Source organism: Chiloscyllium punctatum, chromosome 18 (genome assembly GCF_047496795.1).
Source record: "Chiloscyllium punctatum isolate Juve2018m chromosome 18, sChiPun1.3, whole genome shotgun sequence".
Classification (NCBI taxonomy): Eukaryota; Metazoa; Chordata; class Chondrichthyes; order Orectolobiformes; family Hemiscylliidae; genus Chiloscyllium; species Chiloscyllium punctatum.
The window spans coordinates 12,759,895-12,831,983 of record NC_092756.1 but is presented as its reverse complement, the minus strand read 5'-3'; positions in this window follow the sequence as shown (position 1 = coordinate 12,831,983).

Here is a 72,089-nt window from a genome sequence, read left to right as displayed (position 1 = left end):
TTCTTCTGCCTGTATCCCATACTCCTGCAGCTGATTTCCATTCAGGTCGGTAGCCATTCACTGTTTTAGTCGTATTCTTCGTGATTGAGTCTCTCTCTGAGAGTGATGTTCACCTTGATAGGCACCTCTGGTGCTGGCTTTATTGATGTTGACCTACAGATGTAAGGATGGTTTAAATTCCAAATCAGTGACAGTGCATCGTAAACGAATGGTTTCCTGTGTCACATGAAGAAAATGGAGCCAGCAAAGTGAGGGAAAGGAATTATTGTGATCAACTCTGAGACCATTGTTGAGGCAGTGTTTGGGGTATTGTGGACAGATTTTATCTCCTTTATAAGGAGCGATCTCCTTATCACAGAAAGAATAAACAGGAGTTCCACCGGATTAATCCCTGGGATGACGGCACCATGAGGAGTGAGTGAAGGTTGATCTGTCGCGCTGTGAGATAATAAGAGGTGATTGCATTGAAACTTGAGAGGAATGGACAATCACTCCTTATATTCTAAACAGACAATGGGAAGGTAATAAATTCCGTCACTTTTATTTCACTCAGGATGCATGAATCTGGATAGTTTAAGTGCCCCTGAGGACGTTACGCCTACCCACCCCAAACCCCACTCCCCACAGTGATTGAGAGAGACAGAGAGGTCCAGGTTCTGAATATTAATACTGCCCACATTAATACTGTGCATTTGGTGTGTGATCCTGCACTGAATGTCATATTATCCGGCCATAGCATCCACAATACCTTCATTCTAAAACAGTTAACTATTCCCACCAGCTCCTGACATTCATGAAGAACATGAATCCATATTCTCAGAGATGCAAGGTGCCTCCTTAAGGTTTAGACCAGAAGACTATAAGATACAGGAGCAGAAATTAGGCCAGTTTGCCGATGTAGTCTACGCCGCCATTCAATCATCACTGATAAGTTTCACAAGCCCATTCTCCGACGTTCTCCCCTTAACCCTTGATCCCCTGGATAATCAAAAAAAATCATCGTCTCAAATATACTCAATGACCTGGCCGCACAGCCTTCTCTGGCAATAAATTGCAAAGATTCACCATTCCCTGCTTAAAGAAGTTCCTTATCATCGTTCCAAAAGGTGTTCGCTTTAAGCTAAGGCTGTGTCCTTGGTTCCTTGTCTCTCCTACCAATGGAAACATCTTATGAAAATCCACTCTGTTCAGGTCATTCAGTATTCTGTATGTTTCAATTACCTTTCCCCTCTTCCTTCTAAACTTTATCAAGTATAGACCCAAAGACTCAAACATTCCTCACACAATAAACTTTTCACTCCTATGACTATTCCTGTGAAAATCTTCTGAACAAGCTCCAGGGACAGTACATCCTTCCTGAGATATGGCGCTCAACAGTGCACGCAATACTCCAAATGTAGTCTCACCAAAGCTGTATACAGCCTGTTCTTATATTCAATTTCTCTCGTAATAAATGCCATCAATAATAACTGCAACTGCACTCGTAACTACTACCTCAACCTGCAAGCTTTCCTTACGAGAACCCTGCACTAGAACTCCCAAGTCCCTTTGCACTTCAGATTTCTGAATTTTCTACCCATTAAGGAAATAGACCATGCCTCTATTCTTCGTGCTAAAGTGCATGAACTCACACTTTCCGATGTTAGAATGCATCTGCCAACCCCTTTACCTGGCCAATTCCTTCTTCAGCCCCTCCGCCTTCTCTCTCCGACCTGACTCTCTAAGTAACTTTGTTTCGTCTGCAAACTTAGCCAGAGTGCCCCCAGTTCCATCATCGAGATTGTTAACGAATAAGTAAAAAGTCATGGTCCCAACACTGTGCCTTGCTGACCACCACTTGTCACCTGCTGCCATCCTGAGAAGGACCATTTTATCCTCACTCTCTGCTTTCTGCCGGACAGAAAAGCTTCTATTCATGCCTCTACCTTGCCTCTACCACGGACCCTTATCATACATTCTTGAAGAAGGGCTTATGCCCGAAACGTCGATTCTCCTGTTCCTTGGATGCTGCCTGACCTGCTGCGCTTTTCCAGCAACACATTTTCAGCTTTGATCTCCAGCATCTGCAGTCCTCACTTTCTCCTCCTTTATTCAGCTTTAATACCGTTACCTCTGATTCTAAATTCTCCACCTGAAATTGCAGAGTAAATTCAATCATATTATGATCACTGCCTCCGATTATTTCCTTCACCTTAAGCTCCCTCATCTAGTCTGCCTGCACAAGCTGCTCCAAAAAGCCATCTTATAGACATTCTACAAATTCCTTTTCTTGTAAACCACCATCAAGCTGAATTCCCAGCCACCTCCATAATGAAATCCCACATGATTACAGTAACTTTGTATTTCTTACACTTCTTTCTAGCTCCTGGTGTATCTTGCAACCCAGTCCTGACTACTGTTTGGAGGCCTGAACAGAAATCTAACTACTTTTTTTAAACCTTTGTGATTTCTCAATTCTACCGACACAAATTCTATACCATTTGACCTTACTTCATTTCATATTATTGATTTAATTTCATTTCTTACTGATAAGACAAACCCACTGTTTTGATAGGATGCATATCCTTGAATATTCAGCTCCCAATCCTGATCCTCTTGCAGCGATGTCTTCGTGATGGCGACCTGCCAATTTGTGCATGAGTCACAAGCTTATTTACCTTATTCGTTATACTGCATGCATTCCGATATAACAGTTCAGCCCTGTATTAGCCTTTCCTCTTATTGTTATTTGTTTGTCCTGTGTAACGCTTTACATGCTCTCTGCGACTGTGTTGGAGATTTGAATAACTTAGAGTCATAGAGATTTACAGCATGGAAACAGACTCTTCGGTCCAACCCATCCATGCCAACCAGATATCCCAACCCAATCTAGTCCCACCTGCCAGCACCCGGCCCATATCCCTCCAAACCCTTCCTATTCATATACCCATCCATATGTCTCTTAAATGTTGCAATTTTACCAGCCTCCACCACCTCCTCTGGCAGCTCATTCCATACACGAACCACACTCTGCGTGAAAATGTTGCCCCTTAGGTCTCTTTTATTTCTTTCCCTCTCTCACCCTAAAACTATGTCCTCTAGTTCTGGACTCCCCGACCCCAGGGAAAAGACGTTGTCAATTTACATAGAACATAGAACATAGAACAATACAGCGCAGTACAGGCCCTTCGGCCCTCGATGTTGCGCCGATCAAAGCCCACCTAACCTACACTAACCCACTATCCTCCATATACCTATCCAATGCCCGCTTAAATACCCATAAAGAGGGAGAGTCCACTACTGCTACTGGCAGGGCATTCCATGATCTTACGACTCGCTGAGTGAAGAACCTACCCCTAACATCAGTCCTATATCTACCCCCCCTTAATTTAAAGCTATGCCCCCTTGTAATAGCTGACTCCATACGCGGAAAAAGGTTCTCACTGTCAACCCTATCTAACCCCCTAATCATCTTGTACACCTCTATCAAATCACCCCTAAACCTTCTTTTCTCCAAAGAAAACAACCCCAAGTGCCTCAGCCTTTCCTCATAGGATCTTCCTACCATACCAGGCAACATCCTGGTAAACTTCCTCTGCACCCGTTCCAGTGCCTCCACATCCTTCCTATAGTATGGCGACCAAAACTGCACACAATATTCCAGAAGCGGCCGCACCAGAGTCTTATACAACTGCAGCATGACCTCAGGACTCCGGAACTCAATTCCTCTACCAATAAAAGCCAGTACGCCATATGCCTTCTTCACTGCACTATTTACCTGGGTGGCAACTTTCAGAGATCTGTGTACATGGACACCAAGATCCCTCTGCTCTTCCACACTACCAAGTAGTCTACCATTAGCCCAGTAATCCATCTTTTTATTACTCTTACCAAAGTGAATCACTTCACACTTAGCTACATTGAACTCCATTTGCCACCTTTCTGCCCAGCTCTGCAGCTTCTCTATATCCCGCTGTAACCTGCCATATCCTTCCTCACTGTCTACAACTCCTCCGACTTTCGTATCATCCGCAAACTTGCTCACCCAACCTTCTAACCCTTCCTCCAGGTCATTTATAAAAATGACAAACAGCAGTGGTCCCAAAACAGATCCTTGCGGAACACCACTAGTGACGGCACTCCAAGATGAATCTTTGCCATCAACTACTACCCTCTGTCTTCTTCCAGAGAGCCAATTCCTAATCCAAACCTCCAACTCACCCTCAATGCCATATCTCTGTATTTTCTGCAGTAGCCTACCATGGGGGACCTTATCAAACGCCTTACTAAAATCCATATATACTACATCTACCGCTTTCCCCTCATCTACCTCCTTCGTCACCTTCTCAAAGAATTCAATAAGGTTTGTGAGGCACGACCTGCCCTTCACAAAACCATGCTGACTATCCTTGATCACATCATTCTTATCCAGATGTGCATAAATCCTATCCCTTATAATTCTCTCTAAGACTTTGCCCACAACAGAAGTGAGACTCACTGGCCTATAGTTACTAGGATTATCCCTACTCCCCTTCTTGAACAAGGGAACCACGTTTGCTAGCCTCCAGTCCTCTGGCACTACTCCTGTAGACAAAGAGGACACAAAAATCAAGGCCAATGGCTCTGCAATCTCCTCCCTTGCTTCCCAGAGAATCCTAGGATAAATGCAATCAGGCCCAGGGGACTTATCTATTTTCACCCTTGCCAGAATTTCCAACACCTCTTCTCTACATATCTCAAAGCCATCCATTCTACTTATTCGTGCCTCAGTATTCATATCGACAACAATGTCCTGTTCCTGAGTGAATACTGACGAAAAGTATTCATTCAGCGCCTCCCCAATCTCTTCAGCCTCCACACGCAACTTCCCATTACTATCCTTGATTGGACCTATTCCTTCCCTAGTCATTCTTTTATTCCTAACATACCTATAGAAAGCCTTAGGGTTTTCCCTAATCCTACCAACTAAGGACCTTTCATGTCCCCTCCTTGCTGCTCTTAGCTCTCTCTTCAGGTCCTTCCGGGCTACCTTATAACTCTCAATCGCCCCTATTGAACCTTCACGCCTCATCTTTACAAAGGCCGCCCTCTTCCATTTAACAAGGGATTCCAACTCCTTATTAAACCACGGCTCCTTCACACGACCCTTTCCTCCCTGCCTGATAGGTACGTACTTATCAAGGACACTCAATAGTTGCTCCTTGAACAAGTTCCACATATCAATTACGCTCTTGCCTTGGAATCTACTTTTCCAATCCACACATCCTAAGTCATGCCTCAACGCATCATAATTTCCCTGCCCCCAGCTATAACTCTTGCCCTGTAGTACACACTTATCCCTCTCCATCACTAGAGTAAAAATCACCGAATTGTGGTCACTGTCCCCAAAGTGCTCACCTACCTCTAGTTCTAATACCTGGCCTGGTTCGTTACCCAGAACCAAATCCAGTATGGCCTCACGTCTTGTTGGCTTATCTACATATTGTGTCAGGAAACTCTCCTGCACACATTGCACAAACACTGACCCATCTAACGAACTTGAGCTATAGCTTTCCCAATCAATATCAGGAAAGTTAAAGTCTCCCATAACAATCACCCTATTACTGTCACTCTTCTCCTGAATCATCTTCGCAATCCTTTCTTCAACGATTCTAGGACTATTAGGAGGCCTGTAAAAGACTCCTAACAGGGTGACCTCACCTCTCCTATTCCTAACCTCAACCCAAACTACCTCAGATGGCAAATCTTCATCCATCTTCCTTTCCACCGCTGTAATACTATCTTTGACAAGCAAAGCCACACCCCCCCCTCTTTTACCCCCACCTCTGACCCTACTAAAACATTTAAACCCTGGAACCTGCAACAGCCAATCCTGTCCCTGATCTAGCCATGTCTCCGTAATAGCCACAACATCGAAGTCCCAGGTACCAACCCACGCTGCGAGTTCACCTACCTTATTTCGTATACTTCTGGCATTAAAGTATACACACTTCAAGCCACCCTTCTGTTTACAGGCACGATCCTTTAAGATTGATACCATATTCCTACCCTCCCTACACTCCAGGTCCTGCACCCTAAATTTGTACTATACAGGCCCCTCATAATTTTGTAAACTTCTATAAGATTACCCCTCAGCCTCCGACGCTCCAGGGAAAACAGTCCCAGCCTGTTCGGCCTCTCCTTGTAGCTCAAATCCTCCAACCCTGGCAACATCCTTGTAAATTTTTTCTGAACCCTTTCAAGTTTCACAACATCTTTCCGATAGGAAGGAGACCAGAATTGCATGCAATATTCCAAAAGTGGCCTAACCAATGTCCTGTACAGCCGCAGCATGACCTCCCAACTTCTGTACTCAATGCTCTGACCAATAAAGGAAAACATACCAAACGCCTTCTTCTTGAGTTCTGCAGTCTTACCCCTCCTTTAATTCGGGTTTTCTAATTTCGCAACAAACTGATACCACCCCACCCCATTTAGTTTAAAGTCCAGCCTACAGCCCTAGTTATGCGATTTGCTCGGACTCTCGTCCCAACATGGTTCAAATGAAGACCGTCGGATCGGAACAGTGCCCTCCTTCCCCAGTACTGGTGTCAATGTCCCATGATACAAACCCATTTCTCTCACATCAAACTTTGAGCCACGCATTTTGCTGCTGACCCTGTGCTAATTAGCTCATGGCTCAGGCCGTAATCCAGAGATTATTTCCTTTTTGGTTCTGTTTTCTAATTTAGCTCTGAGTTCTTCGTATCCCTAAGCAGAACCGCTGCCCTAGTTTTATCTCTGTCGTTGGTACCTACACTGACCACGATCAATGGATCTTTACCCTCTCACTCCACGTTCCTCTGCAGCCAAGATGAGATATCCCTTATCCAAACACTAGTACGTAATGCAACTTTCAGGACTCTCAATCCCGATCACAGAGAGCAGTGTCTATGCCGCTAACTATACTATCCCCAATTACCGTAACATTTCTCTTTTCTTGCCTCACTTGAAAGCTTCCCTCAATTCGATGCTGTGGCCATTATGCTCATCCTCCCTGCAGTCCCCATTTCCACCCACACAGGGAAGAAAACTCTTGAACACGTTAGACACCGACATGGGCTGAGGCTCCTGCAATTCTACCTCCTGGACCCCTCTACCTGCCTCACTCATAGCCAAACCCTCCGTTTTCTAACCACTGGCTGAATTTGAGTCAGTTGATCTAAGGAGTGTAACTGTCTCCTGAATCACAGCATGCAGGGAACTCCTCCCCTCCTTGATGCCTCACATTGTTTGAAGCTCAAACTCCAGTTCATCGACTCAGAGCCAGAGTTCTTCTAGCTTGCAACGTTTACTCCAGACATGGTCACTGGGATCCACAGTGGGATCCACCACTCCGACATCATAGAGAAACAACACATCACCCGACCCTGCATCCTTATCTTAATTAACTACTATTGAATTGTTCCTTTACAATTTTTAGTTGTTTTTGTACATCTGGTTTTGCAAGATGTAACCAATAAATTAACATGTTTCAATTTAACACAGATTCAAATGTAACCCACTCGCTATTAGCAAATCAGATCACATTCTGCCTTTGTCAAACCTGCTCATTATCTTCTAATAGAATTCTGACAGACTTGTCAGCGGGACCACTCCTTGATAAAGCCATGCTGACTCAGCCCTATTTTACCATGTACCTCCAAGTACTCTGCAATGTCATTGCTAGCAATGCACTCTAAATCCGATTAACGACCGATGCCAGGCTAAACTGCCCTATGATTTCCTGTATGTTGCCTTTCTTCCTTCTTACACAGAGATTTTAAATTGTCCATTTTCCAGTTCTCTCGGACTCTGTCTGATGATAGTTATTCCTGAACAGTCACGACCAATGGTTTCACAATCTCCTCCACTAATTCCTTCATAACATTGGTTGTTATCCTTCCAGTCTGTGTGATTTGTCCATTTTCAAACGTTGCAGCTTCTCCAGTGCCTTCTACTCAGCGCCAATCATTACATCCATCCCTCACCCTTGACTCGCTTGAAGTTCTGGAATGTTCCTAGTGTCTACCATTGTGAGGATTGATGGAAAGTACCTATTCAGGTCATTCTCCAATTCTTTGTTCTCCATTTCTCTGCAGTCAGCATCAATTTCTGGTTGTCCAATGTTCACTCTCCCCTTTTATATATCTTAACAAAACTCCTGCAATCTCCTTTACTAAAGCGAGCTAGCTTACATGTTTCGTGTTCACCACTTTATTGCTTCTAAAATTGTACTCTGCTGCTGTATAAAGGCTTCCCAGTCTTAGACAGGCTGAATGAGAGCATTCCTGTTAACTGACTGTCGAAAATATATTAATGTAACTATACTAATCCATTTGCCCATCATTGTGTAGCGTGGTGGCACAACACTGCTGCCTCACAGGGTCAGGGACTCGGGTTCAATTCCAATCTCTGGACCCTTTCTTTGTGGAGTTTTTACAATCTCCCCGTGTCTGCATTGGGAAGATTAATTACTTTCTCTCTTCACAATATGTTCCTGTGTTTGTTTCAGGTTTATGCTATCTACAGTATATTTGCTTGTGTTTGATGGAGGATTGCTGCAAATATGACGGCTTTATTGTAAAAGTGGCACGGGTGCTCGGGCTCCCCGAGAGCTTGGGAATCTTGCCCAGCTACGTATGTGAGTGCATGTCCCTGATTACCTACTCCGTCTCTCTCAATCCCTGAGTCCATCCGACACTGCATGCAGCCTTCCATCGAGCCACCCCGGGATTCCCCACACCCCACCGCCTGGTACTGGATGCTCCCTACGCAGGGAGCGCTCAAAGACACTGGGCACGTTCTGAACTGCTAGGGATGCGGGGCAAAGACCCTACCATTTAAAAGAACAGAATAGCTATAATCCAATTGAACATCAAAGCAGAGTAAACAGGCAGAATGGCAGCCAGCTGTTCTGACATTTTCTGGTCTTTTGGGCTAATTCTGTTTATCCTCATCCATCTACAAATAGATGCTCCATATGTATACCTTGTCACACAGGTTTGGTGAAGGTGATAGATATCAGATCCTATGGTCATTGCGACTGATTCTTTGGGCTCCACCTTTCTGGTAAATGAGATCAAATTTAAGTTTTTATTGCCAAGTCCATCCATTTTAAAGTAAAGGTTCTTGCCAGAGTTGTGCTGAATGGATATTTGAATATTGAAGAGACTAGATTATGCCACGTGCCAGTGAGGTTAGGAATAGGAAGGCAGTATAGTTAAAAACATGTCCAAAGAGCTGGTAGGGTAGGCACCACTTGCAATATGCGGATCATTGGGATTCCAGGGTCGGTAGGATATACACAACAAGGATGGGATGCATCGGAACCGGCAGCAATCTCCAATATGAGGATCATTGGAATTCCCGACAGGATACACACAAGAAGGACGGGATGCATCTGAACTGGCAGAAATCTCCGTTATGTGGCTAATTGAGATTCCTGGGTCAGTATGAAATACACAAGAAGGACGGGATGGACGTGAACTGTCATCAATCTCCTGGCAGGCAGGTTTGCTATTGTCACTCAGGAGGGTTTAAACTAGTATGGCAGTGGGGGGAAGTTGGGGGAACTAGAGCAGTACGTCCACAAGCACAGTGACTGAAGAGGAGTTATAGACTAATCCCAGTACAGCTAAAGCCAACAACAACTTAGCAGATGGGAGTGAACACAATAGGGCTGGCAGTCTGAAGTATGCTGATTTTAATGTGAGCAGTATGACAGGCAAGACAGATGAGCTTGGAGCTTGGAGTTTGAATGAGTATATATAACAATGATATAAATATTACAGAGATTTGTTTGAGAGAGGGATCAGAAAACAGTCAATCCAATGGGTCCAGAGAGAGTTGAATAATGTGCAGTGAGAGGCTGGAGACTGTTGTTTGAAGCAAAATAATCATCCAGCAGTTTATTGGAATTGGACAGTGTGTGATGCAATGTACAGATTGAAGGGACAAGGGAGGAACCTGAAATTGTCTGTTTACAATATTTTCTGCTTTACTGACAGTCTTTTGTAATCTCCTGTTACCAAAGAATAGTCGAGGAGAATTTACGTCAGGGAAACTCAAACCAAATATCTGGTCAGGATCTGATGGAGTTGGGCTGAAGGATATTTATTTCAATGCAAGAATTATTATGGGTAAGACTCATGAACTGACAGCCTGAAACCGTACATGGGACTATGATGTTGTGGGTTTACAGAGATTTGGTTGAGCGGGGGAAAGGACTGGCCATTCAACATTCCAGGATTCCGTTGTTTCATGCGAGATGGAGAGGAAGGTAAAAGAGGTAGACGAGTTGTTTTACACGTGCACTTGAAGAGGACTTACAGGAGGGATCATCCACTGCAGCAATATGGGTAAAGCTCAATTATAAGATGGCTTCAAGCACTGCGTTATTATAATCCCTCCAACAGCCACGGAGCGATGGAGGAACGAATATGTACGTCAATTAAGGAAAGGTGTATTAAAAAGAGAGTGATCATAGTGAGTGACTTTAGCATCCCCAATAATGACTGGGGGTCCCATGGAGCAAGAGCCTTAGACGGGGCAGAATTTGTTACCTGCAATAGTATGTGGATAGACCAATGAGAGGAAGAGCCATACTGGACCTTGGCTAATGATCCTGGTCAGGTCACTGACGTCTCAGTGGGATATAATATTAGAAAGAGTGATCACAGCTCTTTCAGATTTAAGATAGTTACGAACATGGATAATTCAGGACCTTGGGTGAAGCTACTGAATTGGCGGAAGGCAAATTACGTAAGTATCAGGCAGAGCTAGTACGTGTCAATTGAGACGAGCTGCTATCAGGGAAATCCACATTGTATATGTGGGAACTGCTTGTTAAATCCTGACAGCAAAATCATCTGGTGAACGTCCTCCCGCCTGCACGAATTTCAATCTATTTTGTTTGAACAGATATTTCACGGCCGCTGCATATCAGACAACAGGAAGAGGTAAAGGGTGATTCTGCACTGTGTCCTTCTCAGGATCAGCTTGTCTCTCCAGGCACCTAAAGTCTTTATTGTGGGTCAGAGAGCTTCAGAATTAATAAGAGCACAGAAGGAGGCCATTTAACACATTGTACACCGACGAGCTCTCCAATATCATAATTTGAAAACAGAGAGAGTGTGTGTGTATGAAAGAGAGAGAGAAATTAACAGAGAAAAAGGAAGTCAAGAGAGATAAAAGGAATGGATAGAAAACGGAGTGACAGAGTGAGTGAGAGCAAGGGGTGTCAGGTGAGTGTGAAGTTAGATCAGAAAACAGCATGAGGACAAATACACAGAAATATTATGTAGAACTACCACAGATTGCAAGCCCTTTGTCTGGTCCGTACCCTGTGAGCACTATGCTGTCATCCCAGATCATTTATCGCCAATAATTTCTCTGAGCCGGGTTGCTGACGGCTGAACAAGGTCCAAAATAACAATAGATTGGTTCCAGGGAGAAGGTGAATTAATTTAAATATTCTGGGCTAACAGGAACTTGTAGTCCCTCTCGACACTGTGATAGAGACAGGGCGAGAGAATCTCAGTGAGGGGATCACTGACTGAGGGGAAATCAGCATTTCAGCTGTGGGTCAAATAATGACTGATAAAGCTTGAACACCTCGTCCGTGGTTTTGTAATTCACCTTTCAATTCATATAGCTCCACATTGTAAGTGTATTTTAACAGACTTGTCTCTTTGTAGTTTTCATGTTTTGGTATGTGCAGAAATGTTTTTTTTTCTTGTCCCTGTATTTTGTGTTAAATAAACACATTTTATTACTGAGGAAGAAAGGACCTGTTCCGATAGGACAGTCTTCGTCTGAACCGTGCTGGGACCAGAGTCCAAGTGAATCTTAACTAAGGCTGTAGACAGAGCTCTAAACTGATCATAGTGTGTGTGCGTTGGCAGGGTTGTGGGTTCTGTTATAGGGTTTAATTAGAAAAGAGGAGGTAAGAGTACAGAGCTCAGGAGAGGTTATTACAATCTCCAGCACAGATGCAAATAGGACAGTTGTGTATGGAAAATGTAAGCAATTAAACTTCAAGCACACTGGACAAACAAATGACAATGAGAGGAGAGACCTTTAATACAAGATTGAAGGGTTAGATCGGAATGCGAGCAGTTTAAAGAATAGAGTAAATGAGCTTGTGGCACAGATTGAAATTGGTAGGTATGACGTGATGGGCATCACAGAGAGGTGGTTGCAAGGGGATCAGGACATTCAAGGACATATATACTATCGAAAAGTTAGGTGGCAGAGGGAGTGGGTTTACTTTATTATTAAGAAATGAAATTAAATCAATAGTAAGAAAGAAAGTAAAGTCAGATGGTGTAGAATCTGCGTGGTTAGAATTGAGGAACCACAAAGGTAAGACAACCACAGTTGGAGACTTTCACAGGCCTCCAAAGAGTAGTCAGAAGCTGGGGCACAAGATACACCAGGAGATAGAAAAGATCTGTAGGAAAGGCAACGTTACAGTGATCATGGGGTATTTCAAAATACAAGTGGAATGGGAAACCAAGTTGGTAGTGGATCGCAAGAAAAGTAATTTGAGGAATGTCTACACGATGGCTTTTTGGAGCATCATGTGGTGGAGCCCACTCGGGAACAGATGACACTGGATTTAATGATGAAGACTAGATAAGGCAGCTTAAGGTGAAGGAAAACTTCAGAAGCAGTTATCAGAACATTGTTGAATTTATTTTGCATTTTGAGAGAGAAGGTAGAATCAGAGTTAACAATATTTCAGCTGAATAAAGGCAACTGGAGAGGCATAAGGGAGAAGCTGGGTAGAATTGACCAGGACAGGGGTCTAGCAGGAAAGACAGGGGAGCAACAATGGCTGGTGATTCCAAGATTAATCCAGGAGTCACTGCATAGATTCATGCTGAGTAATAGAGGTATGGTACAGGGAGGATGAGGCAACGAAGGCTGACAAGGGAAGTCAGGGATTGCATAATGGCAAAAGAGCAAGCATATAATGCGGTGAAGGGCAGAGGGAAACTGGAGAATTGGGACCAACAGAAAGCAAGAAAAAATAAATAAGGTGGGCGAAGATTAAATATGGGGGTAAACTAACCAGTAATATAAAGGAAATTGTAAGAGATTCTTTAGATATATAAAATGCAAAAGAGAGGCAAAAGTGAATATGGACCACTGGAAAATAATGCTGGAAAGACAGTAGTGGGAAACAAAGAAATGGCTGAGAAATTTTGCATCTGCCTTCATGGTGGGATACAGGAGTAATTTCCTAAGTATTCAAGATAGTGAGAGGATAGTCCTGAATATGGTGGCCATCACCAAGAAGAACATGCTAGAATACGGAATGGCCTGAATGTGGATAACTCACCTGGACTAGATGGGCTACACCCCAGATTTGAACGGGAGATACCTGAAGAGTTAGTGCAAGTGTAAGTTGTAATCTTTCAGCAATGACTAAACTCAGGAAAGGGCCAAAGTGGCTGTATAATTGCGAGCATGACACCCCGTTTATTAAGGGAGTTAGGCACAAGATGGAAAACTGCAGACTGATTAGCAGACTGGTTGGTTGTGGGAAACATCATGGATTCCATCGTGAAGGATGGGATTTCTGGATATTTGGAGGTCTTTGGTAAAATAGAACAGATTCAGCATGGTTTCATCAAAGGGAGGACATGCCAGACAAACCGGCTGGAATACTTTGAGCGAGTAATGAGCAGATTAGATCAAGGAGTACCAATAGATGTTATCCATCTGCACCTCAAGAATCCTTTGAAAAGGTGCTATGCATGATGCTATTGAGAAAGGTATGGGCCCATTGTGTTAGAGGCAAGGAGCTTGCATGGATAGCAGTTTGGCTGTCTGACAGAAAGAGAATGTGGATTAAAGTGTCCTTCTCAGGATGGCAGCCAGTGACAAGTGGTGTTCCACAAGACTCAGGGTTGGGACCACAACTTTTCACTTTGTGCAATCATTATCAAAATGATGGAACTGAGGGCATTCTGGCTAAGCTTTCAAACAGTGCAAGGATAGATAGAGGGACAGGGAGCATTGAAGAGGTGGTTGGGCTGCAGGAGGGTGCTCGAGCACATCTCCTTAACTTCCCACATTCCGCCCTTGTACTCCACCCTTCCAACTACAACAAGTTAGAACCTCTCTGATGCTTGCCTTCCATCCCACCAACTTCAGGCTACAACGCATCATGCAGCGCCTTTTCTGCCACCAACAGTCAGACCTCACCAACAGAGATATACTTCCCTCCCCACCCCTATCATCATACTTCTAAGACCATTCCCTCACAAACTCCATTAGGTCCACTCAACCCCACCAAGCCACCTTCCCCCCCCCGCCACCCCGACACCTTCCCTTGCCACTACAGCAGGTATGAAACCTGTACCAACACCTCCCTTCTTACCTCCACCCAAGGCCCCAAAGCATCCTTCCACATCAGGCAGAGAAAATCCTGTGCATCCAAATATCTCATCTCGTCTGTCCATTGCTCCTTGTCTCCTCTACATTGGAGAGACAGGACATCAACTTGCAAAACGGTTCAGGGAACACTCTCGGACACACAAACCCAACAACCCCACTGCCCTGTAGCTGAATACTTCAACATCCCCTCCCACTCCTCCAAGGTCTTGCAGGTTTTTGGCCTCCTCTACTGCCAAATTCTAGCCACTTGACGTCTGAAGGGAGAACGCATCATCTTCTGCCTTGGGAACTGTTCTACCTGTCCATCTTCCTTCCCATCTATCCAGTCCACCTTCCACTCTGACCTATCACTATCACCACCAAAATTCATCTAGCAATCGCCTTCCAAGCTAACTTCCTCCCAGCCCCAGCCCCTCCCATTTATCTCTCTGGCCCGTTCCGCCCACCCCACATTCCTGATGAAGGCTTTATGCCTGAAACGTCGAATCTCCTGCTCCTCGGATGCTGCCTGACAGGCTGTACTTTTCTATGCCCACACTGTTTGACTCTGATCTCCAGCATCTGCGGTCCTCACTTTCACCTGCTGAAGGATTTTCACAGGTTTGGAGAGTGAGCAAAGAAGTGGCAGATGGAGTACAATGTGGAAAAGTGTGGGAAAGCATTTTGCCAGGATGAATAAAGGCATGGACTTTTTTCTGAAAGCGAGCAATTTCAGAAATCTGAAGTGCAAAAAGACTGTGGAGTTCTCGTCCAGGACTCTTGAAAGGTAAACTTGCAGGTTGTCAGTAGTTAGGAAGGCAAAGACAATGATGGCATTTATTTCAAAAGCGCTGAAATATAAAAGCAGGAATGTACTTCTAAGACTCTACAAGGCTTTAGTCATGTCACATTTGGATTATTGTGCGCAGTTTTGGGTCCCATATTTCAGGAAAGATGTACAGGTCCTGGAGCGTTTTCAGACGAGATCCACGAGAATGGTGCAAACATGCAAAGCTGGCATACATATAAAGAATAGTTGAGGGCTTTGGGTCTCTATTTGACAGAGTTCAGAAGAATGTTTGGAGGCCTAATTGAAACTTATAGAATACTAAATGACCTGGGACAGAGTGGATGTTGGGAAGATATATGCAATGGTAGGAGAGACTAGTACCCGAGGGGACAGAGTAAAGTGAAGACCTTTTCGAACAGAGATAAGGAGAAACCTCTTCTGCCAGAGAGCGGTGAATCCATGGAATTCACTGCCACAGAAGTCAGTCGAGTCCAGATCATTGAGTATATGTAAGACTGAGACAGTTAGATTGTTGACTGTAAAGGGGATCAAGGGTTACAGATACAAAGCGGGAGAATGGTGGAGCAGACTCAATGGGCCTCATAGCCAAATTTCTGCTCTAATGTCTTCTGGTTGTATGGTTAATATTGGCTCTCCTCATTACTCATTGGAGTTGTATCCTGGAATTTGATCTTCAAATGATTTATAAAGAGTAACATTTCAGTACTGATGATTGGGAATTATCATGTTCCCTCCCTCCAGTCTCAGCAGCCATCCCTCCAATATCATAATCACACTGCAATTGAAATCCAGTGAATAGCACGTAATCACAGTTGATTGACATCGATAACATTAACAGCAAGACCCTCACCTGCCCTCATATTTTCTGTTAACATATCCATGCCATGTGTGTGTTATCACTCATGCTGTCGTAGGTACATTTTCCTGTCAGATTATGTATAAGAAAAATTCTCTCCATATTTTACTGACACTATAATCACTGATCAGTAGTTACAGACTGTATGTTTCCATTTATAAATGGAGAAACTTGTTTATGTTCTGACAATCCTTTGTCATTACTCCCATATACAAGGCAGATTGAATGATTACATGCCTTCAATCTACCATCTCCAATATTCCTTCCCTCAGTCACCCCCACATATTCCATGCCAAATATGTAAATTTTAAACATTCTTTTTAATTTTAATAAAACCAATATTGAATTGAAAGGGGTTAACTGGAGATTTTTGTTCATTGACTGTGATTAATGTCAATCTCCGTGGATCCTAATTATCCCAGTGGAGAGTTTCCATCATTGAATGATAAATGGGCTCTGTCAATGTGTTATCCCATAGTATGAGTAGGAGCATCGCTGACAGCACTAACAGGGATCAACTGTTCGAGAGAGGGGGGGGGGGGAAGTGATCAGAATCTGAGAACATTACATTGGAACGTTACAATAATGTTTCAGAATGTGAGGACCTTGGATTAGAATGTTCCAACAATGGATCAGAATCTCAGGTCAGTAAACTGGAATGGTACAACAGTGTATCAGAATCTGAGAACTTTAGACTGGAATGTTACAAGAATGCATCACAATCTGAGATCATTAGACTGGAATGGTTCAACAATGTATCAGAATCTGAGATCATTAGACTGGAACATTGCAATAACAGACAGGAGTTTATCCTCGGGTCTTTACTATCTTTCGCTGCCTTGGATATCATGAGCATCACGGATCCAGGATATCCTTTGGATTATTCAAGGTGGTTACTATCCCATCCTATCTATAGTTGGTGTTCCTGGTAAGCCATTATATTTGTCTACTAAACCGGGTTGGACTGAATTTCTGCTCATGATATATAAATTTTGGAAAGTACAAGACAACGTCTTCAGTTCTAAACAAAAACTCCTTTCCTTCTAAATTATAAGTATCAAACTACTATTTATAAATTACTCACTGATATGCGAGAAGGAACCAGAATGTTCTCAAACTCCATAATCCATTTTGTCCTTCACAGATTTACATCTCCAGCTCCTCCCCACTCACCAACCCTCTCCAATACCACCGTCATGATATCCCAGTCTTGTTCTCAGTTTCAGTGCAACTTCTGAATAAACCATGATTTGTGCCTTTGTTTAATCCGGATGCAACAGTTTCAAGTTCCTTCTAACCACATGTTCGTTTCTAAATAATTGCTCTTCAGGATGTTTAACTTGTTCTCTGCACAAACGGGACAACAGTTTATGGTGTTCAAGCCATTGACTAATATTCTAGAGCCACAGAATAATACTCTGTTGATATCCCATGAGGGAGATTGGTGGAATTTAAAAGTAACTATTTTCATTTGCTCTAAAAGCCCATCTGCTTGCCCCAAGTCCTTTAGGGAAGTCAATGTGTCATTCTTCCCTAGTCAGGTTTCAGTGTGACTTCTGTGACGAACATGTGGTGTACTGCACCTTTAAAAGAATTAAAAGCCAACAATAACTACCTGACAGCACCAAGTGTTTTGAAAAATAGATTTAGTGTAACATTTGGTTGAACAACTTGATTAGCTCATTGTCTCAAGACAAAAATAAATTCAGCCAAACAGTTTGAATTACACATCAAAATACCCACCTTCCAATCAAGTTTGAATTTAGTATATTGAGAATCTTAAAAGCCAATGACACGATCCAATGGTTGAGAAGATTTTGGAAGACTTTCCAAGACTTTTGGAAATTGAACAGTTGAGAGGAGAGCTGCCAAGTTACCAGCATGCAACGATTGGCTGAAAAATAGCTCTCCTCTCGGTACCTTTATTGAGTAGTAACTGGTAAAGCTGAATCCCAAAGAAGAAAAGGAGACAGGAATATAGAGAAGTTTCTTGGTTTTGAGATTGGAAGTTTTGTTTTGTAGGTCTTAATTAGAAGTAGAACTGGACAAGTATCGTGAGGGTGGGGGAGGTAAAAGATAGGTTAGAGGAAGAAGTTGTAAACAGACGTTCGTCTATTATTCCCTGTTATACTTTAAGAAATAAAGTTGATAATTTTTAATATAATATTTTTGGAGTCTAGAATTGTCACAGAATATGCAGTGGATAAAACTTTTGCATGTAGCTGGTTTTAAATTAAGCAGGATAATTTATCCTATGTTGTAATGCTACAACCCTACAGGAATGTGTTTTACTCTTTGCTGTCCTGTGGAACAGCTGAACCAAACACTCAATTCAAGGTCAGCATAACATGCTGCCCTGACTAGGTCGGCATACATCCTGTGAGAGAAGAACAGAAGTAAAGATAGCTCCCTTCCTATATCTGTTTCCCGTATTCCTACAGTTCAGTTCTATTCAAGTCAGCGATCATTCCCTATTTTAGGTGAATTCAATCTCATTGAAATTCTCCCCGAAACTGCGATGTCTAAGTGAGAGAAAAGGTTTATTGCGATCATCCCTGAGAGTGTTGTTGAGGCAGTATTTGGGGTACAGTGGATAGACTTCCTCTCAAGTTTCAACAGACTAATCCTTGGGATGATGGCACCATGAGCAGAGAGTGAAGCTCAGTGAGAGAATAAGAAGTGATTGCCTTCAACCTTAAGGGAGATGGACATTCACTCATGATGTTCTAACGAGGCACTGATATGGTGATAACTTCTATGGCTTTGTTTCTTTGGTTCTCAATAGGTAAAGAGCCTCTGAGGACGTCCCCCTCATCCCACCCCCATTCCACATATTGATTGAGAGAGACAGGGGGTTAGTCATTGAATAAACTCTCCCCACATTAATACAGTGCATTTAGTGTGTGATCCTGCGCTGAACGTCATGTTATCCACAATCCCGACAATAGCCACAATACCGTCATTCTAAAACAGATAACTATTCCCACCAGCTTCTGACATCTATGGAGAACATGGGTCTGCCTTCTCAGAGATGGAAGATGCCTCTCTGAGACTTGACACAAAATATCTGGCTTCCTTCCTCACTGCCAGCTTGAAACCACGTTAAAGTGTCATGTGTCCCACTTGTAATGGAGCCACGAGGAACATCATGGAGCCGTCTCTGAGTGCATTCTCTGTTTTATTGATTTGTCAGGTTGGAGCATCAATGACACCCTCCTGTGTCTCGAGGTGCTGAATGGCCTCCTCCAGGTCCCACGGAACAGGTTCATGGGTCTGACTTGACCCTGCCTGTTCCTGTTTAACAGATTGATGTGGTAACCAGACTCCCCTTCTTCCTGTGGAATAGGCAGGAGGATTGAATGGGCTATCCCTCTCTTTGTTCAGTAGCTTATATGGGCTGAATGGCTTCCACATATCCGTTTCTAACGTGCTTGAGATGCTGAATGAGCTTTTCATTTAACTGTGGAAATTAGAGTGTCTGGCCTTGCTGTTACATGAATGTTACCGCCTGAATGCTGTTCTGGACTTACTGTACATAGGCACTGACTGCTTCAGGAGTTGAGGTGTGAGACATTGTTCTGAACATTGGGTGATCTTCAGCGACCATCCCCATTTCAGATCTTATGATAAGGAAAGACAGTGATGAAGCAGCTGAAGATGTTTGTTTTAAGGTAGCTTCCCTGAGGATCTCCTGCCGAGACGTCCCCGGACTGAGAGGATTGTCAGTCACCGACCACAGACATCTTCTTTGTGCTCTGAAAGACCCCAAACCAGTGGGGTGGGTACACCTGATTCCCATTAAGCTCAAATAAGTAGGTGGTCCTGATGCCATCCTCATTCAAATACTGCCTTGTTATCAAGGCCATTCACTCTTTCCTGAGCCCCTGTGTTCACCTCTTGTTCATATCAATAGACAATAGAGTATGTGTAGGGAGTATTTTCCTCTCATAGAGGGTAATCAATGCTAGGAATTATCTGGGCTATATAGTGAGGTGAGTTACATCACGGAAAGTATTCAAAGAGGTGGTACATGAATTCTTTGACCTGTCAGAGAGCTAAGGTGTGTGAAGAATTGGATATTAAAGATGAGTTAATGCCAACAGTAGATCAGCCATGATGGTCTACAATGGCTTGATCGTCCGAGTTACCTAATCTTGCGCTTTATGTTCGCATGTTCTCTAATTACAAAGTTAATGATTGTAATTTTCCTGAACGTTCTGTTATTGAATGTTGCAGTCAGAGACAGTAAAGTATTTTGTGAATCATCTCTGGGTGAGGTATGGGGGCTGTATTCACAGTGAATCTGGGTCTCCATCATGACCAACAAATGAAGCACAAGTTGCAGAGAGGAGACACTCTGTAAAGAGACCAGAGGTGTCTTTCGAAACCAACATGGTTTTCCAAATAAGATTTTCCAACCCACAAAAAACCGTGTGTGACAGTCTTGAGTGATTGAATGATATCCTGTGTTACTGTGGAACCGGCATTTGGAGCATGTGGCCTCCATCTGGTAATTTAAGGAGCTGTGAGGAGTTGAATGGAACATAGGAACATAGGAATGAGCAGCAGGAGTGGGCTATTAGACACTTTGTCACCGCTCCACCACTCAAAAAGTGATGTGATTGTGGTCTCAGCACCACTTTTCTGCCTGTACACCATTTTCCTACATTCACGTGTTTGTCAAATGTTTGAATACAACACAACTTTGAATAAATGTAATCATCCAGGCACCACAAAGTTCTGGGGAAGGGAATTTCCATTTGAACAATCCTTTGAGAATTTCTCATTTGTGCTCCAATCAATGTTGGAGGCTCATTGTTTCCTTATCCAGAGCCACTACCCCACTGGTTACAACAAATTTTAAATGCAACCAGTTTAGTTAGGTGGCCAATGACATAGACATCAGAGTAGCTCATTTTCTAGATAAAAAGGTGACACACAGTACTTTGAACTCATAGCAAATGTTAAATTGGCAGCGTGTCCCAAACCTTATTCTGCCTTTGAAGTTATTTTGCTCACACAAGATGCTGGTAATGGGAGTTCTTTCTGCAATAGTTGGATTTAGCTGAATTCCGTTTGTTTCAGGCAGTGGAGAGATTCTCATGAATCCTCACCAGGAATCCTTCACAACTGGCAAAGATAACTCAGGGATTTTATGGTCTCACGCTTTGCTATTGGGCGGAACAAAGTAAGAGAGAGGGATCAATCGGCTGCTGCTTCTCAGGCAGGGAACATTTTTCTCCATCTCTGTGTTGGCACATACAATAACATCAACTGATCACCAAACTGGACCATGTGCGATCTCGTCGAACATTCTCTTGAAAACCTGATTATGGACCATATGCAGGTGAATCATTGATTTTGTTGTACACAGCGTCTTCCGATCGCAAACAAATGTTCCCACTTTATGAATTATTGACATGCTTTCATGTATCTGTGTAATTTGTAAATATTGGTAGGTGTCTTCATAGCACATATGTCCATATCAATACACCTTTTTCTTAAAATGTATTCCCTAGCTTTAGTCTCCCTGACAAGAGAAAATATGCGTCAAGCTGATGCACTTTTCAGAAAGTCATGGATGGTTCAATAATATTTCCCAGGGAAGTTCGAAACTGATAACTCCCCCATAATAAAAGGCCCTCATTTCAGGAATGAGTAAAGGGAAACCTCTGTGAAAATCTTCGAAAAGAAATATATCCTGTTTTTAGTTTCTGGGATCAAAAACGCATGCAGTGTATCAGATGTGGTCTCAGCAATGCCCTGTACAGATGCAGTAAAGCATTCCTGATATTAAACCTGATACCCTTTGTTGATAACTGTATCATTGCACTTACTTCCAAATCACTTGCAGCATCTGCAGACTGACTTCATGTGATTCATGTCCCAGGAACATGGAAACCTCCCGAATCAGAGTTCTGCAATCGCTCTCCATTTAAATTGTTTACCATTGTTTTATCCTTCATGTCAAAATAGACAATTCACCCAATGCTCTTGGCGCTGCAGGTTAGCTCACTAACAAGTTACAGCTTTGCAACCTGAAAATAAACATTTATTTCTATTCTCTATTTCCTGTTAACAACAGCTTCCCTGTTCCTGTGTAGCAGTTCGGGCAGGTTGATTGGCCTCCTCCTGGGCTGTGTAATGTACTGAATGAGCTGAATTACTTCATTCTATGTTCCTGTGTAGATCCTTCTAATGGCAGAATGGTCTCCTTCTGTTTCACTGTAACGATTCTGTTTGACAGAATGGGGTGGTCCCCTACCCTGTAACGGCATCAAGGGTTGGATTGAGAGAATAGCACATGGAATAGGGGCAGCAGTATATCACTGTAACAACCTCGAAGGGTGGATTGAGAGAGCAAAACATGGGGTGGGGGAGTAGTGTATCTCTGTATACCTCTGTATCAGCCTCGAGAGGTGGATTGAGGGAGCAACAAATGGGCTAGGGGCAGCAGTATGTCACTGTAATAGCTTTGCTGTCCTATTCCAGGCTGCTTCTCCTGCATTGGGAGAAAGGGAGGGAGGGGGGAGGGTGAGTGGCAGAGGGTGACCCTGCTCTCTGTGCCCGTGTAGGTGGGGGGAATTGTGAGGTATCTGGGAGGAGTCAGTCGCCAGTTTGAACCAATATAGTATTATTAGTGTGGAGCTACTGAGTAGGCGACAGACAAAGAGAGGAAGAAAGTTGCTGAATTCAATAGTGAGGGTGGTCGTGCCTGAGCCTTACTTGGAGATAGGGTGTGAACCTTGTTCGGGGGGAGGTTCTATAACAGATGGACAGTGAGTGTGAGGGAGCAAATCGATGCGGTTGCATTTATCCAGAAAGAGCGGGGAGCATATTGTTGCTTGTCTTGAATTGATAGACATTTTTTCAGATCATCTCAGAGTCGAGGTGAGCCTCCCCGAATATCTTGTTAAAGTCTATCGCTAATAAGGCACAGACCCTGTTCCTCAGATTCCACAGAATCAGTTCAAGTGGAGCTTACAAATAGCAAGGAGAAGCAAATATTGTTGTGTCATATATCTAAACCAAAACAGTTGTGAAAAATCTGAGTATCATATGCTCTGGAAATTAGATATGCAATTATTGTGGATAGTGCAGTCTTATTGGATGGTTTCAAGTTGCATCTAAACTGCATTAACTAAGTGACTGCTCATGTTGAAAAATAATTGTATATGAGGTGGGTTGAGGAGTATGTTGTGAAGCAAACTGGAGAGCAGGTTATTTGGGATTTGGTGTCATGTGGTCAGGCGAGCTAATTTATAACCTTGCTCTGAAGCAGCATTTAAGGAATAGTGGCATTAATGAGGTGCACTTTACACGGTGCCTGTATACAACATACATTCTGGTTAAACATCATGGAAGACTGGAGGCTCGAGGGTCAAGTCAGCTTCAGTGAATTGGAAAAATACAACATAACATTCAGTGGGAGACAAGCAATGATTGTTAGAGTCATAGAGTACTAGGGCACGGAGACAGGCTCTTCGGCTCAAACTAGTCTATTCTGACCAAAAAGTCCATCCACGCTAACCCCATTTCCCTGAAATTGCTCCATATCCTTCTAATCCTTCCCTAACCGTGTTTTGTCCAAATGCCTCTACCACTTCCGCTGGCAGCTCATTCCATATGTGTACCAGCCTGTGTGTAAAGCAGTTGTTCCTCAGGCTCTCTTATAGTCTTTCCCCTCTTTCCCCTCTGTCCTTAAACTGATGCCCTCTAGTCTGTGATTACCCAACTCTCGGAAAAAAGACTGACTACATTCATTCGGTCCATGCCTGTCATGATCTCATACACTTCTGTCAGATCCCCCTCAACCTCATACAGGCTAAAGTAAAATATCCCAGCTTGTCCAAACTCTCCCTATAACTCAGATCATTGAGACGGTAACATCCTTGTAAATGTCTTCAGCAGTCTTTCCAATTTAGTAACACACTTACTATAGCAAATTGAAAAAGAAACTGAACATTACTCTACCAGTATGGCCTCACCAGCATCCAATTAACTGCAACGTAATTCCCTGATTTCGATACTCAGTTATATACACTGCTGAAGGCCAGTGTGTCAAAAGCTTTCGTCATTGTCCTGTCTAGCTGTGAATCAACTTTCGGAGAGCCATGCACCTGAATTCCAAGATCCCTCTGTTCGACTACACTCCTTAGGACCCAACCATTCACCATGAAACTCCAAACTTGATTTGACTTTCTAAAATGCAGGAACTTATATTGATCTATATTAAAATCCATTTGCCATTTCTCAGCCCAATTCTCCAGCTGATCAAGATACAACTGTAATTTCTGAAATTTCTGATATTCTTCCTCACTCTCCGTGATGCCACCTGTTTTAGTGCCGTCTTCAAACTTACAAATCATGCCTGTACATTCTCATCTAAATCATAGATATATGCAATATGTAGTGGTCCCAGCACCAACGTCTGAGGCATTTCCACTAGTCACAGGCCTCCAGTCTGACCAGCATTTTTAGAGTATTACACTCTGCTACCTACCATCAAGGCAATTTTGTACCTAATTTGCCAGGTCCCCTTCAATTCCATGCGATCTAACCTTCCAGAGCAGCGGACCATGTGGAACCTTATTGAAGGCCTTACTGGAATCCACCTAGATTACGTATACCACTCGGACCTCCTCAATGTTGCTGGTCACTTCATTAAAGAACTCCAACAAAATTGTGAATCATGATCAGCCTAACATAATCTCCCGTGCTGAATTTGATGAAGGGCTTTTGCCCGAAACATCAATTTTCATGCTCCTCGTATACTGCCTGACCTGCTCTGCTTTTCCAGTACCATTCTAATCTTACTCCGAACCACACCCTGTCTTTCCAAATGCATATATATCCAATCTCTCTGAATCTTCTGAAGTAACATACCCATTAGATTACTCGGTTCACTGGTCTTTAGTTCCCAGGTTTATCTTTGTAGCCTTTCTTGAATACAGCTCAGTATTCGCTACCCTCCAGTCGTCCAGGACCTCACTCTTCCGTCAGCGATGATAGAAAAGAGCCAACCAGTGCTCCCGAAATTTCTTCTCTATCCTCCTATCCTCCTGCGGTGTTCCTGAATATAACTGGTCAGGACCAGGAGTTTTTAGAAATACTGCAAAGTCTGAAAAATACATCTATTTATTTCAGGTACAAACACCAAAGAGTGAGAAAGTGACTCAATGATGGTTAAAATAACAGATTAGAAAATATGTTAATCATAGGAAGTGACTTCAGAAGAATTCCAGATATTGTGGAAACCTGAGAATTCTCAGAAATTAACGATCCAAAAAAGGAAAACCATGAAACTGATAAGGAAATCAAAAACCGAACATACATGCTAACACACAGGAACACAAAGACTGCATCAATCTGCGATCTATATTTCAAAGGAAACAAAATGAAAGCAAGGTCAAATGTGGAAATTTGGAATCGGGAGAGGAGAGGTCATTGTGGGGAACAGGGAAATGGACAAGAAAACAACCAATTACATTGCATCTGTCTTCATGGAGGAATATCCAGAAATTCCCCCAGTAATACCAAGTGATCATATCGGACTCCTGGAGCTAAAGACATAAAGTCAATTCAAATCAGGAACAAGGTAGTGCAGCTGGAAAGAGCATTGCTAAGTCAGATGTACTTCCTATCAAAATGTCAGAAATAAATCACCAATAGAAGTATTAATTGCACTGTCGATGACTGTGTTTTATTTTCCTGTATATTCTGCAGAGGGCAGAAACTATTGTAGATAAATTGAAGTTAGTAAATGCGATCCAAGCAAAATAGATGAATGGAAGCGATCTAAACAGCTGCAAAGGGAAAAAGAGAAAGTGGGGAGAACTGCAGACCAATTAACTTGACATCTGTAGGGAAACATTTGAAATCTATTACACAGGCTGAGATTTTTGATATTTAGAAATTTACAGCAACAATGGAGAGAATCAGCATGCATTTCTGATAGAGATAACATATTTGATAAACTTCGGAATTGTTTGAAATTGTTTCTTATAGCAGAGATAATGGGGAACCACGAGAAGTGGCATATGTTGGATTTTCGGAAGGATTTCTATAAGAACTCAAACAATGAGTTCGTAAATGCAATGAATGTGAAGGGTATTTGGAGGAATATATGTAAGTGGAAAGTTAAAGTTTGGTTTGCCTTCATTTAAGAGAGTCAGAACATTAATGTAAAGACATGTTGAAGCAATTTCACAGCGTGTTGATGGGACTGTACCTGAAGTATTGTGCACAGTTTTGCTGAACGAATCTCAGAAAGAATATACTGACAACAGAGGATGTGCAATGGGCATTTTCCAGATTAATCGCTCAGAAAGCGAGATTGCCTGATGAGGAAACTCGGCCTATTTTCTCCAGCGCTTCAAAGAATGAGAGCTGGCTCACCGTGAAATGTAGAACATTCACAAAACCTGTGACAAGTTGGAAATTAACAGAATACTTCCCTGGCTCTCTAATCCACATTCAAGGCAAATAATGTCATGAGCTGGGACAGACCAGTTACGACTGCAATAAGGAGGACGTTCTTCTCTTGGAGGGGACTAACAAACACAGGGGCATTGAAACCTGCTGCTGGCAGGGCAAGATTAGGGAGTATCCCCAGAAAATCTGCAAGTGTGTCAAGCGAAACAGAATATCCAGGTAGCAGTTAGGACACGTTAGGACTTGTCAAGTTGCATCCAAATCAACTTCAGTGGGAGGAGACAGGAGGTAGAGGTAAAAGGCTGTTTGTGTGACTGAAGGCCAGTGTCAAATGGTGTACCCCGGGGATCAGTGCTGTGCCCCTTAATATTTGTGATTCGGAGGTGTTGGTGTTGGACTGGACTGGAAAATTCTAAACATCGCATAACACCAGCTTACATTCTAACAGGTTTATTCAGATGCACGAGCATTCGAAGCACTGCTTCTTCATCAAAATGCACAAACATCTGATGAAGAAACATCGCTTCGAATGCTCGTGCCTCTGAATAAACATGTTAGACTATGAGCCAATGTTGTGTGATTTTTAACCTTATTACTTGTGGTAATCATAAATGATGCAGCTGCGAATATGGACGAGGGGTGGGGCGGGGTGATAAGTAAGTTTGTGTTTCATCCAATGATTGTCCGGGTGGTTGGCAGTGAGAACGAAAGTCTTATATTTCAGCGAGATACAGATGGAATGGTCAGATGGGTGGATCAATGGAAGATGGAATGTAACCCTGATAAATATGAGGTGATATACTTTGGAAGAAGGAACCAGACGGGGGAGGACTCAATGAATGGCAGCACACTAGGAAGGTCAGAGGGTGCTTCTCCACACATCCCTGAATGTGATGCACAAGTTAATACACAATTTGAGAAAACATAGTGGACCGTTAACACAGCCTTTATTCATCAAAGCATAGATTATCAGAGCTATGCGGAAATTTGTTTTGGCCAAGATGGGATACTGTGTGTAGTTCTGGGAACCACATTACAGGATGGATGTGATTGCACTCGAGGGGGTACAGAGGGGACTCAACAGGATGTTCCTTGGGATGGGTCATATCAGCAATGGAGAGAGGCTGGATAAGCTCGGGTTTGTTTAGTTTGGAGGAAAGAAGGCTGAGGGGGCCGTGTTTCAGAAGGAGAAGATTACGAGGGACATGGACAGGGTGGATAAACAGCAGCTGTTCCTTTTAGTCAAAGGCCCACAATTTTAAAGTGAAAGGTTTGAGGTTTCGTGCGGATTTGATGACTTTTTCACACAGAGTTGTTGGGGTCTGGAATGCGCTTCTTGAGATGGGGGTTGTTATGATAACTTCACAACCATTAGAAAATACACGGTTGTGCACTTGAAATGCCATAAGACTCACGGCTAAACGCCTTGTGTCGGAAAGTAGGGCTAATCTAGACCGTGCTGTATTTCTGATGGTACAGAGTCTGTGCTTGTGTGATTGTATGGTTGTGGAAGGTCAATCATTGCGTAGTTTAAGATAGGAATTGATGGGTTTCTGAAGAATATCTTATCAAACCTTATATGAGTGAACTTTTAATATCTTCTGAAAATATATCATTGGCAAAATTAAAAGAAAAAGGTGCAGCTTTCTTACAGACTGTTACTGGATAATTGAGGACAGGGAAATAGCAGAACAATGAAAAAAAAATACTTCAGTTATGCCTTCACAGAAGAAAGCAAAACAAAAACAAAACTTCCGAGCAATACTATGGAACTTTAGTCTGGTGAGAAAAAGGGAATAGAATGAAATTAGTAACTAACAGTTTTAGAGAAAGTATTGGATTGAAAGTAATGGGTATAGACAAAGTGAACAGAGATTTATGAAATGGGCATCATATTTGAGAAAGTGGCTTTTAGCAAAAGGTATCTCTTATGGAGAAGGTATCAATGCAATACGAGTGGAATCTCAGAAAGATTTTTGATAAAGCCCCAAGCCTTTCGTGCAAATTCGAATCCTGTGGGACTGGGGCTAATATGTGGTCATGGTTTTAGATTGGGAGAGCTGGCAGGAAACACTGATAAGGAATAAAACCATGATTTTTGAACGGAATGCGTGGATGATATAACAAGGATCAGGATTTGGAATCCAGCTATTCCCAGTACAAATCATATCTTTGGTTGAGGGGCTCAAATGCAATATTCCCAAATCCACTGACAGCACTAAATGGTGTCAGCTTGTGAGTTGGTGAGGAAGATGTAAATAAAGCTCCAAGGTGATTGAGACAAGTGGAGTGACTGGCAAATACCTGGCAGATGGAGATCATTGGGAGAGATGTGATGTTGTGTACATTGATGGGAACAATAGACTGGCAGCCTATCATTTGAAAAGAGATTGGTTGAAAAGGTGTTGCTCTATAAAGGAAATTAAGCTGCATTTTTATTTATTTCTGTGCAGCCCTCTGAGTCCATGTAGGACAGTCAGTTCTGAACACGGAAGTCAATACTGGGAATGGCTTTGGCACGATGACCAGTGCATATAGACCCAGCAAGTGGGGAGCTGTAAAATTGAACATAAACTTGATCTTCCTGTCGACCAGTCAATGAAAGCAATGTTGCAGGAGCAGCAAGCAGTTAGGAAAATAAATAATGTATTGACATTCATTTCAGGGAGATTTGGATGCAGCAGTAAGGATCATTTACTGCAGCTGTACAGGGCCTTGGTGAGACCTCACCTCGAACATTGTGCAGTATTGTGTGCAGTCTTCGTCTCCTTACCTAATAAAGGACAAAACTGACATTGAGGGAGTGCAGTGAAGCACGACCAGACTGATCTCTGGGATGACGGGTTTGTTGTAGGAGCAGGGTTTGGGGCAACTGTGCCTGTATTCCATGGGTTTTAGGAAAATGGGTGGAGATCTCAGTGAGATATATAAAACTCTGACAGGGCGAGACAGATTGGAAGCAGGGATGACAGTTCTCCGGGCTAGCATGCCTAAAACATGGGGGCACAGCCATATCATATTTAATAAATGCGTGTTATCGGAGAACTGCCTGTATATTGAATGGTGCCACAAAATTGATGGACCGAAGGGATTACAGCAGTTCCAATTTTATGTTTCACAATGTTTAAACATATTCAGTGAAATGAACAGTGTCTGGGGAAAACTCCATTGAGGAGACCTTTGGTCATGCATTAGCATGGGGAAAGCTCAATATATTGAATGACCTCCTCCTTTCCCAATGTTTCTGTGCAGTCTGTGGGAAAGCTCTGTAAACGTTATCACAAGCTCTCAGATGTTTGTAAGGAGGCCTCTGCAGGGTCAACAGGACTGTTTTTCCCATTCCCTTTTCCAATACTGAGGCTTGGGGCCGGGTGTTCTGTCCGATTATATCCTTTCAGACCTTGGAGCAGTTTCATACAATAGTGTGTCTTGCTTAGCAGATTTAGAGACCATTAAAAAAGTGATCACATGTCTATGTGGCTGGAGCCAATTTTAGGCCACACCAGGAAAGCAAGGGAGATTCACTTCCTGGAAGTATATTGGTGAAGATCAATGTTTACAATCAACATTGGACACAAGATCACTATTACTGACACCAGATTTTAATTAATTTTATTAATTACTTTTAACTTCCACCAGCTGCCAGGCCATTAGCCTGGTCTTGATTAGTAATCCATTGACATTTCCACAACAGCACCATCTGCACATGGGGACTATCTGAAACCACACTGGCCTGGTTAGTTTTGTGCTGCTTAAAAGCTCTGTCCAAAAGAATTCCCACTAATTTGACTTTCGTGATGGGACTAAAGGGGAGGTAAATGGTCAGATTGTAGTTATTCCCCTCTTAGGAGATTGGACATAGTTGAGTAATGTTCCAGTTTGCCAGGGAGATGTCAGAGTTGGAGCTGGAATGAAACAGCTTCCCCAGGGACACGGCTTGTTGTGCAGCACAAGTCTTCAGTCCTATTGCAGGAATGGTGTCAGGGCCCATTGTCTTTGTCGTATCCACTGTGTTCAGCTGTTTCTTCATGTCACGTGCTGCGAAGCGAATTGATTGAAAACTGGCATTTGTGATTCTGTGGTATCATGATGAGGTTGAGGGGTTTCATCCACTCAACAACGTTTCATCCGCAATGCCATCTTCTGTGTTCGAAGTGAATATGCTTCCCTCTGTTTTTCGCCCTGACCATGATTAAGATGTCCGTTGTGTCAATGATGCCTGTCTTATGCAGTTTCAGAATCAAGGAACTTGTCACCATGCATTATCGTTCAGTCTCCATGGTACAGCGCTCCAATTTGGATGGAATGTTTGAGCATCTTTGACATACTTCTTTGGAAATTGTTCAAAAACAGAAATTGCTGAAGAAACTGCAGACGATGTTGCAGCATCTTCTGGAGTGAATGCAGAGTGAAACTTTCAGGTCCAGTGACCTCTACAAAGCTGTGAGTTTCTCCAGCAATTTTTGTACTTTTATTTGCAGTATCCATAGTTATTTGTTTAATTGAAAATTTATTCTGTAACTATTCATTTCTGGAGAAACTCAGCAGATCTGTTTGCATCTGCAGAGACAGAAACAGAGTTAGCATTTCATGCCCAGTGTGACACTTCTTCAGAACTGAAAAGGATTGGAAACTGGGATTTTTAATCGCTTGCCAGAGGTGGGGGATGGGTGACAGTGAAAAGAGGGTGTGGCAAAGATAAGCAGGCTTTAAACAGTGGTGAGCAAGAAGATAACGAACGGGTTGAAATTAAGACTTGGCTGGGGAAAGGGATTCTCTCTACTGAGTGCAAGATAAATAAGACACAATCACACAAGGGAGGCCAGAAGGGAGAATGTTGACTATGTGACATTATATAGATATGGCCATAATTACGTTTTCACTGTCAGGATCATCACCCCTTTTAATTTAACACGATATTATACATGGCAATAAAACAATACTCAGGCCAAACTTCATATTGTTATTTGTTTTTCTCCATATTACAAAATACTAAGACAGCAAGAAACGTTTACTCGTGACAATAAGAAGTCAAACACATTACAAAATACTAAGACAGCAAGAAACGTTTACTAGTGACAATAAGAAGTCAAACACATGAATTCATGTGTTTGACTTCTTATTGTCACGAGTAAACGTTTCTTGCTGTCTTAGTATTTTGTAATATGGAGAAAAACAAATAACAATATGAAGTTTGGGCTGTGTATTGTTTTACTGCCATGTTTAATATTGTGTCAAATTTGCAGTGCGTATCTTTAAATGTTTGTTCTTGAAGTTAGTACTGGAATATAGAAGGTTGAGGGGTGACATTGTAGAAGTTTATAAAATCATGAGAGGTATGGATAGGGTGAATAGCCACGGTCTTTTCAACGGGATGAGGGAGTTCAAACATACAAGGCACAGCTTAAGGTGAAAGACGGAAGATTTAAAAGGAACGAAGGAGCAAGAGTTTTACACAGTGGGTGGTGTGGGTATAGAATGAGCTGCCAGAGGAAGTGTGGTAAATGCATGTACAGCTGCAACATTTGAAACTCATTTGGACAAACATATGAATGGGAAACAGTTCGAGGCATATGGGCCAAATGAAAGCAGATGGGCTGAGCTTAATTTGGAAGACCTGGCCAGCATGGACATTTAGAAAAGCTTCGCACAGGGTCAGTGTAGTTTTGTGAAAGGGAAATTATACTTTGCCCTGTAACATCATGCAAAGTACTGCTGGAGATGCAAGAGAATGTAACAAGCAGACTTGATTAAGTGGATCTGGTAAAAACCAGGCTTTCCAGAGCTTTTCCATAAAGTATTACAAAATAAAAGTTCTTACACAAAACTGAAGTTCGTAGGATGACGGCTAATGTGGTAACATGGGATGATGACTGGTTAACACATAGAAATCGGACAGTCAGGATTAATGGATCTTCATGCTCAAGGTCTTTCTGCTGGAGTATCACAAATATCAGTCGAATGGCATCAGTTATTTACAAGGTAAAAACAATGACTGCAGATGCTGGAAAGCAGATTCTGGATTAGTGGTGCTGGAAGAGCACAGCAGTTCAGGCAGCATAAGGAGCAGCGAAATCGACGTTTCGGGTAAAAGGCCTTCATGAAGGGCTTTTGCCTGAAATGTCGATTTCGCTGCTCCTTGGATGCTACCTGATCTAAAGTGCTCTTCCAGCACCACTAATCCAGAATCAGTTATTTACATTCTATATTTATCGCCTGACGGCGGAAGCAATGTGCAATGCACATTCAAGGTTGTGGATGACTCTGAGAATCAAAAGGCCGGCTGTTATTTAATGGAGGGGACTTCCAGAAAAGGAGTGTCCCTATGTATGAAACATAAAGTCAGCATGTTGGTGCCGCAAGTAACTAGGTTGGTTCATTAGGCAACTTCCTGGACTGAAAGGGTTGAGTTGTTGAGAATCTCTAAAATAGTGAGGCGATTATTCATTGGGGTTTAAATGAATGAGGAGTGATACTGCTGAAAAATAGAAGACTCAGAAGGAGCTTGAGGAAGTAGGTATTGGCACGTTGTTTCCACTCCTGGGTGGAGTCTCAAACTCGAGAATATAGAGACCGAATATGGAACATCGATTTCAATATGAGACACAGAGTGATGTCTTCTCTCAGAAGGTAGTAAATGTCCAGAACTCCATAACCCAGAGAGGTATAGAGGGACACACGGAGTAGGCAAGAAAGTGGAGTTGAGCCCAGGAGTAGATCAGCCATGTTCGTATTAAATGACAGGGCAAATCTGAGGGGCCGAATAGCCTACTCTATTTATTCATTTCACATGTTATGCTCTTGGAAAGTAACTGGTTGTTTTCCTGGAAGTTGTGTTGTGAAATGTTGCATTCAGGGAGAGCAGAGGATTTGCTTGGATTAACCCGGGTGGGGTATGTGGGCTGTATCCCAGCGTATCTGGTTCTGTAACATGACGCAAATTTGGAAACAGGGATTGGGGGTTGGGTCGCTTCCCAACCCAGCCTGCATTTTCCAAATGCCTTTCCAAAACTACACCTAACCATCCGACTGACCTCGATCTGTCACTATATAGCAGGTCTGAAGGGCTGAATGGAACATCGGAACACAGGGCTGAGGGACACAAATGGGCCATTCGGCCCTTTGAAACTACTCCACCAGTAAATAAAAGAGGAAATGCTGGAAAATCGCAGCAGGTCTGGTAGCATCCGTAAGGAGAGAAAGCTAAAAATAAAGGGGAGAAATATCGAGGCATGTTTCCTCATATAAATACCTCTTTAAACCTCCCTTTCTATTAGGTTTGACAAAGGGTCAGTTAGATTCGAAACGTCAGCTCTTTTCTCTCCTTACAGATGCTTCCAGACCTACTCAGATTTTCCAGCATTTTCTCTTTTGGTTTCAGATTCCAGAATCCACAGTAATTTGTTTTTTTTTCCACCACTAAATAAGGTCGTGGCTCATCTCATTGTGGTCCCAGCTACACTTTTATCTCCATGTACTATTATCCCTGATTCACCGTCTATGGACAACCAGACGAAACTAGCCTCAATATAAAATAAAGAGTCATATATCACAAAGAGAATTCCCACTTGAATGAATTTTCCTAATTTCTATTCTGACTGAGGTTGGAGGGTGTCACTGTTTCCTTTTCTAGTCCCACTCCTCCACTGCTCACAACAAATTTTAAATGTAACCAGGTTCGTGATATGGCCAATGATAAAGGTCTCAGACTGGATCAGGTTCAGTGATAGGAACAAGTCAGGCAGATTTCTTTAGTCAGCCACAAGTAACTAATAGGACTAATGGATGCGCATGGTGATCTGTGGTTAGCACTGCTACCTCTCGTCACCAAGAAGCTGGGTTAACTACCAACCTTGGGCTATGCTCTGCTTGGAATTTGAGTATTCTCTATGCAGGTATCTGTGTGGGTTTCCACACGATACTCAGATTCCCTCCCACAGTCCAAAGATATGCAGCTTAGAGTGGATTGGCCATGCTAAATTGTCCATAGTGGCCAGGCATGTGTCGGTTAGGTAGGTTAGTGATGGAAAATGCAAGGTTACATGGATAGAGAAGGGGTGGGGAAGGTTCGGGGGGATGCTGTTCAGAGGGTCAGTGTGGACCTGATGGAAGGGATGGCCTGCTTCCACACTGTAGAGATTCTACAAAAATTACAAGAAATTTGGACTATACCCAGTGGGTATATATCTGATCCACTCTCCTCTAGGTCCTGTATGTTTCAATAAGATCACCTCTCATTCCACGTATAACCTGTTAAAGCCTTCATAATATAAGGCCCTCATCCCTGGAATCCATGAAGTGAAACATCTACGAACTGCTTCCAATGTAATTATATCCTTTCTCAGATAAGGAGACAAAGAAAAACTAATCTCAAACTCAGGTCTTGCGGTTTATGTTTTGTTCTTTCAGCATTGTCGGTCTTTCGAACACTCTTCCCCGCAGAGCAATGGAGGCAGAGATATTGAATATTTTTCAGGCACAGACAGAAGTTTCATAAATAACAACGGAGTCGAGGATTATCGGGGATTGGCAAGAATGTGCAGTGTGGGGGGAAATGTAGACAATGGTACCAAATGACACAGCTCCAGAAAATTCATTAATAAAGTGCAAAACGAAATTGAAATGTTGATAAAATTTTAAGGGGGAGTCCAAGTTGGCCACGATCCAGAAGGTCCGCTTTGCTGGGCTTTGCATCACATAATGGGCAAAGTGGTACTCGAACCCACTCCATCCCAGACATTTACTAAAAATTCAACAATAAAAGAGCTATAGAATCTTTATTAATCCCGTTTTGTCAAGTGGAAATGATAAAACACGGGAAAGGATCGAGTAAGTCCCAACACACGGTGCACCCATCAGAAGCATCGAGCATGCCTGAGGCTGTAGCTGCAACCCACTCTGCTCGTTCCATGGACCCAGTTACTCACCAGGCCTTGGTCACTGAGTTTACCAACTTATGTGAAATGATTGAAGGCACGACTGAACAGAAGTCCAGCTGTGGCTAGAACCGCTCTCAGACTTTCTCCAAAAACATGAGCAGCAACTCGACAGCCTTGGAAACAGAACATACAATGTCAAGTGACGAACTGCATTGACAGAGACTGTGATCAATTCCTCTCGGGAAAGGATCCTTCCCCTTGAAATACAGGTCCATACCTTAACTGAACAAGATGACCACCTCGAGAACAGGGACAGGACGATGAATGTTCACATCGTCGATCTGCTGGACCAGACGGCAGGTGGTCAGCTTTGATCTGACTGCTGTGATTCCTTCACTTCGAAGCCGAAGTTCATTGGGTTACGGCACGGTGGTTAGACTCAGAACAACGCCTTTGCCCTGTCCTTGTGTGGTTACATAGTTACGGGGATAAACAAAGACCGATGGAAGCTCAGTGTGGTTTCCGATGGTTTTAATTCACGAGAGATCCAGCATTATGTTCTTTTATGACTTTTCAGCATCGGTGATTGAGGAAAGAAAATCTTTTGATGATATCAAGAGAAGAGTAAGGGAACTCAGGATTTTTTATTCCTTAAGGTTCCCAGCAGTGCTCTGTATTGCTTTGAATGGATCAATGAACTCGTCTGATTCTCCAGAGAAAGCGAAAACTTTGTGGATATTTTAAGGAAAGCTGGATGTTTAGATAATCATGTTTCTCCCTTAAAGAAATTTTGTTGGATTTTTCTGGTATTAACCAGTGTTAAATTATAGTCGGGGATGGGTAGAGTTCACACTTTTAACTTCTTCATTAGTATTACTACTCGTTTTCTCTTTCTTTGCTTGTGTCGGAGGTGTGGCTCAAGCTGGAGGGAGTTACAAAGGTCGTCGTGATGACAGACTGCCGACCTAAGGACAGTTGAAGCCTGTTTTTTGTTATTAATTGCCCTGAATGCCATATTGGTAGCGGGCAGAAGATAAAGTTTTGGGATATGTAGGCGCCCCCAATGGGCGGGGTAAATTTCCATATAAAATGTCATTGGCACTTGGGATTTTGTTTCGTTCGTTGTTTTTTTTTAATGTGTTTAACTTTGGAAAGTTTTGCGAGCTTGTTAGTTGTAGTAGTAATAGTTTGTATCGTTTTTAGGGTCGCTGAGTGTTTTATCATTAATGCTCAGCGATGTGTAATTCGATGTGAAACTCTCTCGAATTCAAATGTTGCTGCAATGTGTATTGGATTATTATGTGGTTAAATGGTGTACCTGAAACATTAAGGGTAGTGATCTGCCAGTCAAGAGGAAAAATGTAATTGCTCGTCTTAAAATCAAAGAGGGTGGATGTTGCTCTATTGCAGGAGATGCACCGTGATGACAAGGAACATTTGATGTTACAGAAGGGCGGCTATGATCGGGTTTATTTCGCGTCTTTTAATACTAGGAGTAGGGGAAAGGTCAGAATGGATAGTAAGAATCTTCCATTTAAATTACTAGATTGTATTAAACACTCATGGAAGGATCATGATCCTCAAAGTCTTGAACTATGGGAATTAATACAGTATTTTGAATTGCCACCCAGTGCACCCGCTTAAAATCCTGGTACATGCATTTCCCAAATTAAGTTATCTTGCATCGTGGCACATTATTGTAGAGGATATTTCAACTCTCTTATGCACCCCACGGTGGACAGAATGTCCAAAGGTCCCCAATACCCTCGTCATAATGTACGCAATTAGTGGATTAGTGTGCAGAACTAGAGCTGGTGGATGTCTGGAGGCAGTTCTACTTCACAAGTAGAGATTTTATTTTCTTCTTGAACCCGCATAAATAGCACAAGAGGGTTGATCTCTTCCCCATCCTTGAAACAATCTTAGGTTCGCTGGCATCCTGCACAACTGGGAATATTACCCCAACATATCTGCCCCAGAAATGGGATAGAAGTCACGTCAGATTATGTTGTTGGTAGATGAAGGTCTTATATTTTTGTCAAATCCCGCAATTTCGGCAGCTCACGTGATGCAATGCATTAATTCGCTCGTCGCCTTTTTGGGCTTTAAGATTAATTTTACAAAGTTGGAGGCCATGCCTATGGGAGGCCTTAGGAAAATACCAGATTTTGAGGGTAAATCCTGTTTTTCTTTTAAATGGATGGTGGTGGGTGGGGGTGGGGGGGAGGTTTCTCTATTTCAGTATATTCATTACATCCATTTTTGATCATTTATTTAACGTGAACTATGTCTATTTGTTTGAAAAATTAAACAAGACCTTCACAGAAGGGAGGCACCTCCAATATCCTGGATAGGTCGGATAGCTGTTCTTAAAATGAATGTCCTTCCTCATTTACTATAACCCGTGTGAAAGCTTCCTTTGATGTTTCCCAGACAGACATTTAGGAAATTTTATGGCTGGTTAACTCTTTCATTTGGCACCATAAGCGACTCTCTATCAAGCTAACCAAATTTTAACTACCCCACATTGTGGGGAGTAGATCTCCCAGATTAAAAGCTATGAATTCAGGTCTTTTTTATCCTATGTTAGTGCATGGGCCGCTGAGGACTCGGCGTCAATAGGATTAGATATTGAACCCTCTCAGACAAAGTGAACCCTTATTGGTCTGCTGGTCTTAGACAAAATGAGAACATTTATGGAGTATTGTCATAACCCAATAATTATCAATACTGTTAAAGCATGAATGACAATGCTTCAGATTGAGGGCAGTACCATAGTTTCTTACTCCTATAATTGGTATACCGGGTTGTCATCCTGGGATAATGGATTCCAGGTTTAAACTGTGGGCAGCAAGGGGTGTGTCTTACTTGAGTGATTTAGAATTAGTAGAATCCTTACAGTGTCAATAAAAGCCCTTGGGCCCAGCAAGTCCACTTTGACCCTTTGAATAGTAGCCCACCCAGACCCATTCCCGTACCATCCTATATTTCCCCTGACTAATGACCCAACCTACTCATCACTGAACACTATGGGTGATTTATCAATAATCAATTCATCTAACCAACACATCTTTGGACTGTGGGAGGAAACCCACACAGACAGGCCTAGAATATGTTAACTCCATACAGCCAGGCACCCAACGCCAGAACCAAATTCGGAACCCTGGTGCTGTGAGGCAGCAATGCTCACTACTGAGCCACCTCGTGCTATTTGAGGGAGAAACAATGATGTAATTTGATCAAATAACTCATACGCATGGACTGGCTAGTAGAGACCTCTTCTCTTTCTTTTCCAGATCAGAGATTTGATTAAAGAAACACACTTATACCAGACTCTTACAGATCTGATAGAGAGAAGAGGGTGCTTATTGCTTAGAATACACTCTCCCACAATACCCTTTATCATTAGTTGGAGAGTGTCCCCTCAGACGAGACTGTGCAGCTTTGTGATGTCTGCTAGAGAGTTGCGGGTTCAGAACACTTCGGAGCCATGGGAGGATATTTGTGAAAATGCTCGAAGAATTTCATCTGTAATAGGACCTTTTCCATGCAGTTGGAAATTCTTCATAGGGCCTATCTGACCATAGATTATCGCCAAAATTCAAAGTGGGATTATCTTCAGAATGTCCTAAATATAGAATGACTACAGACACTCTTACTCATTGCATGTGGTCCTGCTGCAGGCGTCATATATATTGGAGCACTGTATCAGGTGTGATCGAGTGGGTCGAGGGGACTGAATTGGAGATGGACCTGGTTTCTCTTTTCCTGGGCCTTCCCAGGGTACTTTACACAGATGCACAAGTGAAAAAATATCCTTAGTTTCTGTGCGAGGAAAAGCATTCTGTTGTGTTGGATGCCTGAGTCACCCCCTCCCCCCAAAACCCCCAACACCCTCCCCCACCCCCCGCCCGGGTCTGTTGGGTCGTCGTAAGCTCTTCATGGAGAATATCCATTTGGCCTTTCTCACCAGCATGGTGCACCAAAAACAGAGATTTATATAAGACCATGGCAGACCTTTTTGAATTACCGTGATACAGGCTTATCTGCAATTCTCAGAAGGGCTTTTATACAGCCATGACGATATTATCTAATAAATCTTATATCCAAAGAGGAATAATAATGAACATAAAAAAGGATATCAGCTAATGCTCTTGAAGAACGAGGGCTATCATTTTGTTACACTGAGCAGTATTATTTATTCATTATTTACTGTTTATTTTTGTTTTTCTTCTGTCCGTTTAGTGTTTTTAACTTGTTTTTGTATGTACATGCACATGGGTGCAATTTTGATCAATTACTTGAGCTGTGTTGTTATTGGTTTATTATAATATTAAAATTCTCTTTTTCAATAAAGATATTTTTAAAAGTATTAAAATGCTAACATTGATAGAATAGAGTCCCAAAGAACTCTCATTAGACAGTCCACTCATGGTGGTTTATCCTGAGGGTCACCACACCTCGGGTGATGGGGTGAGGTTGAGAGAGCATCCCCTTCTTGGTAACCTCTGTCAGTGTGAGGAACTGAACCTGCGCTGTTGGCCTCCCTCTACATCACAAACCAGCCGTCCAACTAACTGAGTGTGAGACTGTGTAACTGTTATACACAGAAACAGTCGCAGAAAAAGGGCAAGAGAAGCATTCATAACAAGGAAAGTGGTACAGTTCAGATAACGGATATAACATTTATGGAGTATTGTCATAACCCAATAATTATCAATACTGTTAAAGCATGAATGACAATGTGTCAGATTGAGGGCAATACAGTCAAAACCATGTTTCTTACCCCTATAATTGGTATTCCGGGTTGTCATCCCGAGATAATGGATTCCATGTTTAAACTGTGGTCAGCAGGTGGTGTGTCTTACTTGAGTGATTTAGAATTAGTAGAATCCTTACAGTGTGGATAAAAGCCCTTCGGCCCAGCAAGGGTAAAAACATTCTCTGCTCGAAATTGTATTTTATAACAAGACGTGTTTAGAAGTTGTTTTTGGTTTAATATCATTATGGTGAGTCAACTGAAATAACCAGAGTTACACAGTGTGATTGGAAATCTATAACCATAAAATAAAAGTATATTTTTGTTTGTTCTGTGTAAAGCATGCTGACCGTTGCATGAAAGTATACAGTTAATGGAATATACTGTTCGGAAAGTGCATTCCATCGGAAATGCCCTCAAACAGGCGCTTGAAGAAAATTGGGGTAAAAGTGCCTGAGTGCCGTCTGGACAGTAACAGGAACGCAGAGGGTTGAATGACTGAAAGCTCCTGTATCTGAGAATAGCATCAGATCAGCTGGGAACTTATTAAATGCTACAGCACATTTGAAGGGCTGAATGGCCTCAACATGGTTTGAAATATGTGTGATTTGGAAAACGTGCATCTCTACTCCTTCCTCTTATGTGGTTACACAATGGGGCACTGCCATTTTCCTGAAACTGGGCATTATTTGGAACACTATCTGGAACATTCCATATTCGGTGTTGTCCAGAATATTCTCTAACTGTGTTGGGGGGTATTGCAAAGGCGAGAGAGAGAGCGAAGCTGTTGCATGCGGCAGTGAGAGTGGTGGAGCATGAGCCTTAGTCGTGCTATAACAGATATGCAGTGAGTGTGAGGGAGCAGAGAGAATACGGTGACCAATTACCCTGACAGAGCGGGGAAGGTTATTGATGCTTGTCCTGTTTTGCTGTAAATTTCTTCAGGCCGCAGATGCTGCACTGAATTTGGTGGTGAGCACAGACCATGCTCGGTGGGTCTGGTAGTATGGCCCCCCCTGGGAAGGCAATGGTCCCGCTCTGCAATAGCCCATCCACTATGCACATCATGCACCGTCAACAAACTATCTGCCATGATCGGGGTAAACTGTACAGGGCAGCTCCAAACTGAGAAAGCTCAGCTGCGTGCCGCTTGGCCTTTTAAAGATGGCACCAGTGATACGGAACACGGAACATCTAGGGAAATCCTGGCGACTGTGAGTACCTCCAATCATGATGGGTGGGAGAATCGGGCTAGCATTCAATGAGAGGTGAGTGGGGTGGGTGATATTTAGTGAGGTGAGTTCGATAGGATAGCACCAGGAAACTAGCTCAGCTTCGTACAGACAATCCCTCTGTCACACTCAATGAAAATGACACTGAGACATATTACTGTTTTATACAGTTCAATGAGCCAAAGACTCTGCTGTCCTCACTCCCAGTTACAAAGTTGCAGAACAAATGCTCATTCAAAACTCCCCATCGCCTGAACTCACAGCATTATTCCATTCACTCATAATTCTTCATAATACTGACCCGTGTTGCATGATACGATCGAAATGTCTTCCTATCAGCATTCTAAAACCTGTGAACATATCTTTCCATGACATTTTTTCTCAGTCTGTCCCTCTCTGTCTCTATCCTGAAACACACGTATCTACAGTCATACGTTTCTACATGGAAACAGGCCCTTCGGCCCAGCTGGTAGATGCCGACCAAAATGTGCTTCCACACTCACCCCATTTCCCTGCCCTTGCACCTTTCCTATCCATGTATTTATCCAAATACCTTTTCAATGTTGTTATTGTACCCACCTCAACCACTTCCACTGGCAGCTCAGTCCAAAGGCAAAACACAGTCTGTGTAAAAACGTTGACCGTCAGGTTCCTTTTTATTTTTGTCCTCTCCAAACATTAACAGATGTCCTCTAGTCCTTGGTTTCCCAACCTTGCAAAAAAATTTGAAATATTCACCCTATGCATGGTTCTCATGATTTGATAAGAGGTACACTTCCATATAATCCCCCTCAGTTTTCTACGCTGTAAAGAAATATGTTCAAACCTGTCCAACTTCTCCCTATAACGCAGACCCTTTCGACCAGGAAACATCTTTGTAAATTTCTTGTACATTCTTTCTCGTTCAATAATATCCTTTCTAGGGCAAGGTGAACAAAACTGAGCACAATACTCCAACTGCAGACTTACCAACATCCTGTACAACGGCAACAGAATGTCCCAACGTCTATACTCAATGCCCTGATGTAGGCCAGTGTGCCAACAGCATTCTTCACTGTCCTGTGTATCTGAGACTCAAATTCAGACAATCATGTACCTGATTTCCAACATCCTTTTGTTCCACTACACTCCCTAGCTGATCAAGGTAGTGCTGCAATTTCTGATAATGTTCCTCACTGGAAACAATACCTCCTATTTTAGTGCCATCTGCAAACTTACTAACCTGCATTGTGAACTCTCGTCTAAATCATTGATCTAGATAACACACAGCAATGGGGACAGTACCGACCCCTGAGGCACTCCACTAGTCACAGGCCTCCAGTCCGACAAGCATATTTCCATCATAGCCTTTGCTTTATAATGTCAAACCAACTGCGTCACCAAATTGCCAGCTTACCTTAGAGTCTGTGCGATCTAACCTTCTAGAGCGGCCTTTCATGTGGAATCTTACGAAAGCCCTTACTGAAATCCATATAGATTATGTTGACCGCCCTACCCTCGACAACTTTCCTGGTCACTTCCTCAAAAAACCCTAATAAAATTTGTAAGGCATGATCTGACACGCACAAAGCTATGCTGACTGCTCCAAGTCAAACTCTGTCTTTCCAAATGCATGCATATCTTGTACCTCAGAACCTTCTCAAGTAGTTCACTGCAAACAGATGTGAAGCTTACTGGTCTGTATTTCCCAGGCAATTATTTGCAGCCCTTCTTGAAGAAGGGCACTATATTTGTTACCGCCCAGTCTTCCAGGACCTTAGCCCCTGTCTTCTCTCACCTCTTGCGGTGCTCTTGGATATATCTGGTCAGGACCAAGATATTTATCTGACTTTGTGCATTCTAATATGTCCAGCAGCATCTCTACTGTGATTTCGACAGTACCAAGATATGACAATTAACCTCCCAAAGGTCACAGGACTTCATGTCTTTCTTCATGGTAAACACAGAGGGGAAATTGAGGACCTCAACCATCTCTTGTAGTTTTACACATGCGTGCCTCGTTTGGTTTTTAATGCGTCCTATTCTGTCTCTAGTTGTTCTTTTTCTTTACTATATTGAATTTGGGTTCACTTTAATCGTCTCAGCGAAGGCTATCTCATACTCTCTTTTCGCCTTCCTGATTTCCTTCTTCAGTAAACTCCAGTATCACCTGTGTACCTCCAGGGATGCCCTTGATCCCAGCTGCCTGTACCTGAACCACGCCTCCTTTTTGCTGGCTAGAGCCTCAATATCTCTTGTCATCCAGGGTTTTCTCTTCCAGCCTCACTTTCCCTTCACCCTCACAGGAACATGTCAACCTTGAACTCGAGCTATCTCACTTTTACAGCCCTCCCTCGTGCCCGATATCCTTTTACCTGAAAACAAACTACTCCAATTAACACTGCAATCCTCTGTCTAATTCCAACAAAATATGCCTTGCCCCAATTTAGAACGTGAATCTGTGGACCAATTTTGTCCCTCCCATAGCTATTTTAAAATTAATACAACTCCAGTCACTTTTCCCAAAATGCTCCCCCACTTTACCACCGTCACCTATTTCACAACAGTGGGTCGAGTTTGTCCCTTCCCGTGTAGGACCCTTTATAGGCTGCTTGGGAAACTTTCTTGAACAAACTTAAGAAATTACGTTCCATCGAAGTTCTTAACCATCTGGATGTCCCAGTCTATGTTAGGAAAATTTAAATCACCTATTATAGCAATCCTAATGCTCCTGCTACTCTCACCAGTTTCCCTGCATATTTGTTCCTCTAATTCCCATTGATGATTTGGAGGCAACTAACCCCCTCTTCCTTCCTTGTACCATTCACAGAACCTCATCAGATAATATCTCAGTTATTTCATCTTTAAATGCTTGTGGGATACTCGCCTTAAATAGAACTATTGGTGTTTCAACTGTTTTCATTTACATCTCTCCCTTGCAATGATTTTCACATCTGCATCAAAACTTGTCAAGGTACAGTGGAGATATGGCGGTGTAACTGGATGGGAGCTGCACATCCTGTCACTTCCAGCAAGTTTCCCCACACTGGGCAGTGATCTAACACAGTGTTACCGAAAACTGGAACAACCTGTGTTCATACATGAATAAACCAGTGAGGTCTGCACATCTCCCCACGCTGGACATTTATCCCAGGAATATAGATCAAGTATTGATGTGGGCTGCACAGAGTTCCATTCTGGATATTGTTGGGTTGCATTCAGCAGTACGCTAGCCATATCTACACAGTGCTCCATCCCGAATGTATTATGGATGGGCTGTTTATGTGAGTTTGATTGCGAATGTGAGAGAACTAAATATCTGGCTATACCTTTATTTTATGTTTTCATTCTTGTTCTTGTACCCTTCAAATCCTGACTCATCCTTAGACCGGACCATCTGGATGAGTGATGGTGAGTGTTGTTAAAGCATCTGGGTCTGCAACATAACCAACAAATAGAGCAGAGGCTGCAGAGAGTACAGTATCCGTAAAATGGAATGAGGGAATCACAGTCTGATCAGCCGTGGTCTTAGTTAATGGTGGGGCAGGATTGAATGGACCACTAATGCAACTTGTTCATGTATTTATGTTTGTTCCAAGCAAACTCCCCTTCTCTCCCAATGTCCCATACTGGTGGGGAGTGAGTCACCTCCTCCTGTTCCTGCGTAACAGGGTCCTGGGGCGTCACGAGCCTACAGATTTCCCTGTGACCCAGTCTCAAGCAGTTGAGTGACTCCCTCCTGTTCCTGTGTCCCAGCATCGAGCAGTTGAATGACTCCCTCCTGTTCGTGTGTCCCAGTCTCGAGCAGTTGAGTGAGTCCTTCCTGTTCCTGTGTCCCAGCCTCGAGCAGTTGAATGACTGCCTCCTGTTCCTGTGTCCCAGTCTCAAGCAGTTGAATGACTGCTTCCTGATCCCAAGTCTGTGAATATGGATGTCCTCCTCCTGTTGCTGTGTAACAGGCTCCAATAGTTCTGTGCTCACCTCCTGCTCCTGTGGAATGGAACTGAGGGACTGAATAGCCTCTTCACATTCCTTACAGCTTCTGTTGACTAAAAGCAATTCTCCTGATTCTGTGAATCACCATCAAAATCTGAACGATGTATTTTTGTATTTTGCTCTCAGTAATTGAGCAAACAATCTGACTGACAGAATTCAGAAGCTGAGTAGCCTCCTCCTGTTCCTGTGTTATACACTCAAAAGGCAATAGAGTCTCAGAGATGTACAGTACAGAAAACGATCCTTCAGTCCGGTCGTCTATGCCAAACCAAATATCCTAAATAAATCTCGTTCCCCTTGCCAGCATTTGGCCCATTTCCATCTGAACATCTCTCATGCATGTATCCATCTAAATGCCTTTTAAATGGTGTAACTGTACCTGCCTCCACCACCTCTTTTGGCTGTTCAATCCATACACGCAGCAGTCTCTGTGTGAAAATGTTATCCCTCATGTCCCTATTTAAATCTTTCCCCTCTCACCTTAAACCTTTGTCTTCTAATTTTGGACTCGCCTATCTGGGAAGAGACGTTGACTGTTTACCTTATCTTTGCCCCTCATGATTTTATAAACCTCTTTAAGGTCGCCCCTCAGCCTCAACACTTGAAAATAGTCCCAGCCTATCCAAACTCTCCCTGTAGCTCTAACCCTCCAACACCTGCAACATTCTTTTAAATCTCTTCTGTACCCTTTCAGTTTGACAACATCTTTCCGACGGCAGGGAAACTGGAATTAAAGGCAATATTACAAAGGGGCCAAACCAATGTCCTGTACAGATGCAACGCGTCGTCTATCTGTGACAGCACTTTCAAGGAACGGAGAACCTGCACCACAAGGTGACACAGTAGCTCAGTGACTAGCATTGCTGCTTCAGAGCGCAGCGATCTGGGTTTAACTCCATCCTTGAATGACTGCCTGTGTGGAGTTTGCACATTCTCCCCGTGTCTGCATGAGTTTCCTCCGGATGTTATGTTTTCCTCCGACAGTATAAAGATATACAGATAAGGGTAGATCGGCCATGCTAAATTGAGTAAAGTACCCAGGGATGTGAGGGCGAGGTGGATTAGCCATGGGAAATGCAGGCTCAGAGGGATAGAGTAGGGGTTTGTCTAGTGGGATACTGTTTAGAGGATCGGTGTGGCCTCGATGGACCGAAAAGCCTGTTTCCTCACTGTAGGAATTCGATAACTTCCATGGAATTCTCCTTGATTGGCAGCTTTCGACAGGACCCTACCTATATGTCTTGCCTTGATATGTCTTGCCAAAATGCTACACCTCACATTTAACTAAAATAAACTCCATCTGCCACTCCTCGGTTCAGCTAAACAAAGTCCCATTGTGGTCTGAGAGATCATTCATCACTGTCAACGACGCCAACAAATTTGTTATTATCTACAAACTTACTGACCATACTTCATATACTCAAATGTATATGATTTGTATCAGTGACAAAAGGCAGTGGACCCACTATTGATCTTTGCGGCACGCCACTGATCACAGGTCTCCAAGTTTAATGAACAAATGTCACTGTCACGCCCTGTCTCCAATATTCAAGAAAGGTTTGGACCTAAATGGCGAGTTCTCCCTGGATCCCAGCCAGTCTAACCTTGCTAATCAGTCTACCATGTAGAATATTTTGGTTTTCTTACTGACTTCCATAAAGACAACATCCAGTGTCCTGCCTTCATCAATCATCTTCATCACTTCCTCAAAAAAAATCCAGCGAGTCAGTGGGATGTGATCTCCAATGTACAAAGCCCTCTTCAGTCCTTGTCTTTCCAAATACATATCGATCTTTTTCCTCGAAATCCCCTCCAACAATTTAATCACCATTGACGCCAGGCTCACCGATCTATAGTTACCTGTTTTTTTCATTAATTTCTTAAATAATTGCACTATGTTAGCAACCCTCCAGTCTTTTGACACCTCATCTGTGAAAATCAATGTTACAACTATATCACCAAAATGCATAAGCAATCTATTTCCTAGCTTCCCACAAACATCTGGGATACAACTGATCAAGTCCCAGGGATTAGTTCACCTTTATGTGTTTTAAATGTCCAACACCTCCTTGTAATATAGACACTTTTCAAGGTATCATTGCTTATTTCTTCATTCTCTCGCTCTTGTAACCTCCTCCACATTAAATACTGAGGAGAAATACTTGTTTAGTATCCCTCAAATTTGTTGTAGTTCCATAAATACGTAGCCTTACTGATCTTTAAGGGGCCCTATTCTCTCCCTAGTTAATCTTTTGCCATTAAAAGATTTGTAGAATTTCTTCAATGCCTCATTAACCCAATTTCTAAAGCAATCTCTTGTCCACATTTTCCTGGCCCTACTTCCCGATTGATGATACACTTGCTGCCCTTATACACCTCTCGGGATTCACTTGATCTCAGCTCTGTTTACCTCCTTCCTTACCTTGACCAGAGCATCAATATATCTAGCCATCCAGCACTCCCTGCACCCACCAGCCTTGCCCATCTCACTAATAGGAACACGTTGGCTCTGGACTCTCTGAAACCAAGTTTTGATGACCTTGCATTTTCCAACCATCCCTTAACCTGTGAATAGGATATCCCAATCTGCCTTTCACAGGGCTCGCCTAACACTTTCAAAATTGGCCTTGCTCAAAGTTTGAACTTTAATGTTGACATCAGGTATTTCCGATTCCATAATTAATTTAAAACTAATATTTATGCATAACAAACTTGAAAGTTAAATAAACACTTCCTGTGCCTCTATAACGGGCTCGAGAGACTGAATAGGCTCCTCCTGTCCCTCTGTATTACACTGGAAATGCTGTCCCTCTGTAATAGACCCAAGAGACTTAATGGCCGCCTCCAGTTCTTCTGAACACACTTGAGAGGCTGCATGGCCTCCTCCTGTCCCTGTGTAACAGATCCGAGACACGGCAACCTGTGGATTATGAGCAGCTGGTAAACTGTATCTAATGGAGACCCATTCCTTTTCAGTTACAGAAACACAAATAACACAATGTACTCCAGGTGCCCTCTCAGTGACACCTCATACAGCTGCAGCGACAAATCTCTTTGTTTTGAATGATTCTGTTGGCAAAATGTGCCAATATTCCAACTTTCCACCTCTTCAAGTCGCAACAGGTTAATATGGGCTGAATGGCCTTCTCCTATCCCTCTGTCAGTGGCCCATAGGGACAGAATTGTTTTGGCCTGTTACTGAGCAGCAGTCTCAATGTTCTGTCTCAAGGTTAAGAAAGGATTTGAAAACAGGGCATTAAAACCAGGAGTAGCCTCACACTGGTCAATAAGTACCGTACTTGGTTTCAGGTATCTAGAAATTGCCCACCCGACGTTTTTTTTTACGCAGCAGATCTGTCATTTTATAGCTGCCTATTTTCAGAAACAAGGTGGAACATATATAGACCGCTGCAGTGTTCTGTTAATCCTCTCATATACAAGGGAAAAAAAGATTTACAATATTGAAAGATTTATTGTCCATCCCTCAGCAACCCTTATCCATTCCATCCAAAACCAGTAAATGAAAAGTGATGTTTTGAATTGGTTAACTGAGCCTATTTGTTCAGTGACTGCGATTAATGCCAATCTCCATAGATTCGAATTATCCCAGTGGAGGGTTTCCATCTTTTGATGATAAATGGGCTCCGTTCAATGTGTCAACCCATAACATGAGTGGGAGCATCACTGACAACACTGATAGGGATCAGCAGATGCAGAGAGAGGGGGAGGAGAGATCAGAATCTGAGAACATTAGACTGGAATATTCCAACAATGGATCAGAATCTGAGAACATTAGACTGAAATATTCCAACAATGGATCAGAATCTGAGAACATTAGACAGGAATATTCCAACAATATACAGGAGCTTATCCGATTATGTTTGGTATCTTTCTGAATTTGATTGTTTGTCATTATCATTGCGGATCTATTTCGCTCTTCTCATTATTCAATACTTTTATTATCCCTTCCTGGCTATCGGTGGTGTTCCTGGTGAGTATCACTATCCAGATTTTGTTTTATATAAACCAGTTATGAGTGTATTATTATTATTTCATAATGTCTACACTTACTGCCACTGTTATTGTTCCTGTTGAATCTCACAATCCAGATATTCACTCTGCAGACCACTACTAACTGCATCAATGAAGGTGTTCCATTACTGTCTCGCTCTCTGCTCTGGCAGTGTTACTCACACGTCTCCATGTTGAACTATTCAGTTTCAGGGGAGAACCACAATGCATTGTCTCATTGCCTTTACTGTTAAGAGCATGGAGGTCACTTTCTACTCTTCTGGTTACAAACTCCACTTCCTTCCACTGTTTCCATCCCATTCCTGGCCAATATCTGCAGCTGAAACAGTCAGGACACAACTGTGGGAGATCCCTTTGAAAATGAGCTAATTCTTGACACCACACCCTGAACATTTCTAACTCGAAATACTCACCACTCCAGAATATATCTCACTGGTTTATTCCATCTGTTGTTTGAACCTTGAGCTATGAAATACAATCTTAATGAAGCCAATAATCTGCTGCTGACACTCCCGGCTTCAAACCTGCTGAAGCAAATCTGATTCGACCTCACACCAAACTCCCATCCATCTGTCATTCATGTGCACGCAGATGGATATTGCTATTGTGTCTGGCAATGCCTTTATTTTAACATTCTCAAACACTTTAGTTCATCTGTCCATGAAACTTCTCTCGTTCTCTCTACTGATTAACAAAAAGCTTGCCTGTTGTTCGTATTTAAAATAATTTCCTCCATGTGCGTTCCTTCTCAAACAATGAGTTTTGCATTCAGCCACGCCAATCACGCGCGCACACACACACACACTCTCTCTCTCAGTCTCTGATGAACACACACTCTCTTTCTCAGTCTCTGATGAACACACACACACACACACGCGCGCAAACCTTCCCACTGTAAGCAGTAAATCTTTTGCGAGTATAGTTAGCATTTGATAGTAAAGTTTGCAATACTATCATGCTGTGCAGATAGTGCAGTTTACTGAGCAACACACTAGCATGCTCTGCACAGCTCTGCATGCTGGGGTGTCATCTTGTCACAGTTTGTGTTGTTTGTGGTGTTCTGTGAAGCAGATTGAGAACTTGATGTAACAAACCATTTCAGCTGATCAGACAATGTCTTTATTCAATTCTCATTCTTGTAATTTTACTCTCGAAGATCTCACTTCGCCATGACGTTTACCACATATTTCCACAACATATTTTCAGTTAATTAACTGTCTGTTTCTGTCTTTAATGTGAATCTCTTGTCCCTTTCTTTCTTTCCCTGGCCTTGGGTTTTGGCCTCCCTCGTGTATCGACTGCTGGCATTGTGTAGCTCAGAAATAATGAAATGGGGTGTGTCAAGCTGTTGTTCACTTCCTGGTATGTCCCATGTGGTGGTCCATGGACAGGCGTGTTTCAGAAGTTATGAGAAACATCCTTGTAACTTGGTCTGTACCTGTGGCTGTCACTCTCAGGTGACCATGCGATCAGTAACAAAAGGAAGCCCACTGAGTAAAGGACCACGCATATAAATTGCCTAACAATGCTGTCACTTTTTTAATAAAAGGTTATTTTCTCCCTTTTTTTACTAAGAGGCCTTAAAGGCAAAACCTCCTACTGAAAACGGCTCAAGTAAATAACTTATGGGGCTTTTAAGGTTTTTAAATAAATAGCAGTAACAATGGCGAGCTGGCACAGACCAGGATTTCTATTTTTTTTATATTGTAGCTATAACAATCACTAGGTGCTTGGGGTCCCAAAAAGGTTGTAAGTTTCAGTAAATTATCCACAGCTGCTATTCTCTCTGGAACCTCACTTGATGGTGTTTCCTCCTGGATTGGAGAACTGTATGCAAGAATGCATGTTTGAATGTTCCTTTTTGCCAAGGGATGTGTTTATGGGATGTTGATATATTGGAACAGTTCATTAGTAGAAGGTACTGTATCCATTATTCGGTTAAGATTGCCAATAGAAAAATTATTCTAAATTCATCTTCATTTCTAATTGGATTTTTATTAGAGTGTTTAAATATATTGTGTTTTGCTTAATGGTGAGTGGTTTGAATAGTTTGACATCTGGAACATCCAACTCACATCTACCTTTAAAATAAGGAAAGGTTGGCATCCAACCTACCTTCTTAAATTAGTTTGAGGCAGTCTGGTTGGTCGATAGCAAACTGGGGACTCTTGTCCGGTTCTAAATCGATAATACCAAATTGGGTTTAGAATTTGCAAACAGGCCATTCTCCCCAACAAGTCCACACCGACCCTCCGAGGAGTAACCTACCCAGACCCATTCCTCTACCCTATTATTACACATTTACCCGACGAAGGCAACTAACCCACACATCCCTGAAAACTATGAACAATTTATCATGGCCAATACACCTGACATGCACATCTTTGGATTGTGGGAGGAAACCAAATCATCCAGAATAAGCTCACACAGACACTGGAGAGTATGCACCAGAAGGCTATTGGGTCAAAGGTCGCGTATGGTAGTTGTTAATGTCTTTTTTCTGGATGTTGCATTTGGTTGGTTTAAACAATATTTTGTGTAAAAAGATTCAGTCCTTAAGAATTCTCTGGGTGTGGAAAAGTGAAGTTGGCGGATTTAAAAAAGGTAATGATGGTAAAGCTTGAGGAATTGACAGACAACCTGGAGTTGGGGTTGCGATTGACTGTGAGAAAATGAGAGATAATTACAGCTATATATCGGCAATAACGTTTAGTGGAACCGCCATCAGACTCTTTGGAAATGGCTGGAATTCAATTTCAAATGATGGTCTTTGAACCTGAGAAGGAATTGAAAGAGTTTGAATTATGATGAAAAATAGAAATAAAAGAAAGGGAAACAAAGAAGAAAGAGAGAAAAGGACAGAAGAAAAGCAGAGAGCAGAATACCAATCTGTTTCGATTAAGCTTATGATTGCTGCCATTCAGTTTGAAACTCTACAGGCGACAGGGCGATAAAACCTAAGTGTGGAGACTTGGATGAAGAAAGACAAAGGCATTCTATGGCAGGAGTAAAATGACTGAAATCGAAATAGATGTGAATATTTGTATGCTCAGAGTCAATGTAATATATATGCATTTCAGTCTACTAATAGAGGAAGATTAAGAGGTCTAAAATGAATCCACCTTTGTGTATTGATAGATTATTTATTAAAGATTGAGTTGTGAGGATACGATCACTGTAGAAAGGTTATTTTCTCTTGGGTTTTATTTAAGAGAGGTGTTAAAGGCAGAGGTGCAGAACTGCTGTCTGAAAACAGTTTAAATAAATAACTGAGATTTTAGGTTTCAGTGAAACGGTGGTAACAATGGAAGGGCAGTGGCCAGCTCTCCCAGACCAGATTTCCTCATTTTACTTTTAGCTGCAGGATTCAGAAGCTGCTGGGGATCCCAGAAGTGTTGGAAGTTTCAATACATGATCCCCAGCTGCTTTTCTCTCTGAGGTCTCTGTTGATGTTGTTTCCCCCTGGATTGGAAAGCTGCTGTAAGGATCTGTATTTGAATATATCTTTGTGCCAAGCGGTGTAAACCAAGAAGGTACGGTATCTATTGTTTGTGTAAGCGTTCCAACATATAAGTTATCCCAAAACGTTCTTTTCTTTGATTGTATTTTAACTAAAGCATTTGAATAGATTATACTTTGCTCAATGTCGAGTGGTTTGACTAGTCACAACATAACTGGAACACACACTTCCCATCTATATTTAAAATAAGGAAAGGTTTGGGTCTAAACGGCCTTCTGGAAATATTTTGAGGGAATCTGGTCTGGTCGAAAACACTTGTAGCGAGGGGCTTCTGACTGGCTCATGCAATTGAAAATTTAGTGGAGGGGCAGGGGATGTTTTGCTGGAGGTTGTGCTGTAAGTTGCCTCAACATTCAGGGTGATCTGAGGATTTGGTGACCCAACTCTGGATGGAGCATGGGGACTGTAGGTACAGCATCTGGGTCTGTAACATGAACAACAAATGGAGCAGAGGCTGCAGAGAGGGGAAGCTCTGAAATCACACAGTGAGTGTTTGTGGGGAAAGGGATCTGCTGTATCTACCCCGGATTTTCCAGGAACAATATCCAAAACTCCAATTAACCCAGGATCAAAGTATGAGGGGACCCTGACTGAACAAGGAGCTGGTCACAGAGCGGTGTCACCTCCTTCAACACGACCTGCAGCTTCACACCAGGGGGAGGATGGTGCTGCCAGTGGCTGTGAGGGTCACTGTTTCATTCAGCTTCTATGATCCAGAACTTTCCAGGCAGGACTAGGTGACATATCTATCATCTCCCAGTATCTCAACATCAATGTTACCATTCGGTGATGGAGGATATATATGGTGGATGATGTAAATAGATTGTTTCTCCCTCAGCAGGGAACTGCCGGGTGTATCCAGTATAGTGGGATTCCCGATGGTGTCCATGGCATCTGCAGAGTATCCATGTCAATGCGGAGATGTAGAGGAATTCAAGGATCTCTCTCTCTCTCCATTAATGTCACAGTGTGCCCATCACAGTACATCATGTCGGTGAATACCCACTGTCCTGGCAGCAGTCATGGTCTCTTCATTCAGAAGCAGTCAGCCATTCCCATCGTCATCGGGTCTCCACGTAGAAAGGAATGAATATATCTTGGATTAAGGCCGTCCCCTTGATGCACGTTTCAATACACCATCTCCACCACCAATCAACCAGATCAAAGTATTCCATGTGTACGGAGAGCAAAAGGGTCACTTGGAGTGTCTGGGAGCAGACGATCAGGGATGGAGCAAAACCTCCCATGTCTGAACGGGGCTGAGTGAATCCCCCAGTACACAGTATCATTAATCCCTGTAATCCCTCTCCATTTCAGTAACATATTGCTTTCTATTATTCCTGTAAATGAAATGACAGGTTATATCATGTTAAATTCCACCTGCTAAACTATTATCTATTGCCTTTACATTTCTGAATCTATCTGCAGACTCTCCACCCTCTCTTGATAATTTATTTTCTTGCTTACCACAGCGACATCACCAAGCTCAGCATCTATATATCTGTTCCATCCACCTGATCATTAATATAGATTGTAAATAGTTGAGAACCCAGCGCTGGTCAATGTGTGACCCTACTGGTTACGTTCTGTCTAACTGATTGAGACTGATTTATCCTGAGTGCCTGCTTCGTGTATGATGCCCAGTCCTCCCCCATTCCAGTGAAACACTGTTGAAGGGTTGAAAAATAACAAGGAGCATCTGTGAGGAATCCAACCCCTCTATGACACTGATGTCAACACGGCCTCTGTTGCACTTTCCTGCCATCTCTCCATCCTAAACTCTAGTCTCTTGTTGTAGATTGCGCCACATGAAAAAAAATCCACTCCATATCTACACATTCAATTACTTTTAGAATGTTACAGACCTCAATGAGATCTCCTATCATTCTTATAAACTCGAGAGTATATGCCTAAACTGCTCAATTACTCTTCATAAGACAAACACTTCAAATAAGGAATCAATCTAATGAAGCTCTTCTGAATTGCCTCCAATGGAAATACCTCATTCTGCAGGACACACAAACTATACTCCAGTTGCATCCTCATTAATGCCTTGCATAGCTACACCAACACTCCCTACCTTTCTACTCTATCCTTTTATAAATAAACACTGAAACTATGCTTGCATTTCTCATTACTTGCAGTACCTGCAGGCAGGTTTTCTGTGACGTGCAAGCAGACCCAGATCCCTCTGCACATAAACACTTTGAACTTTCTCTCCATTTAGACAATAATTTGTCTTTCTATTATACTGGCCAACTTGAATAGCCCCATATTTATTCCCTTTAATTTTCCTTGCTAAATATTGGCCTATTCACGCAACCTATCAATATAGTTTTAAAATCTCTTGCATCATCATTCCAAAGTAATTTCCCACCTATGTGAGAGTCATCTGAAAATGAGGCATTGTATTTTCTCTCCCGTCAACCGAGTACAGTAATCCAATCAATGCAAATGGTCGCGCCATTCTTGCTGAAATCAATGGCACCCCACAAATTGCATTTGCCAAAATAAAATGACACGTTTATTCCATCTGTCTCCATTTTGTTGGTTAACCAATCCTCCATCCAAGCGAATAAATTACTCCTAAACCCATGTTGTCTGATCTTACCACTTACTCTTTGGAGAAGCGACACATCCAATGCCTTCAGGAAGACCAGATATGTTCCATCTCCCACGATCCACCTTTTTTGTGACATCTTCAAATAACTCAAGCAAACACTTCAAACTTGATTGTCCTTTGTAAAACCATGTTGACTCTGATGGATTGTGGTTTAACTTTGCAAATGTCCTGAACAATGGACTCTAACAATTTGCCTTAAATTACAATGGTTCATTGTTACACTTTACTCCCGAATGTATACCATTATTATAAGCTCTTCCCTTTCAAAAGCCTTTACGTTTTCTTTGAATTCCTATTTAATGGGCAAACGTTTTTAAGAGATCTGCTCCAATTGCTGTATAAGAGCCATGTGTGGCTGAATCGACTCATCATCCTGCTGATGTACAAACTCGATGGGCTGATGTCTTTCTGGTGTTCCCATGTTGTCGTCTACAAGGCCAGAATGATCTGCACCTGTTGATCCTTTCGAGGATTGGGAGATTATGGAATCTTACTGTTGCTCTCTAACATTTTGATGGGTTGATGGATCTTCTCATACTTCTCCATGGAAATATTGAACGGTCTCCTCATGTATCCGGGAGATGGTTTCGAGGGATTGATTGGTCTTATCTTGTTCCCATACAACAGACACGTGTCGAAATTACTTCTTCCTTTCTCATTAAAGAAGTCTCAGATAGTTTTTATCCTTATCCAATTCCCTTGCAATAGGCTCGGTGGGTCTGAATGGCCTCCTGTTATCCCAATGTAACAAACTCCAGTCATTGTGTGACCTCTTCCAGTTCCTATGTTACAGACTTGAGGATTCTGAATGGACTGATCCTGTTGCTGTTTAACAGGCTACTGGTGCAGCATGACCTCCTGTTACAGGGTTGAATGGCTGATTGGTCTCCTTCTGTAAATGTATATCAGGCTCCAGGGGCTGAATAGCCTCATCCTGTTTTGGTGTAACACGGTCGAAGGCTTGAATATCCTCCTGTTGTTCCTGTGTAACACACTGGAGAACGGAATGGTTCCTCCACCATCTGTGTAATTCGCCTCACTCGTTGACTACATCTGTCATCTATGTTGAGATAAGGTCATCCTTATTTTTTGTAAACTCCAATGGCTACTGGGTCAACCTGATCATCCTTTCGTTATAAGCTAGCACCTTCATTGCAGGAATCAGTTGAGGGAACCATCTCTGAGCTGCTTCCAATATAACAACATCATTTCTTCACTGAAGAGTTTAAATCTGTACACACTACACCAGATGTGATCTCACTAAGACCCTGTACAGCAGCAGCAACATTTTACCAGCCTGTTGTAAGGTTCCCACCCAGGTTAGAGCTGTCTCAGCTCTCTGGGGGAATATAGAGCATTGTTGGAAAATCATTGTCCTTTTCTACTCCAACAGCATAACGGGAGATCTGGAGAAATTAAAGTTTGAGAAGTTCATGAATGATGTGGCGAAATGATCTCTGCCATTAATCTCTCCAGAGCCCACATCGCTCAGATTCCACAGAATCTAGGAAGGTGGAGCGCAAAAACAGCAAGGAGGAGCAAACATTGATGGGAGTTATATATCAAAGTGAAAGCTGCAATACAAATGCTGGACATGTTATAAAACAGGAAATGTGATATACACATTTGTGGGTACTTCAGTAATAATATACTGCTTACATTATATCTAAACTGTGTTAACCCAATTGAATGCTAATGCTGGGAAAATGGATTTCATTACCGCGTGTGAGATGGTTTACATGCACATTATGTCGAGCACTGAGCTGGAGATCAGGTTATTTCGGAACTGGTGTGAAGTGATCAGAAGAGCTAATTGAAACTTTTGCTGGAAAGGACATTTTGGGAACAGTGACCACAATGTATTGTTTTCTTTTATGCTGTTTGAGTACACGACAGTTTTTGTTGTATTTGAAGTAACCATTTGAAATCTGAGTCATGCAGACCATGAAGGTGAGGAGAAAGTGGGGACTACAGATGCTGAAGATCAGAGTCGAAGAGTGTGGTGCTGGAAAAGCACAGCCAGGCAGCATACTAAGAGCAGATAAATCGATGTTTCGGGCATAAGCCTTTCATCAGGAATGAAGCTTATGGGCCTAGGGGGCTGAGAGATAAATGGGAAGAGTGTGCGGCAGGGGGGAAGTAGCTGGGATTATGATAGGTAGATGAAGTTGGGGTTGAAAGTGATAAGTGATGAAGGGAGACAGAACGCCTCATCGACTGCATCCATTAAAGACAATGTGGTCTTCTCTTCATTGGCGAGGCAGGGGGTCAACTTGTAGATCATTTAAGGGAACATCTCTCGGACAACCACATTGAACGACACCATCGCCTAGTGGCTGAGCACTTTAACTCCCCTTCCCACTCTGCCAAGGACATGAGAGTCCTGGGCCTGCTCCATCGCCAAACCCGAGCTACCAGAAGCCTGGAGTAAGAAAGCCTCCCCTTCTGCCTTGGGACCCTCCAACCACAAGGGCTCATAGTTGATTTCCCCATTTCCCCTAATCCCACCTTCTCCTACTCCAACCTTCCAAGTAGGTACCGCCCTTTTGAATGTTCCTTTTTGTCCACCTTCCTTCATATCAATCTGGGCCACCCTCCTCTCCGACTATCACTTTCAACCCCTCCTTCATCTACCTATTAGATGAAAGGAGGCAACTTAGAAAAATGCCAAGTGTTGCAATAAGCCAGTGGATTCAGAGAAATGTAGGACCCAGCAAAGAATGACCAAAATCAGAAAGAGAAAAAGCATGCAAACGGAAGGAAAATATGAAGACAGCTAAAAAGCGTCTATCAATGTATGAAAAAAATAAAAACAAGGTCAAATGTGGAACAGTTGGTGTGCGTTCAGGATAATTTATTGCAGATTACAGAGAGATCGCAGGGAAAAGAAACAGTGTCTTTGTGTCTATCTCCATGGAAGAATGTCCAGAAATTCTCCCAGAAATACCAAGTGACCATGGGACTTGTGTAAGTAACGTCTAAGATCATTCTTATCAGTGTTGAGGTCATCTTTGAAAAGAAAGCTGGATTGAGTATTTATTAATCTAACAGACTAGATGTACTTCATATAAGAATTTCAGAAGAAGCAGCAACAGACATGTTGATTACATCGCGGATTTTCACTTTATTTTCCGACACATTCCCGAAAGGCATTTAGCCAATCTGGATAAGGAAAAGGTTATAAATATTATCCAACAGTTGAAGAAAGGATTAATTTGGAGAACGGTAGACTACAGACCAGTTAACCTGTCATCCGCTGTCAGGTATCTCTTGGACTCGATTACAAAGAACATGCTACTAGATATTTAGAAGGTAAAAACATAACTGGGGAGTGTGAGAATGTACCGATGAATGGAAAACAAGAAGTGGCAAACATTTTTTTGGAATGGTTTGAAGATGATTCTTGTGGACACAGGCAATGAAGAAGCAATGGATAATGCATAGTTGCATATTCATGAGCTTTTTTAATGAACTCACACACTGAGCTCATAAGAAAAGTTAAACCGAGAGGTATTAGGAAGAACATATGCAAATGGGAAAGTAAAAATTAGGTTTACATTCATGTGAATGTAATTGCAAGATAGAGGATGTCGTGCATCTAGCGTTGGTGAGTCTAAACTTAGACTATTGTGTATCGCTCAGAGTCCCAATCTAATAAAGAATATACCGACTACAGAGTAACTTCAAAAGGTATTCTCCAAATTAAACCCTAAGTTGTCAAGGTTGTCTGACGGGGTAACTCAGCCTGTAATCTCGAGTTTCGAAACATAAGAGGTGATCGTAGTGAATCTTCGAAACATCGAAAGGACTGAATAACAGAGGGACATGAGGAAGTACAAGTAGGCGAGATCTGGGAGAATCCCACGATATTCTCCACGAACACGTCGAACAGAATAATCAGCAAACAGTCAGTGTCCGTCACAAACCAAAGGGGCAATCTGTGTGTCAAGCTGGAGAACATTGATGGATTGTAACATGAGACCTTCACATCTATTTTACTTGGGAGAAGGAGGATGCAGGTACAGAATTCAAGAAGATGGACTGGACAACTCTTGAACAGATTGATGTAAAATACGAGCAGGGATTTGAGGTTTTGTTCTGTATAAAGTTGGACCAATCTCCATGTCTGAAAGAGTTGTATCACAGGCGGCTATTGGGGTCAAGGGAGGAAAGACCCTGACTGAATATTTTAATTAGAATCTGACCATAGGGGAGATGCCAGAGAACTGGAGAACTGCTAATACGATTACACTTCACAGTAAGAGTGGGAGAAATAGTCTAGGTGACTATAGATGAGCGAGTATTAGATCACTGTTAAGGAAACTACTGAAGAAAATAGGGAAGGAGAAAATCGAACTCCAATCAGAGTCACAAGGTTTGATCAGGGATAATTATCATGACTTGATCAGAAGGGGAGTCGCATCTAATGGATTTGATTGAATTAGTTTGAGGAGGTCGATTGTTTAGTTTTGTAGGAAGGCCTTTGACACATTTCCAGCTGGGATACTGAGAAATAATGTAAAATCTCACAATATGAAGGATACCTTGACAGGTTACAAGGACATTTCTCTTAATGGCATGAGACAGTGGGTGGTGGGAGAAGGCTGTTTGAGCGACTGGAGACCAGTGTCCCCTGGTGTAACACAGGGATCAGTGCTGTGTCCCTTATTGTTTGTGCTATTCATAAAAAAAGATGTGAATGTGGAGGGGGCTAGTGGGGGAGGTGTGATAGGTAAGTGTATGTTTGACATAAAGATTGACCGGATGGTTCGCAGTGAGGAGGAAGGCCTTAAGTTACAGGAAGATGCAGATGGAATGGTCAGATGGGCAAATCAATGGCGGATGGAATGTAACCCTGATAAATATGAGGTGATGCACTTTGCGAGAAGGAACCAGGCAGGGGAGGACTCAATGAATGGCAGCACACTGGGAAACTCAGGGTGTGCTTCTCCACACATCCTTGAATGTGACCGGAAAGGTTAATGGGCTAGTTAAGAATTGGACCTTGGGTGTAGCATTTCCTAATCAGGAGTAGATTATAAGAGTAATGCAGGGCTTTGGTTCGGCCAAAATGGAGTACTGTATGTAGCTCTGGGAGCCACATTCCAGGAAGGATGTGATTGTAATGGAGGGGGTTGCATCGGAGATTCACCAGGATGTTCCCTGGAATGGAGCATATCAGCTATGGAGAGAGGCTGGATAAGCTCAGGTTGTTTACTTTGGAGCAGAGAAGGCTGAGGGGGATGTGATTCAGGAGGATAAGATTATGAGGGACATGGACAGGGTGGATAGACAGCAGCTGTTGCTTTTAGTCAGAGGGTCAAGAACAAATTAGCACACTTTTAAAGTGAAAAGTTTGAGGTTGAGAGAGGATTTAAATATTTTTTCATTTCGAGGATGTGGGGTTCTGGGATTACTTGCTGAGAAGGGGGATTATCACGGGTAACCTCACAATCATTAAAAAGTACTTGGACGAGCACTTGGAAGTGTCATAACATTCCAGGTTATGGGCCTGGTGTAGGAAAGTGGGACTAATATAGATCGTGCTGTATTTCTGTTGGCACAGAGTCTATGCTCCTGTGAGTGAATGGTATGGAAGGTCAATTATTGAGCAGTTTAAGGCAGGAATTGATGGCTTTCTGAAGAGTATATTCACAAGGTTTAAAAGAGTGAACTGTAATAGCTTGTTAAATTATGTCAATGTGAGAAATATGAGAAAACAAGTGCAGTTTCCTGACAGTTTGAAACCAGAGAATAGAGAATGGACAATAGGGAAATGGCAGAACTATGAAGCCACTACTTCAGTTCTGTCTTCACAGAACTTTCAAACAAAACTATGAAAACCATGTCTGGTGTGGAAAAATGATAGAGTACATTGAACATAGAACATAGTAAGTAAATGGTTTAGGAGAAATTATTGTGGCTGAAAGTATTGGTCATTGGCAACACTAACGTAGATTTATTAAATGGGAATTATGTTTGAGAAACAGAATGGGAGACAAATGAAAGAGAAGCAATGGATGTAAAACATGTGGATTTTTAGAAAGGTTTTGGTAAAGCTCCAAGCCCAATTTGAAAAATCAAATCTGAGTGGATTGGGGCTAATATATGGCTATGTTTCCAGAATGGGACAGCTGTCAGGAAACGGTGAATAGAAATAAACAGACTCGTCAAGCAACAGCCTGAAATTGTCTGTAAGGTATGATTCTGTGAGTATGACTATATCGCAGACACCCCATTACCTGCCCCTAATATCTCCTGTCTTATCAGCAGGACGGACACAGCAGAAGTGGTGGCACAGTGGGATACAGTTGGAAGGGAATTGCTCTTGGAGTCTTCAACAGTGTCTCCGTATCCCATGAAGTCTCATGGCATTAGTTTACACATGGGAAAGGAAACCTCCTGCTGATTAACATGTACCAGCCTCTCTCAGCTGATGAATCAGTACTCCTCCATGCTGACCAATACTTGGAGGAAGCACTGAGGGTAGCACGGACGCAAGATCTACTCTGGGTGGGGGATTTAAATGTTCACCACCAAGAGCATCTCAGCGACAGCATTACTGACCGAGCTGGCCAGGCCCCAAAGGATATAACTGCTCGAACGGTTCTGCAGCAGGTGGGGAAAGAACCAACAAGAGGAAAATACAAAGTTGAACACAGCCTTACGAATCTGTCAGTCGCAGAAGTATCTGTCCATGACAGTATCGGTAAGAGAAACCATTGTGGAGACAAAATCACACCTGCACATTGAGAATAACCTCCACCATTTTTGGTGGTACTATCACGTTGCTAAACAGGGCAGACTTCGAACAGATCTAGCAGCTCAAATCTGGATGTCCATAAGGTGTTGTGGGTCATCAATAGCAGCCATGTTGTACTCCCGCATAACCTCATGGCCTGGCATATCCCCCTCTCAACAACTGCCATCAATCTAGAGGATCAACATTGGTTCAGTGGAGTCTGCAGGGTGGCAGGAGCTGCACCAGGCAGACCTGACAATGAGGTGTCAGCCTGGTGAAGCCACCAATCAGGACTACCTGTGCACCAAACAGCATAAGCAGTAAGTGATAGACACAGCTAAGTGATCCCACAAGCAAAGGAACAGATCTGAGCTCTGCAGTTGTTCCACATCTCGCCGAGAAATGTTGGGGACAATTAAACAATTCACTGGAGGAAGAGATTCCACAAATAACCCCTTCCTCCATGATGGACGAGCCCAGCACTTCAGTGTATAAGATAAGGCTGATGCATTCGCAACAATCTTCAGTCAGAAGTGCTGAGTGGATGATCCATTTCAGCCTCCTCCAGTGGTCCTCAGCAATTCAGTTACCAGTCATCAGCCAATTCGAGTCAGTCCACTCGATATCCAGAAACGATTGGAGATACTGGATTCTCCAAAAGGTGCATAATCTGACACCATTATGGCAATAGTACTGAAAACTTGTGCTCCATAACTTGCCACTCCCCTAGCCAAACTATTTCAATACAGTTATAACTATGGCTTTTCCTCATTATGTGGAATATTACCCCAAGTATCTCCTGTATATAAAAAGCAGAACAAATCCAATCCGGCCAATTTCCACCCAATCAGTCTACTCTCGATCATCAGTAAAGTGGTGGAAGGTCTCAGTGTTTTAAAGCAGCACCTGCTCAGCAATATCCTTGTCAATGACGCCCAGTTTGGGCTCCACCAGGGCCACTCAGCTCCTGACTTCATTACCGTGGTTCACACATGGACAACAGAGCTGAATTACAGTGGTGGGGTGAGAGTGACAGCCCTTTAAGTCAAGGCTGCATTCGACTATGTGTGGTATCAAGGGGCCGTGGCAACACTGGAATCAATGGGAATCAGGGGCAAACTCCCTGCTGGTTAGAATCATACCTGACACGTAGGAGGATGGTCATGGTTGATAAAGGTCAGTTAACTCAGCTCCAAGTCTGTAGGAGGCCCTCGAGCAGTGGCTGAAAACTTGTTCAGGGCTACTTCATCAATGACCTTCCCTCCATTTTAAGGTCAGAAGTGGGGATGTTCGCCAATGATTGTACAATGTTCTGCGACATTTGTGGCTCCTCAGATACTGAAGCAGTCCATGTTCAAATGCGACAAGATCTGGACAGTATCCAGGCTGACAAGTGGCGAGTAATATTCAGGCCACACGAATGCCAAACCGTGACCATCACCAATAAAATACAATCTAACCTGCCCCTTGGCATTCAATGGTGTTACTGTCACTGAATTACCCAGTGTCAAATTCCTGGTGGGTAATCATTGCTCAGAAACCCACTGGTCTCGCCACATGAACACAGGCACTATAAGAGCAGGTCCGAAGCTAGGAATACTGCGGCGAGTAACTCACATACTGACTTCCAAACGTCTGTCCATCATCTACAATGCATAAGTCAGAAGTGTGATGGAAGTCTCCCAATTTGCCAGGTTGAGTGCAGCCCCAACAACACTCAAGAAGCTTTATTCCATCCAGGACAAAGCAGCCAGTTTGACTGTCCCTTCATCCACAATGCTCCACCATCAACGCTCAGCAGCAGCAGCAGTGTTTTACTATCTACATGCTGCAATGAAATGATTCACCAAAGATCCTCAGAGACCATATTCCCAACTCCCATGTCTATCTAGAAGGACAATGGCTGCAGATGTATGGGAACACTATCATCCTCAGGTTCCCCTCCAAGCCATTCACCATCCTGACTTGGAAATTTATCACTGCTCCTTCACATTCGCTGGGTCAGAATCCTGGGATTCCCTTCCTAATTGCATTGGAGGTCAACCAAGGCAGGTGGACTGCAGCGTTCAACAAGGCAGCTCACCACCACCTTCTCAAGGGCAACTAGGTACAAGGAATAAATGCTGGCCCAGCCAGTGACACCCAGATTCACGAAATAAATAAATATAAATTAACAGAGGAATTTTGCTGAGGTGTCGCAGGGATTGGTGCTTGGGGCCCAGCTGTTCACAATGCCCTTTAAACATTTGGTTGCTGAAATAAGATCCAATATATCCCAGCCTGCTGACAGCTCTAACGGATGTGGGATTGTGAGTGGGTGAGGAGGATGTAAAAAAAGCACCGAGAAGACTAAGACAAGTGGAGTGAATGGGTAAATACATGACAGATGGAGAACAATGTGGATAGAGGTGACGGTGTGCCATTTGGTGGAAACTATAAATTGGCAGCCTACCATTTGAAAGGGATTGGTTGAAACATGTTGATCTACATAAACCTTCTGCATAAACCTCTGAGGCCCATGCAGCGCAGTGAGTTCTGCAACCAGAAGTCAATAGTGGCATGGCATTAGCACGCTGCCCAGTGGACACAGACCCACCAAGTGGGGAGCTGTAACATTCAAAAGGATCTGCATCTCCCTGTACACCAGTCGCTGAAAGGAATATTGCAGAAACAGAAAGCAGTGAGGAAGATAAATGAAGTGTTGACCTTCATTTCAGGGGGATGTGAGTCCAGGAGAAAAAGTGTCTTACTGCAGCTGTACAGGGCCTTGGTGAGGCATCATCTTGAACATTGTGCAGTATTGTGTGCAGTTTTGGTCTCCTTAACTAATAAAGGACAAACCTGACATTGATGGAGAGCAGTGAAGGATGACCAGACTGATCTCTGGGATGACGGGCTTGTTGTGGGAGCAGAGTTTGTGGAGACCGGGCCAGTATTCCATGGGGTTTAGGAAAATGAATGGAGATCTCAGTGAAATATACAAAATTCTGACAGGGTGAGACAGATTGGAAGCAGGGATGATAATTCCCCTGGCTGGGGCTTCTAAAACAAGGGGCCACATTATTAGGTACAGGCAGTCACTCTGCATTGAGATGATAATAAATGTCTGCTCACACACTGGGGAACCTGGGGAATTCGCTCGCAACTGGAAACCGAGACACTGATTATAAATAAGGATTTAGAGACAGTAAAGGGATGGTGGGAGAGCAGGAGTACGGTGTGGAAATGAAGGGACAACCATCATTATATTGAATTGGTTAGCAAACTCGATGGACCAAACGTACTACTGCACCGCCTATTTTATAGCTTCCCAAGGATACTCACATTAACGGATATGTATATCGTGTGGGGTAAGTGCATTGAGGAAATTTTTTCCATGAACTAGAATGACCACGCTAAATGTGTTTTCCATTCCCGCTGTTTGTGTGCAGTCTGTGGGAAAGCTTTGTAAATGTTGTCACAAGCTCTCAGATGTTAGGAAGGAGGTTTATGCAATGTCGACAGGACTGTGTTCCCATTCCCTTTTCCGACATTGATGCTGAGGCCGGATGTTCTGTCCAGTTTCTTCCTTCCAGACCTCGGAGTAGTTTGATCCAAATGAGTGCCCTTGCTTGGGGTTCAGAGACCATTGAAATGTTTATCACATGTCAGCGTCTTTGGAGTCACTTTTAGGTCAGCCCAGGAAATCATGGGAGATTCACTTCCTAAAAGTATATTGGAGAAGGAAATTCTGTTTACAATCGATATTGGCTTCAAGGTCACTGTTACTGACCCCAGATTTTAGATCTCGATATTTTATTAATTGTCTTTAACTTCCACCCGCTGCCAGATCATTCGCCTGGTCTGGATTCGTAATCCAGTAATATTTCCACAACAGTACCATCTCCACATGGGGACCTATCGGAAACCACACTGAGCAGGTTATTTCTATGCTGCTTGACAGCTCTGTCAAAAAGAACTCCCACCAATTTGACTGTCGTGATGGGACTGAGGGGGTGGTAAATGGTCAGTCTGTAATTATTCCCGTTTTAGGCGAAGGGACTTAGCTGAGTACTTTTCCACATTGCCAGGGAGATGTGAGAATTGAAGCTGGATTGAAAAAGCTTCTCCAGTGACAGGGCTTGTTGTGCAGCACAAGTCTTCAGTTCTATTGCAGGAATGGGGTCAGGGCTCATTGCCTTTGTCGTATCTACTGTGTTCAGCTGTTTCTTCATGTCACGTACAGCGAATCGAATTGGTTGAAGATTGGCATCTGTGATTTTGTGGGCATCATGATGAGGGTAGGTGTATCATCGACTCACCACTTCTGGCAGAAGATGGTGCAGATAAAGCATCCTTTTCTTTTACACTGATGTGCAGGTGTGTTCCATTATTTAGGATGGGAATGTTTGTGGAGCCATCTCCTCCAGTCATTTGTTTAATCGTCCATCATCATTTATGATTGACTGTGGCAGAACTGCAGGGCTTCGATCAGATCTGTTGGTCAAGTCTGGTAGCTTTAATGAGTTAGCATCAGGTTAAAGTTCATGTGATTCTGACTCTGACATGTTCACCCACACTCGTCACTGAGCCATAGATGGTGCTGATGGCAATGACAGACTGAGGTGTTATCCTGGCAAAAAGTTCCAGGTTGTGGTTGAATGCATGTCTGCCTCTCCTGCTGCTGTGGTCTACAGCACTACATGAATATACAGTTTCGAGCTGCAATCTCTGCAATGCAATTCTGCTGTTTGTTCCCCAATTCTCACTGAGACCCATTCACCCATCAGCCCTGCACTCAGTGAGCTAACCTGGTTTCTGATGTGGAAATACTTCAATTTTCAAACTCTCATTCCACTGAGAGTCTGTCTCCCCGGGTCTTGCTTCCAATCTGACACATTCCGCAAAAGCATTTAACTGATCTTAATTCAAATGTTTAATTCACCTGAATGTTTTTCCTTGAGAAATACGATCTTCTGTGTTAAAAGTGAATGTGTTTCCTCTGTTTCTCTCCCTGACCACGATTAAGAGCTCTGTAGTGTCAGAAATGCCAGCCTTATGTAGTTGCAGAGCCAATAAATTCTCTGGATTCCCATTCATCTTCACCACATTGTATATTTTCTCCTTTGGTTTGATGCCTTATCACCCATGGCTGCCTTGTTCTCCCATGAGTATGTTTCAAGTTCTTGGGGTTGCATTTCTGGTATTATCTTCTGAATTATCCCCAGAACCTCCACCCATTGCTGCTCCATGGTCTTTCCTGCTCAGCTCCCCTTCCAATTAACTCTGGCCAGCTACGCCCGCAAGTCTTTGTAGTTACATTGCTCAATTATAACCACATTACATCTTGAAGAGAGCATTAGATATAAACTGAAAGAAGGAGTTTTGGGAGATGGGACACGAAGAATAATTGGTGGATTTCTTAACTTGATACAAAGGGAGAACGAGAGACAGGATATAGATATGGAGATATGGAAAATGAGAAAACTACGTTATTGAAAGAAGCAGATGAACATCCCCCAATGTTTTGCCAATGCCTGTGTGCTGTGGTACTTTGTACAGTGCATGTACAACAGAGTAATATGTTCAAATGCTGAGTCTGATGCCAGAATATTTATCTCCAATAATATGACTGACACTAGCTTTGGAAAGAACCCAGCAGGCCAATATATTGAAGTCCCAGTAAAAAGGGGATTAACTGAAATAAGTTGGGACACCAGAATCAAGAATTTGGAGCACACATCCTGTTAAGAATGAGAGATTAGAGTTGGGAATCCCAGAAAAGGAGGGAACATTGAGAGGATCAAATCATGTTTTAATGTTTTAACAATTTTATACAACATATGCATTATTTTTCGTTAACTGTGTCTCTGTTGTTCATTTACAATGTGTTGTGCACATGTGAAAAATGCGAATTATCTGAACACACACACATTGATTAAACAGTGTATATAAAATCATTGTTCCACCATTGAAACTGTCCTGTTGTCGTGTTACAAGGATACATGAACACCAACTAGCCACCAAAACACATGACGCACTATCACTATGTTCCATAGATACAGACAAAGAAGAGCACCACTTTGACTGGGACTAAGCACACACACATACTAAGACACACAAGGACCTTCTTAGAGGAATGGTATTCTAACCAGAAGTCCATCAATAAACGCATCAATTTAGATCCTGTCTACATTCTCTTGTTAAAATAACCGGAAATGACATCACCCACTTTAAGAAACCAGACCTATAAAAAGAGAGGCGGGACATACCACCAGCACTTCAGCAGATACTCTCACTGATGATGTCACCTAGTCATGGTGACGAAACTTATGAAAACATACCTTCAAGCTGAGTGAGCTAACTTGCTTACATATAAATTGTTATTTTTTGTTTATTAGTGGAATTTAGGAGTTCTCTGTCGCTCACGTTTTGACAGATTATGATGTGAGGTGAGCTTTTCTAGGTGTGTGGTTTTAATTAACAGAGGGGTTCGACATTGATGTCATAACATCAATGTGGCACTTGGACCGACTTGAACAGAATTGAGATACGACAGGTCCCAGCAAATTCCAACTCTTTGCAATTAGTGATTTTGATCTTCAAATAAAACCAGTGGGAAAATTCGTTTAATTTTGTTACTTGTGATTGGTTAAATGAAAAGTGAGGGAAATGGCTTTTAACATTACTAAAGGGGTTACCAAATTTTCCAAGGAAGTTTAGAAAGACAGAAGGAGGACATTTTTTAGAATTAGTAAATAGGTTGGAATTGGGTTTAACCAGGGAGAAAAGAGCAGCTGAAATTGTCATGGAGGTAGTTAAGCACTTTGATGTATCAGAGAAATAGGCAACTGCAGTAGAGTTATAAAAAACTTAAATTACAAATGTGGCAACTGGAGTTAGATGATAAATAAAGGGACGGAAACAGAGAGACGAAAGAGAAAGAGAGGAAAAAGAAAGAGAGAGGGGATTTGAAATTCAGAAGTTGGGAATTAGACAAGAAATTTAAATTAACAGGATGGGGATGAAGGGAGAACGTAGGGATGTATACAACTGGGTTAGTATCTTGCAATATTATGGTGAGAAAATCGTCAAAACCTTTTTAGTTTCATTTGAAACAATGGCTCGGCAGATGACGTATCCAGTGAACTTGTGGGTAATGCTCGTTCAGACTAAGTTGTTGGGCACAGCTGGTGAGGCATGTGCAGCGCTGTCCGATGAGAGATCAAGAGATTATCAAGATGTTAAATTGGCTATTTTGATTAGTTATGAATTGGTACTAGACGCATGTAGACAGAAGTTCAGAAAAAAAGAGACGGAAACAGGTCAGACTTACATTGAGTTTGAAAGAATTAACCACAGTAATTTTGATAGATGGGTGCTGGCCGTAAACATTGATAAGACCTGTGAGGCTTGAAGGGAGATTAATCTGCTGGAGAAGTTAACAGACTCACTTCCAGAGATAGTAAGAATTCATGTGAATGAATAGACAGTTCAAGAAGTGAGAAGCGCGGCAGAAATGGCAGGTAAATATGCATTGTGGCATGTGATGAAATTTAGCCTCTGGCAGGAATTTCATCCTGTGAGGGATAGAAATTGGGAGAAGGGACAATCACACATTACAAAGCGAACAGTAGCTCACAATATTTTACCAGAGGTGAAGAAAGAAGCCCAAGGGGGTGAAAGGTGGTGAATGGCCTCAGGTGCTCTCACTATAAGGGAGTGGAACACATAAAATTACAGTGTTAGTGGTTTGAGAAAGGCACAGGGAAAAGGTGGTTTTCACTGCATTAAGCTGGGACACACCGTGCTGGGCGTTAAAGGAAGACACTTTGGGGAAAGATGTGGTAGAAGAGGCTAAGCCTAGTGAAACTGGTAAAGGAGACCCCAAGTGGAGCCGAGGAGCTGCAGTAAATTGCACAGCCGAGGCCAGGGCTGGGTATGGAGGCAGTGCCTGATCTCTCTATAGAATTCACCACTGTAGATAAAGTTTACTCAGAAAGAACAGGGGGAGAAGGACAAGAAGTTATAATTTTGTGAGATATGGGATCTGCACAGTCTCTAATAGTTGAGGAGTGAGGCGCCAGAAAAGCACTACAGATCAGGCAGCATCCAGACAGCAGGACAATCGAATATCAGGCAGAAACCCATCGTCAGGAACATAGTGGGGGGACAAGGGGGCTGAAAGATAAATACGAGGGGAGTAGCTGAGCTGGTGGGAGGGTCACTGGGAAGGCAATAAGAAGATGTAGGTGGGAGTGATAGTGATATGTCGTAGGGTAGGGTGGAGTCGGTAGGTGGGAAGGAAGATGGTTAGTTAGGGCAGTCCAAGAGGGCAGTGCTAGGTTGTACGGTTGGATCTGGGAGAGGTTGGTGGAGAGGAGATTTGGAATTTGGTGAAGTCAACGTTGATGCTGTACAGTTTGAGGATTCCAGCTGTCCTACCACCGATAGGAGTCCTATCACCCTCCTCTCCGACCTATCACCATCACACCCCACTTGCATCTACCTATCGCCTTCCAAGTTCACTTCCACCCCAGCTCCACCCCCACCCTCCCATTTATTTCTCAACCTACTTCCCCCTCCCTTACCTCCCACTTTCCTGATGAAGGATTTATACCTGAAACGTCAACGCTCCTGCCCCTCGGATGCTGCCGACGTGCTGTGCTTTTCCAGCCCCACACTTTTCAACTCTTATCTCCAGCATCTGCAGCCCTCACTTTCACTTGGCCGCTAATAGGAAGAGATGAAAGACTTTTTTCACACTTTGTGGCATGTTAATCAAGAGCGTGTTAGTTTGTGGAATTGGGAAAGAAATTAAGCAATCCCTTGTGTAACATCAGGATGGACTGCCAAAAAAAGTTTGGGGAAGTAACAGTGACAGTGAGAAACAGAGTGTCAGTTCCAGGAATACAGTTTGTTCTTGGGAACGATTTAGCAGGAGACGAGGTAGGATAGGCACCCCTTGTGGTGGAGAAGCCAAAGGAAGACTAGGGAATTGGTGATTTAAAAGAAAATTACCCAGGAATTTTTCCAGACTGTGTAGTAACAAGATCCCACTGTCATAAGTTACAGCAGGAAGGAAAAACGAAGGAAAAAGACAAATCAGTTGATGCTCAGTGAACTGACCCCCTGTTTGATGTAACGGTGCAGGAAAATCCTGAACAGGCAGAGGATCAGGCAGAGGAGTTTAATCCAGAAAGGCTAATGGACTTATAACAGATATATACACACACATTCACACACACATACACATGGACACACACAGAAAAGGAATCAGAATATATTGTCGAACGTTATTAACTTAAAGATAGAATCATAAAATTAAAATGGAGACCCCGATAGGTTAGTGCAGAAGGGAAATGGGCCGAAGTGCACCAGATTGTGTTAGCAGTAACGTACAGTGTTATGGGTAGTTCATAAACTAACTGCAGGCGGTCACCTAGGTGTACAGAAGACTCAGGCTAAGGTACAGAAACATTTCCACTGGCCTGGAATGCACAAGCACGCTGTTATTTTTGTTTTCCGTGACATACATACCAAATGGTAGGTAAGTAACAGGCAGTAATAAAACCAGTACCTTTCTTGGCAATTCCTGCATTCGAAGAAACTTGCACGAGGGTTATGATTAATTGTATAGCTCCCCTTCCTAAAGTAAAAGTGAAAACCAATATTTGCTGACCATATTGGATGTGTCTACCAGATTTCCAGAGGCAATTCCATTATTGGAGTGTCAAGGCAAAAAGGGAGGTGGAGGAGTTGGTAGCTTTCTTTACTCACTGTGGACTGCCCAGAGAGATTCAGTCAGACCTCATCAGATCTCATCAAATGAGATCCTCAGAAAGGATCTCATTTTACCGCT